This window comes from Vombatus ursinus, unplaced genomic scaffold, assembly GCF_900497805.2.
Source record: "Vombatus ursinus unplaced genomic scaffold, bare-nosed wombat genome assembly UNPS02014798.1, whole genome shotgun sequence".
In the NCBI taxonomy this organism is placed as follows: Eukaryota; Metazoa; Chordata; class Mammalia; order Diprotodontia; family Vombatidae; genus Vombatus; species Vombatus ursinus.
In genome coordinates, this window is record NW_020954576.1 from 52,985,791 (window position 1) to 53,057,879 (window position 72,089).

Sequence of the window (72,089 nt, forward strand, 5' to 3'; positions counted from 1 at the left end):
TTTTTCTAATGCTTCCAGAGATGATTCTCTTTGCTGCTATTTAACCTTCCACTATATTACTAGGACCTCTCTTTCTCTGGCTTCTAGGGTAATGGAAACCCGTAGATCCCCTTATTTATCTTCTCCTTTATTTCCTTGGTCTATGGGTTAGCACAAGTCCAAAAAGCCTTCTTGTTCTCTAATCTCCACCCTCTCCAAGCCAGCAGAGCCATGTGGCTCAGAGGAAGATGGAAGGTGATTCTGATCAGTTTCTAGGAAAGAAAGCTGTATCAAAAATGATTTCAATTTAGAAAGCTGAGAGCAGTTAGAAAGGGAAACTAACATAGGAGCAGAATGTGCTCTAGAGATGGGATACAAGCCCCTCTGGTTGTAGCATTTGCTCACAATCCAAATTTTCTCCCATCCAGGTTTCTCTCCAAGGCCGGGGGACTATGGCTATTCCAGGCAACACAAGGAAGGCTGAGGAAGTACCTGGGCTAGGGGGACCATCCCTTCAGGCTGAGACCAGGGCCTGGTTTCAGAAGACCCAGGCACCCTGGTTCTTGCATGATGGGGAAGCCCCAGTCTGGTTCCATGGCTTTATCACTAGACGGTGAGGAGGGTCAGAGGGATAAAACTCAGTCTAGATCTCAGTTTCCCCTTTCTCAGCCATCCCCTTGTCTTCAAAATTTCACACTGTGTAATAATTACTCTATCTCCTTTCTCTCTCCGTTGTACCTGTGTCTCCCCCTATCTCCATTTCTCTAATTTATTTCTGTATCTTTGGTTGTCTTTAATTCACTGTTATATCTTTGTCACTCTTTTTTATATCTGTATTTTCCTCTGTCTCTTTCTCTACTTTTTTCTCTCTGAGTGTGTATCCCTCCAATGTGACAGACCTAATTTGCTTTTTAGTCAAACCTCCCCCTAAAATGCCAGCCCTCAATCCTCTTGTCCATCTCTCTTAGCTGATGGGAGTCCAGACATGAGAGCTAAAAGTTGGAAGAGAGGACTGAGCTTTCCTTCCTAGTACGTCCTACTCCCCACCCACTAGCCCAAATAGCTACCCCTCTACATTGGGAAGGACTCATGAACCTGATCCCTCCAGGAACTTAGCAAGAGTCATTTATTCTTTTTTTCCACTCATTCAACTAACAGCCCTTTTCTCCCTGCCATTTCAGCATCTTGCTAGGGAAGGGACGTGCCTCCTACCTCCTGCGCCACCAATTGGTTAGGGAGAACCAGACCAGGGGGATGGTGTAGGGAGGAGGAGGAGGCTAGAAGTCTAGTGGGACTATGACTGGGGGGATCCAGGCACCATCCAGTAACCCGACCGTGTTCCCTTGCTTCAAACTTTCAGGGAGGCCGAGAGATTGCTGGAAAACAAACCCCCGGGCTGCTACTTGGTGCGGTTTAGCGAGAGCGCAGTGGCCTTTGTGCTGACTTACAGGTGAGGGCTAGGGCTTTTTTGCGGATGAGCAAAGAGGTAGGGGTTTTGTATTGATTGACAGATGGGTGGGTTCATGCAGATTGTCAGGTGAGGGTGGGGTTTCATGCTGATTGACAGATGAATGAGTTGCTGTTGGGAAGAGGGGAAAATAACATTTCCTTGAGGGAGTAAATCTGGGGAAAGGAGAAGTGATGAAGCAAGAAGGGGAAAGGAGAAGGAGAACGGAGAGAGGGTGAAGTGAAGAGGGAAGCCAGCAGGGAGCAGGGCAGGGCTGCGGGGCTGAAGCTGTGGGGTGGCGGGACCTGCCCCCTTGACTCTGCCCTGCTCTCTCCCGCAGGAGCCGCAGCTGCTACCGCCACTTCCTCCTGGCCCAGCTGGCGGATGGGCGCCACGTGGTGCTGGGCGAGGACAGTGCTCACGAGCGGCTCCCGGACCTGCTGCGGCACTACACCCTCTGCCCGCTCAGCCCCTACGGGGAGCACCTCACACAGCCTTGTGTCCGTCAGGTACCTTCCCAGCCCAGGCCAGACTGGGGACCTGGGACCCGGGACCTGGGTTTTCTTAAGCTGAAGGGCTCACCTCTGGAGTGCCTTCGCTAGATTTGTCGACCCAACACAGAGGTAGCAGGTGATACAGCAGATAGAAAACCGAGCCTGGAGTCAGGAAAACCCGAGTTCTAATGTAACCTCAGCACTTATTATCTGTGTGACCCTGGGCAAGTGACTTAAACTCAACTGTAAAATGGGAATACTAACAGGACCTATGGCTCAAGGGTGTTGTGAGGCTCAAAAAAGATAATACTTGTAAAAAGCATTTAGCCTAATTCCTGGCACATGGTAGGTGCTACATAAATACTTAGTTCTTCCTTCCGAATAAAAAGAGCCGGCATGTAGAGTTTTAAGTGCTTTTGCAAAGCACTTTATAAATATCATCTCGTTTTATCTTCATCACCAGCATCAATAGATGCTATTTTTATCTTCATTATGAGATGAGGAATCTGAGGAAGGTTAAGTAACATGCTCCATGTCCCCAGCTAGTGAGTGTCTGAGGCTGAATTTGAACTCAGGTCTTCCTAACTCTAAGTCGACCCTCTGCGCTGTTTTGTAGCTGTTTATAGAATGTTTGAGCCGGAAGGGACTTCAAGAACAGCTCAGGCTAGAGCTAGGCTAATCTCCTGCCCAGTAGCTGTATTGTCTGGGTTATTCAACTGGTATGGTGTGCTCACATTTCAGGAAAGCATATGACAAAGCCTCTCGATCTATGGGTGCGGACAAGATGGAGAGGCATGATCTCCATTGTAGCACAGTTAAGAGCATTTGGAGTTGGCTGGATGACCCAAAAGAAGGAGACATTAATGGGCTTACAAGAGGCAGTTTGATGGCACAGTGGGTAGTGCTGGCTTGGAGTCAAGAGATTTGGGCAGGGGAGCATGGGACAAGAAGACTGCAGTCTTTAAGTATCTCAAGTCTTAACAAAGAGTAGGGAGGCTTGCTGTGCTTGGCCTCAGAGGACAGAGTCTGGAATAATGGGTGGAAATTGCTGAGGCCGATTTAGATTTGATGCAGGGAAAAACTTCCTCACCATTAGAGCTGTTCAAAAATGGAATGGGCTGCCTTGGGGACATTGTCAATTTTCCATCATTGAAGATCTTAGTCTAGAGTCTGGATGATCACTTGCCGGAGAGGCTGTAGAGGAGACCTAGGTGGATCTCTGAAGTCCCTCCCTACCCTGAGAGATTCCGTGACTCTTTCATCCAGCCCCCTCATTCAAGAGACCAAGAAACAGAGGCCTGGAGAGAGATGATGGGATTCACTCAAGATCACATAACAAGTTAGGAGGCATAGCCAGGAATAGAGCGACAGTCTGAATCCAGTGCTGTCTTCACTGCATAGCCGTCTCTACTCTAGGAGCAAACTGTAATAATAATAATGAGTAATAATAATACCTAGCATTTATATAGCATTATAAGATTTGCAAAGCTCTTTATAAATATTATCTCATTTTTTATCCTCACAGCAACCCTGGGAGGTGCTATTATTATCTACATTTTTATAGATGAGGAAACTGAGGCAGAGAGAGGCAAAATGACTTGCCCAGGGTTATACAGCTAGATCACTGAATTTCACATAGTCTGAGGCAAAGACACTGGTGATCAGAGTTGAGGTCCTGGGGAAACAGAACTGCAGAGATTTCTTCTAGTCCTGGGCTCAGGGGTCTCTGGTACTTTCTGACCAAAAGTGAAGGTTAGAGAATCAAGATCATTCCTTTTGATAGTTCTCCCTGGTTACTGGGGCTGAGTCTCCTTGTTGGGATATCAAAAACACATACCAATAAAAATTTATTTTAAAAGAAAGAGAGAGACTGAAGAGAGAGAGGGAAGGATAAAAAGAGAAAGAGAGGTTGAGAAAGAGAGAGACAGAGAGATTGGGGAAATATTAAAGGAGAGAGACATTCAGAGAGACAGAGACTAGGGAGACAGAGAAAGAGGAGACTGGAGACAGAGGAGAGAGAGAGGAGAACAGGGAGAGGGAGAGAGACTGAGGAGAATGCTGAGAAGCAAGGAGCTGGGGTTGCTTGAGTCACTAAGAAGGAAGTTTGACAAGACTTGCTTATCATCCTCACAAACATGAAAAGATTTATGGAAGAGGGTTCTGGACAGGTCTTTGGCTCTTCAGAGGATAGAGCAATAGGAGTGAGCTGTTGTACACCGGGAAACTTCTTGCTGTCAGAGGCATTTAAAAAAAAAAAAAAAAACAGGACTGGATGGCCATGGGAAGATGTGGAGTGTCTATATCTGGAGAGCTTCCAAAGTAGAGTAAATATTCATCTGCTCTAGGTGATGGAGTCTGAGGCTGTGGAGGCTTTGTTCTAGTGAGGATCACCATTCGACTGGGGGAAAAAAATCAATCAAGTATGATACAAGTTAAAAGCATTTTGACTTAGGATGTTTTTTTAAGAGAAAAATAAGATGTTGCATTTGCCTCTCTTTTCAGCTAAGGACAAGGAACATAGAATTCTACTGTACAAATATGATAAATATTAAAGATATACCTTAGTTCTACAATGTGACCAGCTAAAGTAGAATGAAGGGGGGAAGGGGAAGAAAGGAGGAGCAAGGAGTAGGGTAGAGAGAGGTAGAGAGTAAGATACACCTAGAGTATGTGTGTATACATATACATATACATACATACATATACATATGCACATAAATGTGCCTTATACCCTTCCTGGTCCCCCTGAATTCTAGTGCCTTCCTTTTGAGATTATGTCCGGTTTATCCTGTGTATATTTTGTTTGTTTGCATATAGTTATTTGTATATTGTCTCCCCATTAGATTGTGAACTCCTTGAGGGCAGACACTATTTTTGCCTGGCATAGAGTAGGTACTTAATAAATGATTGTTGTCCTTACTTTCCTTGACAGACCCTAGAAAGATATAGGGACAAACACTGAAAATGAGACAGAAGGAAACAGAGAAACATCCACACACACACACATACTCTATTCTTCAGCTCTGGTATTCAGCCAAAGGCTTTCCCCAAAGACCGAAGAAGTCTGCTCTGATGAGTTATTGCCTTCCTCCTTCCTCCCCATCTATCCAACTGCCCCAGATTCTCCCTTCTCTTCTGATCTGCTTGATCCTGTGGGCAGCTGGTGTTTGGCTCCTTCTGTCACTGAGTTTTCTCTCCTTTTTCCACAGACCCCTGCTCCAGCTGGTATCTCCATGCAGATAGAACACTCAGAATCCAGGAGTGAGGGCAGAAATGGAGCTGCCCAGTACAGCCCAGTCCACAAACAGGAACAAACCATGGGTCCTGTGAACAAGGACAATCCTGGACCTAGGGAGCCAGAGGAGGTATTAGAAGTGGGTGCGGCCATCAGATGACTCTGTTCTCGCCTCCCCCTCCAACCCCTACCAACAACCCCAGGGAAAGGGAGGAGGTAACAGAGGCGGGAGGAGGGAGGAACACTCCAAAGAAGGCAGATTAGGATGAGGAGGATATGCTGAGATGGAGGTTAGGGAGGTAGATGTAGTAGAAAGTAAGAGGGACCAGAGCAAGGCGGAGCCAAGGAGAGGAGCTCAGAGGAAGAAGAGATCTGGAGTGGGGGTGGAACCTGGGAGAGGAATGAGCTTGGTGGGGAGGTCCCAGAAGGAAAGGGGCCCCGAAGAAGGAGAGACTCAGAGGAAAGAGGGAAGCTAGAGAGAAGGAGGATCTGAGTGTGTGGGAGCATTTGAGGGGAGGTAGTTCTTGGGTAAGAGGAGAGGTTCTGTCACCTCAGGTGGAGGGAGACAGACTAGAAGATGAACTTGAGCTCCAGGGTAGAGGTAAGAAGAAGTAACTCTGACTTTTGACTTATCTGCCTTGGTCTCCCCAGATCTCACTTTTAGCTCTATGTGTTGGGATGGGAAGCATTGGACTTACTGCCTCCTTTCCTTCCCCAGCTACCCAGGCCCAAGCCCCCAGTGCCAACCAAGCCCCAGAGACTCCCCGAGCTCTACTCCATTCCAGCCCCAAAGGCATCCCACCCTGGTCCACGCCCTGTGCCCCCTCATCCTATCTACCAAGAGCCAGAGGAGCCCATCGCCTTCTATGCCATGGGCAGAGGCAGTAAGAAGGATGGCCCTGCCAACGTCTATTCAGAAGTTGCTCCGTTACCCCTCGGGCACCACTTCCTCCGGAAGTGTCTGTCTCGGCCAGTCATGGTAACCCAGGTAAGTGGGGCAAAAGAGAAGTGAGCCAAAAAAAGATGGAGTCTGAGGACTGGAGAGAGAAGGAAAGGAGAGGGCAACCTGAGACAGAGGAGAAAGGAGGAGCTAGGCATCTAGGACCCAGGGAGTAACAGGATGGCACTTTAAGATTTACAAAATGCTTTTCTCATAGCAACCCTGTGAGCTAAGGAAGAAAAGCATTTCCTCTTATTTTGTAAATGAGGAAATTGAGTCTCATCAAGGTTAAATGACTTGCCCAAAGTCACAGCTCATGCAAGAGCCAGGACTCAAGTCCATGTCCAGTGGTTCCCAAGGCTACTATTTCCCACGGAAGGGCGAAGACCCTGGAAGTGTCTCTGAGACCCAGAGAAAGTTCAGGAAAGGAACCTCTGTTAACTCAGGCTAACGAGAGACAATAAAAGCAAGGGGAGATGGGTGACACAACCCTGATATTTTTATTTTTCTTCACAGACCCTAGATCAAAGCACTACCTCCTCCCCCCGACACCAACCTCCCCAGGGACATACTCTCCCACATAACTTTTCTCGACAGCTCCCCCAGGACCGGGGACAGGTGCAGCTCCTGGGATCCAATAAGCATTGACTGGTGAGCCCAAGTTTGAATGACTAGGTTAGGAGTGCACGCATTTGCCCGATTAGGTCAGTCCTCTCTCAGGATGACAGTTAAAAAATAAGTACTTGGCACATGTAGGTGGGTGCACAAAGAAATACATGTCTGCATATATATGTACACAATGGCATCTTTCTTCCAGAATGGGAATGGGATCCAAGTGGTGTAGAATCACAGAATTAAAGAATCAGTCAATAATCATGTATTAAATACTAGGGAGTATTATTTATTAAATTAACTTTATTTATTTATTAAATTAATAAATATGTGCTAGACTCTGGAGCTACAAGTACAAAAGTGAGAGAGTCCCTTCTCTTAAGGAGGTTTCATTCTATTACATTCTAGATACCTTTTCACAGATAAATCAATGTAGGATAAATACAAAACAAATGCTCAGTAGTTCTGGAGAGGAGGTGGGGCATGAAAAACTAAGCAATCAGGAAGGTTTCTTGAAGGAGGCAGCATTAGAGCTGAACCTTGAAGGGAACTAGGGGTCCTAAGAGGCAGAGGTGAAGAAGGAAAGTGTTCCAGGCCAGGGTGGGAGGAGTAGCTGGTGCAAAGGCACACAGAGAGGGTGGCAGATGCAAGCCTATTTGTGTAGAATGTGTAAGAGGGATCTATGTACAATCAACCTGGAAAGATAGGATGGTGCCAAATTGTGGAAGAATTTAAATGCCACGGAGGAGTGAGCATTTTATATGAAAGCAAAGGGGAATCACTAAGGCTTCCTGAGTGAGGGAGTAGCTTGGTCAGACCTAAGCTTGAGGAATATCAATTTAGCAGCTAGGTGGAGGACAGATTAGAGAGAGGAGAGACTGGATGCAGAAAAAGCAGTTGAGGCTATTATATTAGTATGGATGTGATGTGATGAGGGTTTGGATTAGAGGAGATAGGTCACAATCTCCTAGCTTCCGTTGAGGTTGGAAGCAGAGAGAAAGGAATGAATGTGAGAGATGGAATTGACAAGACTTAGCAGCTGATTTAAATATAGGAGGGTGAGTGAGAATAAAGGATAAAGAGTTAAAGATGAGTCCTGGGTTCTAAACCTGGTGACCAGAAAAATGGCGGTGCCCTCAACAGAAACAGAGAAGTTAAGAGGAGAGTGGGGTCAGGGGAGAAGATGAGTTCTGTTTTGGACATGTTGAGTAGGAAGTGCCTATAGGATATCCAGGTGGACCTGGGTTCAGCAGGCTGATGGAGATCCTCTGGTCTTCTGTCTGGGAGAAAGATATGGGTTGAGTATGTAGATTTAGGAGTCATCTGCATAAGGATGATAGTTGAATCACTGGGAGCTGATGAAATTACCAAGAGAAAATGTAGAGAAGAGAGGGCCTAGGACATTGTCTTTGGGACAGACCTCTGCAGAGGGGTAAGACCTGCAAAGGTCTTGGTTTGACAGGTTGGTAGAGAACCACGACAGAGCAATGTCAAGAAAACCCAGGGAGCATAGATTATCTAGAAAGAGTGGGTGGCCATAATGTCAAACACTGGTCTAGGAGGCTAAGGACTGAGAAAAGGTCATTGGATTTAGCAATAAAGAGATCATTATTGGTCTTTCAAGATGCAGTTTCTATTGAGTGGTGAGGACAGAAGTCAGATTGCAAGATGATGAGAAGGGAGTAGAAAGTAAGGAAGTGGAAGCAACTACTGTAGACAGCTTTTTTTAAGGAGTTGATCTGGGAAAGGGAGGAGAAATATTGGATGACAGCTTAATCGGAGGGTAGGGTCAAATGTATCAGAGGATGGGCCTGGGAGTCAGGAGACCTGACTGCTGCTACACTATACTTCACTGGCTTCTCTCCGTAGAATATGTCAAGCTTTTTGGATTGGAGACCCCATCTGAGTGCAGCCTCAATCCTCTGCTGTACCATGGGACCATAGCTACTCCTTCCACCATCTTCTCCACCCTGGATTCCAAGCTTCAACAACCAAATCCATATACAAAGCCTCTCCTCCCCCCACCCCTAAGAGGAGGGTCAGAGGGCTCAGAGGTCAGATACCTAGGTACCCTCTGCCCCCTGGGAGACTTTCACCAGCTCACTCAAGAGGACAAGGGCCAAAGCCATATGTACAAGTGCTTTGAAATCCTCTGAGGCATCTTGGTTTTTCTTCCTGAAGCCCAGCTTCCTTGGCCCCAAGGCCTTTGTGTCTGGGCCTCAGTCCAATGCTGCTGTTTTCCAAAGGACTGGTTTGATGGGAACAGATGCTGAGGTGTTGTTTGTTGGTTCTTGTCTGGCTAATAAATCATCACTGAACACTTCCCCTCCCAGAAATTCAAGTTCTCCAAGCCCCTCCCATGACGCGCACCCTCTCATGTGCACACGAATATATTGCCCAAAGCTCAATGTAAAAGCAAGCTTCTGTCCAGGCCTTAAGGACAGATGGAGATGGAAAATATGGAAAATAGTATAGTAGCATATGGGGAGAGATGCCAGAATCCCAGAGTTGGAAGGGACCTCAGGCAGCTGGGTGACAAAGTGGTTACAGCACTCGGTCTGGAGTTAGGGAAACCCAAGTTCAAATCAACTTCAATTAACTGTGTGACCCTGGATCAATCACTTAACCTCAGTTTCCTCAGTTTCTTAAAGTGAGAATCATAATAATAGCATCTACCTCAATAAACAGGGTTGTTGTGAGGATCAAACAAGATCATAAAGTGCTTAACTCAGTGCCTGGTATATAGTAGGTGCTTAATAAATGCTTGTTCCTTCCCCCTCTCAGGGTTCATGTAGTCCCCCCTATTTGTAGAGGGGATAGGTATCTCCCACTATAACATCCCTGACAAATTCTATACATGAAAAAAGACCTTTGGTGAAGAGAGGTAGTCCATTCCATAATTGGATAGTTCCTTTTTTAGAAAATTTTTTCTTGACATTCAGCCAAAATTTGATTCTGGTCAATCCCTGACCCCAATTCTGCTTCCTAGGGCCAAACAGGTCTAATTAAGTATAAGAAGAGAACTATTGCATTCCCTGTGAAGTCTTGTCTTCTCCAGGCTGAACACCCCCAGTTCCTCCCACAGATCCTTGTACATTATGGTCCCTCACTACCTGGTCACTCTCTTCTAAGCAATGTCTTTTCCATAACAGAATATCTAGCCCTGGACACAACGCTCCAGATGTAATCCGATCACAGAAAACTAAAGCAAGACTATCACCCTCTTGTTCCGTGTACGCTATGCTTCTATTAATTCAGCCTAAAATCAAATTAGATGGAGCAATATCATCTCCCTAGAGGGAGTAACCTTCTATCAGCCTGGATGGAGCGTCAGATTTGTGTCAGGGGAGCGGAGAGACATAGAAGTACTCACCCTTTGTCATAGGAACACTCTTGACCCGTGACTCCATTCTGATAACCATGTGCACTCTGAGCAAGTGAGAGCAGGAAGAATCTGGGAAGAAACCAGTGGAGAAACAGGGACAAGGAAGGTGCAAATGGATGGGAGTAGTTAGCACCTGGCCCGACTCCTTTTCTGCTTTGCCCTACCAACTCTTTAAATTTTCTCCAGCCAAAGAACAAAAAGGTCCCTACGGCTCTTCTGGTGAGGCAGCCAGTGAGAGAAATGGACTATTTGTGTCCCTAGTAGTTCACAGAAGTGAGTAAACCAAATGGTTCTGTGTGAGATTCCTTGCACCACGCCCCCCTTCCATTGCCTCAAAACCCAAAGTAACTCTAGGAACTTCTGCTACTCAATCCCAGTTCCCTATCCTAAAATCAATCTATTTCTTCCCTTACTTCAATTTCTCAGCCTTCCTGGATCAAATTTATGTTTTAATTAGGCAAGTTTTGCATACCTGCCACCCCTCCAAATTCCCTAATATTTCATGACCTCCTTTGAGCCTTTCCTTCTCTGCCTAACTTCATTCCTCCCTTTTCCAACCCTGTTCCACAGAGGGAGAGTCTGGCCTGGTTTTGAATTCTGTCACTTAATATGCATGCAATTTTGACCAAGTTACTTCCCTTTTCTGTTCCTCAATTTCCTCACCCTGTAACATGAAGGAATTTTATTAGATGACTTCTAATCTAGACCTTTTAGCTCTAACCTTTTGTGACCAGTGATGCTGTGAAGATAACTCTATTTTAATTTAACTTCTCTAGGAAGCCCTCCAATACTGTTATCATGATAATCCTGCCAGCTCCATTTCCCCCACCCAACACTAATGCCTAGAGCAGATACCTTTATAATTCTTGTGCTGATCTCTCTGTCTGGGTTCTATCTTCCCCACTGAAATAGGCGCTCACCCAGGACAGTGGCCATGTGCCCTCTTTCCTCTAGCTCTCCTTGAAGCACCTTGGACTCTGTACAAGGTACAAACTGTTACCACTGAGTGGGGTCTTTCCTCTCCTTGAAGTCTCCCAAAGGAAAACCAATTGTCTGGAGCCAGGGGTGGGAACCTATGGCCTCTAGGCCACATGTGCCCCTATAGGTCCTCAAGTGTGGCCCTTTGACTGAATCCAAACTTCACTGAACAAATCCTCCCAAAGGGCCACATGGGCCACAGGTTCCCCACCCCTGGTTCTGGATCCATTCCTACTAGTCCACAGTAGGAGCAGAAAGAGATACAAGATAGTGTAGCAGAAAGAGTACAGGATTTTGAGTCCAAAGACTTGGGTTAGAGTCCTAGCTCTATTGAGTAAGTCATTACCTCTATGGCAATCAGTTTCCTCAACTGTAAAATGGAGAGGTTGGACTAGATAATCTGAAAGGTCCCTTCTAGCTCTAACATTATATAACAGATGAGTCTAGCAGTCTATGAATCTGAATGCAGACTTCCCCCTCTCCCCATCACCCAGTGCTTTCCCTGTCACTTATTCTCTAGGGTTGGGTTTGGCCTGCCCTTTCCCTTCTAACAAGACTCTCAGCCACCAGGGACCTTTGACTTTTCCTTCCAGCTTAGAGGCAAGTATTTGCTGAACCAAGCTGGGATGCCACCAAGGTAGACCTACAATCCTCATATACCTCCCTTTTGACCAGCGTGAGGCTGAAAAGAAGAACTGAAAGAAAAGATGGGCTGGAGGTGAACAGTTATCACAGGAGGAAATGGGTTACTATAAAATGAGTCAATTCACTGAGATATAATTTAACAGATATATTAAGCACTGCTATATCACATGCAATGCACTAGTGTTTGGACCCCAGGAAGAGCAGAAGGGGCTTCTCAGCTCAGAGAGACAATGAAATAGGCTCAAACCATCCCAGTTTTCAGCTAGCAAGTCATGATGTGTAAAGGAGTAAAACCAGACTTAAAATGATCGTATTCCTCCCTGGATTAGCCTATATACACAGGTAGGGGAAAGAAGCAACAATAAATGGGGGGTGGGGGGAATGCAACATGAAAAGTGGGAGCACAAGTTATAAAAGTAAATGGACGAGAAGATGGAGTTTGGAGTTAGGAAATCTGAGTTCTAAGTTTGCCTCAGTTTGCCACTTAGCAGTGGTGTCACTTTGGGCTAGTCATCATCTTTTGGAGCCATTCTCTTGCTTTGACTATCTCATACCTCCTGGGCATTCAATTGTTACCTCTTTGCAGATGACTCCCAAATCCCTATGTCTAGCCCTAATCTCTACCCAGGCAGCTAAGTGGTATACTGGATAGAGCATTGAACTTGGAATTACCAAATTCAAATGTGGCCTCAGATATTTACTGGCTGTGAGACCTTAGGCAAGTCACCTAACTTTTGTCATCCTCAGTTTCCCCATTGGTAAAAAGGGGATATTAATAGCACCTACCTCATAGGGTTGTTGTATCATATGAGATGACATAGGTAAAGTGTATTAAAATTTTAAAGAGATATATGTTAACTATTTTATTATTGCTGAGCTCTAGTCCCACATTTTCAGATGTTAGGTTATCTCCACCTAGATGTGCTTCTACAATGAACAAGATTCCCCCACCCCCCCACCAAAAAAAACTTCCACCTTGTCCATCCCCCTAACCTCTTTTTTCTATTAATGATACCACCATCCTCCTAATTATTCAGAATCCCTGGATTAATCTCACTTTTTCCCTTCTTCATTCCCATCTAATCAATTACCAAGTCCTGCTGCTATATTTCCATGTCTCACCTCCATTTTTCCTCTTATTCAATCCTATTGCCTCCACCTTCATAACCTCTCACTTGGAATACTGTAATAGCTGCTTAAGTGGTCTGTTTCCAGACTCTGTTGAGTTCATCTTTCATGCAGCTTCCAAAATATCTTTCTAAAATGCATAGCTCTGACCATGTCAAGCCACTATGCAAAGTTTGTCAGTGCCTCCCTACTGCCTATAGGATAATAGACAAACTCCTTAACTTAACAAGATTCTCCATGATCTGGCTCCAATCTACCTTTCTACCCTTATTTCACTTTACTTGGCTTTACACACTCTCCATCCAAGCTCACCCAGACTATTGGTTATTTCCCAGTCTCATTCTGCTCTCTCGACTTTGTAAATTTCCTCATGTCTAGGAACCATGCCTTATCCTATTGATATCCTTCTTCTAAGTCTGAGGCAGCTAGGTAGTACAGTGGATAGCGTTGAACTTGGAGTCAGGAAAACTTGAGTTCAAATCCAACTTCGGACTAGCTTCATGACCCTGGGCCAGTCACGTAACTTCTCAGGCTATTTACTCATCTGTAAAATGAGGATAATTATAGCACCTACTTCCCAGGTGGGTGTAGGAAACAAATGAAATATTTGTAAAGCACAGTGACTGTCACAGTAGATGCTTAATAAAATTATTTCCTTCCTTTCATGAAATCTCCTGATTCCCCTCTGTCCACAGCTGGTTGACTTCTCCCTCATCAAACTTCTTACAGTACTTTGTCTCCATCTTTCCTTTGCCCCTAAAGGGGTGGGGCTGTACTTTTTTTTTTTTTTTTTAAAGAAGCAGTATAGTACAGTGCATTGAGCCTTGGGCTTGGAGAAAGAAAGACTCCGTGGTTCAAAATTAGGCTTTAAGCATTCTCACCAGTTATGTAACCCTGAGCAAGTCGTAATCTCTCATTCTGAGTTTTTTCATCTGAAAAATGAGGACAGTTATCTTCAGTATGCAAGACTGCTGAGAGGGTTAAACAAGGCTATTAAATGCTATATGCTAGGATTTTTCCTGCCCCTTCATGGTATCCTAAGTACCTAACATAACCTTGTACATTCAAGCGTTTAATAAGCTCTTATTGAATTTAATTGCCTCATTTATAAAAGATTACATGTGCCTTATTTACCTCACAAGGTTGTTGACTAAGTGATATAATGCACTTTAAGGAGAATATACATTTATATCTATTCTTCCAATACTTACGATAACTTTCTATAGTTCTGTATTCATCCAAGTAATGGTTGCACTCTCTGTGCTCCCTCCTCCTACTCCATTTTTTTTTAAATCTGAATTCACCTTACAACCAGCAATTATCTGTATGCTTCCTCTCCCCTTTCAGAGATCTTATCCAGGGGGTGCAGCCATATTTGCACCAACATGGGTGTAGTGATAAGGAAGCTGATGGTCAGGAAGATTAAGGGATTAGCTCAATATCATCCAGATACTAAATGGTAAGGCTGGAACCACAATCTAGGTCTCTTAATTTTGAATCCCAGGCTTTCCATCTTAATGCCTCCTCTTAAAAAGTGCTATATATGTAACAGATTACTCCATTTGGATTCAGTTGCAACACTGGCCTTGCAGACCTCCCCCCTCAACCAATTTCCACCCCAAGCAGGACTAGAATTCTTTACAGGGTTGTGGGACACCCCTGCAGGGATGTAATTGGGGTGGTGTACCGCCTAGTCCCTGGGAACTGCAGCTGTGCTAAGGAGTCCAGCTGTGGGACATAAAAAATGCTGAATAGCTTATAAAGAGGGCAGAGGTAAATCCGCTGAACTGGCATCTTCTCTGCTCAGCAAGGTTATTAGACAAATGGGAGCTATCTGACATATCACAGCTGATTCTCAGACTTTGCAAGGTGATCTTGTTAAACCTTAAAGTACTATAAAAATATAAGCTGAGTTGAATCCAATTCTATCCCTCTTTCTGCCCAGGTGAGCACCTCTCCTTGCTCAGCCCCTCAACCTCCAGGCCTATTTGCACGCTGCTGAGAACAGGGAAGGCCTTCCTCTAGTCTAATCTATCCCACCTACTTTGGGAACAAAGCCCCTCTTATTCTTACTACCCACCCCAGATGTTACCCCAATGACTCTATCTCCAACGTGCCCTCACCTCCAGCTCTCATTCTGCTCTTCCAAGATCCTAAATATACCCTTCCACAGGCTCATTCTTTCATACCACCAACTCCTTTAGCCAAACAAAGCAGAGGCATTTTAAAGATAGCTCTATCAAATCATCCTTAGGCAGACCTAAGGATTAGGGGAAACTTAACTCAAGCATACAGCTCTTAGCACAGTGCCTGGCACACAGTAGGCCCTTAATAAATGCTTATTGACTTGATCCCAGTTATCTTATATTCTCCCCAACCGTTACAAATAAACCCTTTCTCAACCATCTATCCCAAAATAAGGGCAAATCCAATCCTCATCTGTAAAATGGGATAGGTAGGGAGATATGTAAGAGAGTTAGACTACCTGATCTCTAAGATCCCATCCTGTCCTAACATTTTGTCTGAGAAACTTTCACAAAGTACATGGCACACTATGGCCCCTCTTCACTCCTGCAAACATGCCTCTCCATCAGCAGCTACTTCACGGAAACCTGAGCCAAGACAGGAGTTCAGAATGGTTTCAAGATAGTACATTTTAGTGCAGATGGGAAGGGCTAGGAATAGGGCAAAGAAATAAAAAGACAAAAAGGGAAATAGAGAAGTTTAAAAAAAAAAAAAGGAGCAGAGAGTCACAACAGGTGAAATTGACAAAGGTTATGTCATCACCATCATCACCACTGCCATCTCACACCCAGCCTTCAACTTTTAACCCCGACTAGGACTATAGCTAATAGGGCCCTTTCATTATTTCCTGGGGATGTTTTTTCTTCCTGAGGATTGTTTTTGCCAAATTTCCAATTATCCAGTTTGTCCAAAGTGGGGCCCCTCTCCCCAGGCAAAATGTCTTTGAATGGGAAAGTAAAAGATCTTTGCCATCTCTGCTTAGCTCCACCAAGGGACCATTTCCCAAGCGAGACTGCAATCTAAACCACTGGCTAGTCTTTACTCTGCCTTTTCTCTCACTTCTCCTTAGTCAGTATCTTCACTTGGGCTCTTGCAATTCTAAAATTCTCCCTATTTTTGGAACCAATTACAAACTTCTGACAGGGCTTCAAAGGCCTTCCACCAGTCCTTGCCATCAACTGCCCCAAGCTCTATCTTACCCAAGCTTTCCCCAAAATAACCCAATCTCCCTCCTCTATTATTCCTTCTCTATACCAGGTCCTATACTGAGAAAAAAAACCTCACCACTGCCACACAGCCTTTCTCCCCACATTTTCATCATAGTCTCAAGAAACCTTCCCAAAAAATTCTGCCCATTTTCAAGCCCAATTTGCCAGGATTAATGTTTCCACATTTCAACTCAATGTTCCCACATTTCAGCCAACAGGATGTTTTTTTCTTTTTTTAGGCAATTGGGGTTAAGTGACTTGCTCAGGGTCACATAGCTAGTAAGTGTCAAGTGTTTGTCTGAGGTCAGATTTGAACTCAGGTCCTCCTGACTTCAGGGCCGGTGCTCTATCCACTGCGGCATCTAGCTGCCCCACATGTTTTTTCTATTTCCCCTCATGTTTCCTGAAGTCTGAATTAATTTTATTCTGCATCCCAAACTGCTACCACAGCATCGTCTTTCATGAGACTCAAAGGCTTGACTATTAAGTATCAACACAAAAACTATTGTCAACATATTGGGAATTCAAGTAAAATGAAGAAAAGAATCAATTATTGTGATCTTAAATTTAGAGCTGGAAGGAATCTTGGAAGCCATTTAGTCTAACACACTTTCAAAGATGAAGAAACTGAGGCAGAGGTAAAGTGACCTGCCCAAGTCATCAATAGCCTTTACTTCTCAAGGCAAGCCTGTTCACCTTTCAATCTATTTGTTCATCTGTGAAATGTGAAACCATATGTAAAATGCTACAGAAATGTGAGATCATATTAAGTGACAGAGCCAGTACTTAAACTCAGGTCCTTGACTTCCTATACAGGGTTCCTTCCACTACTCCAAGCTGCTGCCCTGGAGTGGCAACTCAGGAATTGAGGACTCTATTTGGTTGGTTGAGTCTATAATGTACTAGGTACAAAAAAGAATTGGAGGTGGGCAGAACCATCTAACTTCAGAGGCTTCTATAGTTGAATTGGATCATTTTGTACTCTTTGGGTCTGTGAATCTGCTAGACATTCTACAGAGCGAGTGCTGCCTTCATGCATAGGGACTGTATACTCTACATTGCCAATGGATGGACTGACAGTCAGGTAGATAGAGCCTGAGTGCCCCTTGAAGACCACATGAACCTGTCTGGCTCCAACCTGAAGTGGGTCAGATTTCAGATAAGCCCATGGTTTTCCTGTAAATGATGAAACTCTCCTCTATACTTAATGACCAACAGACTCCTAACTCACCCAGGGACATAAAGCCAGGGATATCACAAAGCATTTGCCTGAGTCCTGACTTTTCCATTTTCACAGATTCCATTCTGGTCATCACACCTCTCTTAATCATTCTCTTGACCTCTCCCCAACTGTCTGAGGTTGACCCAAGAATCATTAGTCCTACCCCTGTCTGCTCAAGGAACAGTAACTCCTTATAATTCACTGGGAAAAATCCTGTCCTGTGCCTGACCCTTCCTCCACCCCTTCCTTCAAAATGGGATTCCAATTCCCTTCATACAGAACATCCTTCTGTACTTAGTCCACATTTCTGTAGACAAGTCCCCTCAAGTATTTAAGTATATATAGTTTGCACTTTATAGACTTGAATATTGTTCTATACTCCTAACTGAACTTTAAACACTTAAGGGTTGCACGATATCTATTTTCACAGTACCAAGGACAGAGCTTATAACACAGCAGGTACCTAAGGCACTGCTAATATTCCCACAATTTATTACTCTAGCAGGAAGCAAGCTGAAGTCCAGGGACCTGCTGTGTTCCTTTCAGGGTTGGGAAATCGTAAGTTACAAGTATGAAAGCACCTCCAAGGTCATTTGATCCAACCCCCTGCCTCCCAAGCAGTTTTTCAAATTTGCCCCAAACTAAAAACCATTGATGCTCATTTTAATCATCAGAGAGCCCAACATCTCACTTACTCCCAGGATTCGAACCCTTAAAGGTCAGGTCCTTAAACCTCACAGGTTGCAGGGTTTGGAATGGCAAGCAGGAAGCTATGCTCCATGACCCCTCCTTGAATCTTCTCTCAGCCACCAAAAATTCCCCTTAGGTGGCAGGGTCAAAAGAGAAGCAATAAGGAGGCAACCCAGGAAGTTATCACAGAGTACTTTACAAATTAGGGGCAAAGAACAACAAATAAAGAGGTGTGGTTCAGAGAAAGGAAACCACACCAGAAGAGGAAGGGTGCAGGGTAAGCAGATTCTGTCAGGATGGATGTTTTATTTCAACAGACATCTTTGTTTTTGTTTAAAAAACAAAAACAAAAACAAACAAACAAAAAAAAAAACCAAAATCCAGAATTCAACCAGTCATTTCACCCTGTTTGGGAGCCAAGTTCCCAACCTAGAATTCAACAGTTGTCTCTGGAAGGGTCACTCTGGAGTCTTTGTTGGCCCCAAGAGATATGGAAGCTGCATTTTCTAAGTTTTATTAAGAAAATGAAATCCAATGTGTTCCTTCTCAAGGAGGTGATGGCTGGGGCCCTAGGGAAAAAGGTCCTGGACTTGGAGCTGCTGGGGCTCCCAAAGGTGTTAGCTGGGAAGGGCAAGGCCAGGCCACCTGGTACTAGGTAAAAGGGAAGATGGGATCCTTGAGGAAGTCAGTTCCAGAGGCCTAGAATCCATATTTGGCTTGGGTCTGCCGACGGCTGAGCTTGTTCTCTGACCAGGTGTTCTTCAGCTCCAACTCTCGCTCCTTAGCCTAAAGAGTCAGGGAGAAAATTTTAGGAAAAGATTTAGTGTACTAAAAGTTTTTCCTATTGCCCCTGGGAGATACCTGATCCCAAAATTTCCCATTGTGATAACAATCCAAAGCCCAGATCTCTACATACCCAAGTAGATGGGAAAGTCATACCATGTTTTTGGGTGGGGGTGTTGAAATGATTTACTGGGGGGGGGGGGGGGTACGTAAACTTTAAAATGCTATCTAAATGTGAATTATGATTAATCATAACAACGTTGAGTAGCTATTTACTTTTCTCACTTGTCCCCTGGCTCAACTGCTCCCTGCTTCCTTCTAGAAAGGAATAGCATCACTACCCCATCTAAGAAGACCCTTCCCCCCCAGCCCCCCACCAAAAAAAAAAAAAGCCTCTTACTTTTCCTGGAAGCAAGTGACAGAATTTTGTTTTTGTTTTAAGAGATAGGATTCTCAGTCAGCCAAAAATTATGTGGTCACTGAAATTCTGTAATAGCTTATTTTACCTAATGGTTATAGTGATAAGACTAGAGACAAGGATTACACCAAAAGATCACTGAATTGGAGAAAGTGAAAATGCCACAAGAAAAATTAAAAATATTTGCTATGGATAATTTACTTGAGGAGATCATATCTAACATCTCTGCCTCCCCTACAGTGCCTAGCATAAAGCCTGATATGCTAATAAAGAGCCTAGTGTAATATTAATGACTGACGTTTACAAAATGCATTCAAGGTTTGCAAAGCACTTTATGTACATTTTACCTCATTTGTGATCTCAAGTTAAAAGAGAGTTGGAGGAGTTAGGAGCGTTCAAATCCAAAGTCTAACCGCATTCTGGACAAGTTATTTAGCCTTAATATGCCTCAATTTTTTTTTTTATAAAACTGAAAAATACTTATACTACCCTTTAAGGGATGTTTTCAGGAAAACTGATGTGTAAATGAGCTACTCTTAGGTATTCAAATGTTCAAGAGTTGCTATAAAGTCACATTCAAAACAAAAACAAAGACATCCCAAAACCATAGAGAAATTTAATGTTACTTGCTTTATCAGATTTATCTCTGCTGTTGCTTTACTCTCCTCCTGAGGTGACTAGAGTGTTAATCATATAAGCATAATTCATTTTTTATGCACTAGATACGCTTCTGAAAATTTGGATAGAAACTGAATTTTGGGAAATCAATTATGAGGAGGGGTCAATTAGTTTAAGAAATCCTATGAGGCAACCTTTTAGAAAATGGCTTACTTAAAATAAGGCACACACATATATAATATTTCTTCTGGAGGTTACAAATGGGGTGACAATCCCAAAGGAGACTATCGCCACCTAGTGGCACAGCTGGGAATTAGTCCAGTGAGTAAGGATGGCCACCTTTCAGGCAACTCCCCTCCTCAGAACTGGCTCTCAGGCTTCAAATAGTGCCCCAAGCTATAGTGAGTGGGGAGGCTGAAGTCCTTGCCCTGGCTCACCTGGTGAATCAAATATGTGATTTGGTGTTTTCGCCTCTGCTGGCCTGTTGGCTGCTCACCTTTCTTCTGTAAGGGAAAGAAAGAAATTGTTAGTCTGGAAAGGCAGACCTGTTCAAAAGTTCCCTGATATTCAGGGATGGTGGCAAGAACAAGAAAAAATTCAGAATAGACATTTGAGAAATTACTTGGTTGTAGCTCTTGGGAAGAAAATCAGCTGAAAACCCAGGCCTAAAGCTGTTTTATTTAAAAAAAAATAAGGAAATTAGACCACACGGCAGAAGGTTCAGGCTCACTAAGCACACTTGCTGGAGATGTCCAGATTTCTCGCAGACAGACAGTGGCCTCTTTAGTAGTGGGGGGGGGGAGTTCTTTCTGGTTACTAATGAAGCTTCATGTAACAATAACAAAATCAGATTTAGCAATAAATTCACTGAGGGCAGGAACTGCTGGCTATTTCTTTTGGATACTGTAAACAATAATGTCCTTTATATATATGAATGATGCTACTGACCTACCATCAGTGGATGTGCCTTTCTGTTTCATTTTCAGTAAATGATGGTGGATTTATACTGCTCTAACTACACCCTCTTGCTTAATATGACCTGGGGCATTCAGATGCAAAACAAATGGCTAAGGCTAAAGTGAACATCTGTGCCTTCCCTGTTATTTCCAGTTTATCCTGTGTACATAGCTTGCTTATCCATACTTGTTTGCATGTTGTCCCCTCCATTAGATTGTGAGATCCTTGAAAGCAGAGACGGTCTTCTGCCTTTCTTTGTAATCCTAGAACCTGGGACACAGTAGGTACTTAATAAATGTTTACTGAACAACTGTGCCCATGGAACAGAATCAACACAAACTAGAGGGAAACAACATTTTTATGGCCTTGATCTCATCACTGCTGGGCTAATGCAGGGCTTCCAATATTTTTCCCTTTCCATGTTAGATCATAAATGTCTAAATCTGATGCTGCATATTGTGGGGTACAGGAATCATTCCTACTCCCACTGATGAAAATTGGCACAGACATGGCTATGTTGATGGAAAGAAGGCAAGGACAACCCAAACCTTGCTCCAAAAATGGAGCAGAGAGGAAGAAAAGGACAGTAGAAAAGGCAAATGTATATAGAACTCAGCAACTTAACTACTGTGACCACATCTAAAGTGAGCTCTGCATTAGATTCTAACTCAACAGGGTAGAAAGAAGGATTTGAGTGTGGGCTGAGGGATATTTGGGGAGGAATGGAAACTCTATAACATCTTCCTACAGCCAGGACCTAGGTTGGGAAATACTGCTCTCCTATCAACAACAGATTGCATTTGAATATGAGTTCAAATATTTAATACGCACTATCATTATTATAGTTCTTTTCACAGTTCTTTCTATAGTACTAAAGGTAAATAGTTGCCTAATAAAAGTTCTGTGAAAACAACAAGGGAACACCTGGGAAAAGGAAACATTTCTGAAACGGTTTCCAACATGCCAAAGACATCAAAGAAAGAGGGAAACCATCCATACGCACCCATATGTACAAAAAAAAGTTCATTTTGTAGTAGCAAAGAATCAGAAACTATGGGAGTGTCCATAAATTGGGGAAGGGCTAAACAAATTGTGGTATATGAATGTAATGGAATAGTACTGTGCTATATGAAGTTATGAAAAGGATGATTTTGGAGAAACCTGGGACAATTTAAATAAACTGATGCATAGTGAAATAAGCAGAGTAAGAACAATTTATACAACAATATAAAGAAAAACAACTTTGAAGAACTTAAAAACTCTGATCAATGTGATTACCAGTTAAGATCTTTTCCTGAATACCCACCATGAAGCATGCTACCCACCTCTGACAGAAAGGTGATCAACTCAAACAAGATGTAGAATGAGACACATTTTTGGACTTGGCCAATGTACTCTAATTAACAATGCATACTTGTTACACATGGGTTTGCTTTTCCTTTTTTTTTTTCCCCATGGGAGTTAGAGGGAAGGAGAAGACTAGCTGTTTCCAACAGCTATTAAAGCTACCCACCAGCCCCTCTCATTCTACCTTGCTGAATGACTTCATGGTTTTTTCTTCTGTCAAGGACTTGGTCATCCACTGCTGGGCCCCACTAAGCTGGTCATCCCCTTTGATCTCCACAAAGTTAATCTCTTCCCTTCCTCGGTTCCTCTTGCCCTGAAGCCTCTTGAACTAGGAAAGAATATAAATCAGAAATGTCACAAGTAGTCTGTAAAGGAGAGCGAGACAAAGGGTGGGATGCAGGATAATTTGGACCACTTGGATTCTCAGTGAGTTTTACCCTAAATGGCACCTCCATATAATATCAATTTCATCTGAAGTGCTACCTACTTCAGGAAGTCCTCCTAGATCCAGTGCAAGGATAGCTGAGAGTTAGATGCAAATATGTGAAAGTCTGCACAGGGTTAATTACATCCAATTTATATTTAATCTAAACACACTTGACAGAACATTTTCAGGATTTCTCCAATGAAGATTGTTTCTCCACAATTTTGTCTAGTTTTTTTCTTACTCGCTTAGTCTTACTAAGCCAGGTTACCACACATAAAAAGTATACAGGAGAAAAAGAAGAGATACTGAAGTTGATTAAGGGTTATGAGAGAAGACCTTTGCAAAAGAGACTAGGCAACTAGCTGTGTGACCCTGGGCAAGTCACTTAACCTCAATTGCCTTTAAAAAAAAAAAAGAGAGAGAGAGACTAGGCAAAGGATCTCAGGAAACTTAACTATGGTTCTAATAACTGCTATTTGTTGCTGGAAAAATACTTGTTATATACATAAACACAAGTTACCCATTTGGGGCACGAAGGCAGACAAACAGCCTAAATTACCAAAAACCTCAGCTGGATCCAAATATAGTCTAATCACCAATGAGGCCACTAAGATAATCTCTGCCTGCTTTTGAGAAGGGAATTATTTGGATATAATCATAACCATAACAAATATAATCATGATGGTAACATTGGAAAGGGTGAGCACATAATTCAATGGAGTAAATAGAGGAACTTTAGATTTAAAAAGATAAAAGGGAGAGAAGAGAATTTTAAAAGAACTTCTACGCAAAGAAGCAACTTTAGTTTCCACAGTCCCAGAAATTTCACAACTATGCCCAGAGGGTCATAATTTCCTTGTTTGAGAAACCTTGTACTAAGCAGCACAGGATGGACTCTGTGCCTTAACCCAAGTAATAGTTTGGCAAAGTGCTTACCGATTCATGGTCGCTAATGGATATTTTTTTTTTTTTAGCTATAGTAGCTTGTGAATGTCCACTATAAAAGCATAGAGGGGCCTGTCATATGTATTAGTGGAGAGAGAATAAATATCAATAAATTGATGGGTCTTTTTAATGAAAGTATGAAATGGCAGGACTATGAAGGCCTCCATGCCAAATACCCCAGATATGGACTTGAAGACCACAAGGTATGGGTTCTTAGCTTCCTTCACATGAATTAAGGAAGGCTTCCTGAAGGGAGCAGCACTTCAAATGGCCTAAAAAACAGCTTGGGAGAAGATGCTTCGGTGAAACAAATTGGCTAAGAAACGCAAATCTTTCTTAGCATCTGTTTTCTGAGCCCAGGGATGAGTCCTTGAGTCAAAATTAATCAAAGTAGTAGGTTAACTTACCGCTTCATCATCAATGAAAGAGGCATCTGGGGTAATCTCCTGGGGGGGAGCTAAGGCTGGATCAGTCTCGGGGTAGTAGCCACTACTGTAATAATCCTAAAGCCAGAATAAATGCAATTTAATTCAAACATTTATTAAGCACATAATATGTGAAAGGCACTGTACCAAGCATTTGGATACAAAGATGAAATAAGATATCAACCTTTACCTTCACAAAGAGCTTACAATCTAATTGAGTGAGAGGGAGAGATAAAACATATACAAATAACTACAATGCAAGGCAGAAAGTGATACATGGGAAGGAGAGACTGCAACAAAGTACTATGGGAAAGTCAAAGACAGAAAAGGTGTGTACAAAGGGAGGGTGTACAAGGCTTTTCAAGGGGAAGAGAGAAAATATAAAGGCAGTAAATACCAACATCTTGCAAACAACTTGTTTTATAACAAATTCACTATATTCTTTTAGATCTCTATACAAAGGAACCAATAAATTTTAAGGATAGGGAATTAAAGACTAGATTATCTTGTTCTTAACCACATTTTCATAGGATGTCAAGCTGATAGGAACTCAAAGGTTATCCAGACCAGTGATGTCAAACTCAAATAGAAAAAGGGGGTGAGGAGGATGACTAAACTATATATAAGGATCCCTGCTGGCCACAAATTGATTCAGAAAACCACATATTAACATTATTTATGTTTTATTGCATTTTTGGCTTTACTCACTGTTGTAGGCTGTGTGTCTGACACCTGATACAGCCAACCTCATCATTTTACAAGTGAAGAAACAGAGTTATAGCATGGTCAAGTGTTTTATTCAATGTCACACAGATAGTAACAGAGCAAGGATTTGAAGAGAGGTCTTCTAAATCCAAATCCAGGGCTTTTCCCACTATACTATGCTCACATTCCTTTCAGAAGTACTCATTAACACTAAGCTCCTGAGAAATATACCTTTAGCAAAATGTTATCAGATAAATATCAAGGCTTTTTAGAACTGGAAGGGACTTTAGAGGCTATCTAGTTCAACCCATGCCCAGAAATTAATCCCTACTATGCAACACCTGACAAGTGATCACCTAGCCTCTACTGGAAGACATCCAAAAAGAACAGGGAACTCACTACCTCCTGAGGTAGCCCATTCTACTTACTGAAAGTTGTAAAGTTAACAAGTGTTTCTTTACATTAAACCTAAATCTGCCTCTTTATAACTTCCATCCATTGTTCTTAGTTCTGTCCTCTGAATCCAAACCAAAGCATTTTAATCCCTCTTCTACATGGCAGCCCTTCAAATACTTGAAAACAGCTATCATGTTCTCCCTGAGCCTTCTCTTCTTCAAACTTGTAAACAATGGTAGTTCCTTTAAGTGATTCTCACATGCAATGAACTCCATCTGTTGCCCTCCCTAAATATTTTCTGACTTTCAACATCCTTCTTAAATTGTAGCCCCTAGAAATGAACTATAGTTGTGGCCTGACCAGGTAGAGTACAGTGGGACTATATATCCCCTCCCTAGTCCTGGACGCTATGCCTTTACTAACATAACCCCAGATCACATCTGCTTTTCTGGTTGCCATAGCATGCTGTCCAACTCATATTGAGTCTGAAACTCATTAAAACCCCCAGATCTTTTTTCATGACAAACTGTTAACTATGTTTTTGATATCTAGTATTTATGAAGTTAATTCTTGAACTCAAATAGAAGACTTTACATTCATCCCTACTGAATGTCATCTTGTTTAATTCAGCCAAAATTTCTAGCTTATCTTTTCGGATCCTGTCATCCAGGGCATTACCTATACCAGTGCTGTGTCATCTGAAAATCTGGTAAGCATAACATCTCCCTTCTGTATTTGCATCCCTAGTACCTAGCACAGTGACCATGACATAGTAGATATTTACTACATGCTTACTGACTGATTAATCTATGCTTTTATGCAATTCTGACACAAATGTTAACAGCACAGGCCAAAGATCCCTAGGATCTTCCACTGGAGAAGACCATCTGCCAAGTTGACATGAAATCATTGAGGACTAGTCTTTTGAGTGTAGCCTTCAATAAATTCCATATCTACCGAATTATACTTTTATTTGGCTTCTACCTCTTCATCTTTTACATAAGAATAGCACAAGCTTTGTTAGAAATCTAAGTTACTCTACCTATAGCATTCTCCATTTAGTAACTGTCAAAAAAAAGAACTAAGGCTAGTCCAACATGACCTATCCTTGGTGAAGTCACAGTGGCTTTTGTAATTATTTCTTTTTCTAGATGTATTCTACACATATCTTTAATAATTCATTCCTGAATTTTACAAGGAACTGAAGTTAAGTTCACTGGCCCAGAATTAGCAGACTAAATCTTCCTTTTTCTTAAATTGGGACACTTGCCTTTCTCCAGACCTGCAGTAGCTTTCCTGTTCTCATTACCTTTCAAATATTACTGAGAGTAGTTCAACAGTCACAATAGGACTTAGGTCTTTCCTGGCCCTCTATATTACTGTTTCCTCAGTTCTGTTCCTTATGAGATGACTCACTAGACTGAAGAAGTCAAAGATCAAGAGTTGGAAAACATGCCCAGAGAACCTTTCACTCTAACAAGCACAGAGTAATCCAATACTCATCCTTTTTCTTCTCTCTGTGTTGTCTTGGGACAAGAGAATGATAGAAGAGGGTGCCTCAGACATAAAGCAAACCAATATTTACAAGACAAACCAATACTCCGGTTGTTCAGAATTGATAAGTCAAGAATCTATGACTTAGGCATGAAAATTCCTTCCACTACCACAAATCAAAACCAGTCTGTATTTTAGCAGATTAGTCTTGCAGTTGCCTGAGGTTTGGAGAGATTTAATGACTTGCCTATGACTAACCAGCTATTAACAGTTTTTGTTGTTCAGTCATTTCAGTCCTCTCCAACTCTTTAGGATTCCATTTGGGGTTTTCTTAGAGATACTGGAGTGGCTTGCCATTTCCTTCTCCAGCTTGTTTTACAGATAAAGAAACTGAGGCAAACAGGGTTAAGTGACTTGCCCAAAGTTGCGCAGTTAGTGTCTGAGGCTGGACTTAAGCTCAAGATGAATCCTCTTGACTCCAGGCCCTATACTCTATCCACTGTATCATATAGCTACCCTACTAAGCATTACAAATACAATTTGAATTCTGGCCCAGCCATATGGCCACTCTCACAAGTCAAAGAGTTGGGTAATTCAGTGGTTCCCCCTTCCACAAATGCATAACAGATTGGAGATATCCTACAAAAAAGAAAAGAGAAAGGAACTTTTCTGGCCTGGCCAAGCTGGACAGTCACGGTCCTCATAAGGGGCTCTCTCCTGCCCCTGAAGCTTCTTAACTCCTACTCCATTCCTCATCTATATGTTTCCTGGACAAATGGTCCATTTTAAACCAAGAGTTGAATAGAAAATGAGGCTCAGTAATGTAGAAATGCACATCATTATAAGCAAATTTTAAAAAGTGAAAATAAAGATATATACAAGAGACAAAATTGGTAGGTGATTCTTCACTTTACAAAAGCATCTACAATATAGTGACTTTTAATAGCAAGCTTCCCTAGTACATTTAAAAAAAAAAATCCATTAATGAAAGGCTGTTGGCATAATAAAGAGCCCACCTCTAAACCAAGGATATTTGGATTTAAGTCCCACCTCCAACACCTACTGGCAGCTCTCTATGGGAGTTTCCTCACTTGTAAGTCACCTATACCAATAAACCACATGCCTGGGTTCCTATCCCTATTCTAAAGACACATTTTGAATACAAAATTCTACTTCATGACAATTCCCCTATACATAGAGTCTCTTCCTATTAGTATGTAAGCTCCTTGAGGGCAGGGACTATCTTAACTTTTTTGGAATACCCAACCCTTTACACAGTTTGGCATAACCCTCTATTACTTTGGACTTAACTTTTTGCTAAAGAGATAAAAATATTTTCATACCTATAATCTCATTTTTCTTAACATTCTTGGAAAAAGAGTGAATGGTATGACTATTGTACTCATCACGTTATATGCTGCACCCAAGGTTTAAAAATTAAAAGTTTAACTGAAATGGAAATATCTTTTCAAAACTTTGGTATATCTTGAAAAATAATTCCTGATTTCCCCCAACAGAGCATTACTCTTCTCAGAAACCATCCAGAAACCAAGCACAATTAACATAGGCCATTCCTAAATCTCAGCATACCATGCTGCCTGCCTTCCTCTCCAACCTCACTTTTATGCACTAACTTCCCATTGTCCCCAGAAAGGCTGACTTCCACTCCTGTACGATGTCTGGAGTTCTGCCTATTTACCTTTATTTGTCCACATTTTAGAAGTGAATCTGTCTCCGTTACTTGTCTGGGAACTATAAAAAAGCAAGGAATCTATCTTTGTCTGGCTCTAGAGCTAACCCAAGGTGTTAGTATTGAGCTTTGCTTCTAAAGTACTGGAAATGCTCAATACATGATACTTACTACTTATGAGACTTTAAGACATGGAGCAAATTTTAGCCAATGTTACTCCAAATGTTTTTTGTTACACTTATTATGGTCTGATAAATACAGTAAAACATTTCAAAAAGGTTTAATTTAGCCAAAGTAACACAATACATCAAAGCAGGAACTTGAATACAGCCTCTTATCTCTAACATTCTACATAACTGTCTCAGGTGAATTCCTTTACACTTTTCACCTACCTGATAGTAAATGCCAGTGGCATTAGTGTCACCATATGTAGAGAACTGGTTGTAGGGCTGACTGCTGTAGTCCTCCCCAGGCTTAGGCACCCAGGGAGCCCCACTTGAGCCAGCCACCATCTTGAATTCAAGGGGAGCATTGGCTGCATCGTTCTGAAAGGTGGGATCTGGCTCTGTGCCTGGGGGTGGCTCGTCAGAAGCAGCAGCGACAGGGTAAGGGTATGGCTCAGCTCCAGGAGGCTCAGCCTTGTCCGGCAGGGAGAAGAAGTTCTCAGGGGCTACTTCCTCATCACTGTCATCTTCCTCTTGTGTGATCTGCTTCGTCACCTGTAGGGCAGCACTCTTGGCAGCTGCTTTGATGGCTGAGGGCGATGGGGTAGTAGTGGTGGCACCCACAACTGGGGAAGAGGAAGAAGTGGAAGCAGATTTGGTCTTGGAGGCTGGTTTGGAGAGCTTGGTGTCAGCAGAGCCATCAGTGGGTTTTCGGGAGAAAGCGTAGGGCAGGAGCAATCGGTTAGTCTCTTTTGTGGTCAGGTTTTTGGGTTGGGGAAGCAAAGCTGATAAACCTGTCCCTTCACCAGATCCCTAGCAAGCCAGGAGAGAAACAGGACAAGTGAGACTTTGTATTCTCAGTTCATAATTACTATTATCAACAATAAAAAGTCCAACGTTAAGCAACCTCATTTTTTGTTGTTCCAACAACAGTGTGTCCCAACCCTGCTTCTTCCAACTATCAAGTTTTTCTACGAGATTTTGGCACATTCTATAAACAGGGCTGATTTTCCCTCTTTACTCACCTCAACCATATCCCTGTTCCCTTTTTTTCTGATCCAGCTCCATACTCCCCTCCCAAAGAAGACTTTCTAGACTAATATTCCTGTGCCTGAATTACAAGCCCCTTAATCCCTCATCCAGCCAAGACTAGAAGAATGAAATGGTAGATGAGATGACAAGGGGTAATCAGCTTTCTTATATGTATACTAGGAATGCATTTCTTTTCTTTCCTTTCCATTAACTTGAGAACACCCTTTTTTTCCCTAAAGAAGTTTCCTTAAGTAAGGGGCTCAACGTAAGAGACGTTTAATACGTGTTGAAAGCAAAAATAATTTTTTTTCAAACTCAGCTGTGTGCTTAGAAGCTTATAAACAGCTTGGTTATATTAAGCAAGTAAGCAATTAACTTGTCAGTTTGCAACTACACCATTCCAGCCTGTCTTCCATTATCCATGGAAATCTCTTGTAATCTACTTCCTGAGTGTTCTGCCTGGCCCAAGACCTAAAGGTCCTGAGGTCAGAAAGGGAATTGGAAAATAAGGTCACTGACTTCTTCCCTCTCTTCCATCTCCTCATAGCTAAAAGAAATGCCCCACCAAGTGGTGATTAACCACTCCCACATCATCCATGAGTTCATTCTAGTACTACTCACAGAAATTCCTCCTCAAATGATGTTCAGATTAATTTCTTTTTTTTATTCATTTCTTTTGATTTATCAATAATCACTTCCACATGCATTTAAGTTTAAAATTTTTCTCCCCCTTCCTCCCTACCACCCTCCCCGAGATGGCACACAATCTGATATAGGCTATACATTTACATTCATATTAAACATATTTTCACACTAGTGATGTTGTAAGTAAAAATTAAAATGAATAGGAGGAACCATCAGAAAGAGGAAACAAAACCCAACAGAAGAGAAAAAAAATAGCAATTCAACTTCCATAGTTCTTTCTTTGGATGTGGATAGCATTTTCCATCATGAGGCCTCTGGAGATGTCTTAGATCCTTGTATTGCTGGGAAGGGTTAAGTTTATCAACATTAGCCATCACACAAAGTGGCTGTTATTGTGTACAATGTTCTCTTGGATTTGCTCACTTCATTCAGCATCAGACCACACAAGTCTTTCCAGGTTTTTCTGAAGTCATGCCTGTTCATCATTTCTTATAGCACAACAGTATTCCACCACATTCACATACCACAACTTATTCAGTCATTCCCCAATTGATGGGCATCCTCTCAATTTCCAATTCTTTGCCACAGATTAATTTATAAACCATGTTACTAAGAGTAATCTCTCCAGAAGCCCCAACTATTAGTATTCAACATAATCTGCCAAGCCATTTATTAAGCACCTATTATTTCAAGGTACTACGCTAAATGCTGGAAATAAGACAAAATAAAAAACAGTCCCTGACCCCACATAAATTATACTCTACTAGTAGAGGGATTTCACAATATTTATACAGCTAAATAAATATAAGATAATTTGAAAAGGGAAAGAACACTTCACCAAGGAGTTACCAACCCAAGTCGAACCTTAAAGGAAGGTAAGGATTGTAAAAGGTGGAGATGAGGAGGGAATACACTCCAGAAATGTGAGACAGCCCATGCAAAGGCACATAGGTGAGAACTGGAATGCAGACTTCAGGAAACTGCAAGTTATCTGGCTGAAACACAGAGTATAGGAAGGAGAAATATAAAGTAAGTTTGGAAAGATAGGCTGGAATTCTTTGTGGTAGCAAAAAAGTACCAATCAAGTGGGGTGCCCATATATTGGGAAATGCTGAAAAAATTGTAGTATATGATTATGGATGAAATATGAATAGTATATGAATGTGGTACCTGAGTAACACTGCACCATAAAAAAGTGATAGAAAATATGGCAAGTCTTTTATGAACTGATAGAAAGCAAAGTGAACCAAAAGAAAATTATGAATAATGACCACAATAACAAATGAAAGAGTAGACTAAAAGACAACAGAGTTGGATTAAATGCAACTCAGTCGAGAGGTTACTGCTGACTTCCTTACCCTGGACTAACGTCTGTTGAGACTTTGACAGCTTGACTGCCCAGTTTTCCTCAATTTGGAACAGAGGATTGAGGTTGGAAAGTGAGCCTACTGGTTCTCTAGACTTCAAGGATTTATTACTGAAGTCCATACTCATGACAGTTCTTTGGCCATTTTTATCAACAGTAGTTGTTATCATTAGAGGTCACTCCATCTTACACCAGGCAGCAGCCAGTGGCCCTCACCAGATCCTTCTATAAAATCTACCAGCTACCCAAAGGAACACTCTTGCAAGGAATTTCACTTCCTTATTTCTGAAGTTAATGTGCTGTGGCATGCCAAACTGTACTTGGGGTTTGGGAATTCTTGGGATCAGGTGTCACTACAGGCTGCAGTTCACATTTTCCCTGTCATTATTTGCCAATAAACATCCTAAATCAACCAATAAAATAAAATGTACAAAAGGCAGCTGATGATGTGGGACTAGAGCCCATGACAGATTCTGGAACTGGATATATAAAATGAGGAGGAGTCTATACAGAGATGATAATTTAACCCATGGGAGTTGATGAGGCCAACAAGTGAGAGAGTTAAAGAGAGAAAAGAAATTCGAGGACAGAGCCTCTAGATACACCCAAAACAGGGTTCAATATTATAAGTACTGCTCTATATTGATTATCCTCCACTTTAGCAAAGGAGAAAGATATATTCTCATCTCTTCTTTGAGGCTCATCAGCATTCAGTTCTGACTTTTGTGGTGGTGGTTCTTCCCATCTTCCACTGTTGTAGTATCTGTATATTGTTTACCTGATTCTGATTATCTCACTTTGTGTTAGTTCATCACTTCTATATTTCCTTCATATTCAATGTTTCTTATAATGTGGCATCTGTAATTGGATTAATCTAAGCCTGTTTATCACATGCACATACCAAAATTTGTTTAGCCATTCCCCCAGTGAATGGGCAACTATTTTGTTTCCAGTTCTTTGTTATTACAAAAAGTGCTATTATAAATATATTAGTTTGGGATCTTTCTATCTTTGATCTTGGTATATATAGCCACTTGAGTCACTTTCCTAGCATAATTACAACTTGTTTTCCAGAAAGGTTAGACCAATTTAGAGCTCTATCAACAGTGTATTTGTATGTCTGTCCTTCCACAGTCCTTTGAACATATTCCCACCTTTTTTTTTAACCTTTGCAAATTTGCTGGAGAAGAGTTGCCTTGATTTATATTTCTCTTATTTTTACTGATCTGAAACAAATTTTTCATATGGTTAAAAGTCTGAAATTATTTTCGTTTATATTCTTTAACCACCTATCCACTGGGGACCCACGTGTATACACACACACACACACACACACACACACACACACACACACACACACTTGTGTTAGATCCCTATACATTTCTTGAATATCAGACTTTTTTTTTCTTTTTTTGTGAGGCAATTGGGGTTAAGTGACTTGCCCAGGGTCACACAGCTAGTAAGTGTCAAGTGTTTGGTCTGAGGCCATAGTTGAACTCAGGTCCTCCTGACTCCAAGGCTGGAGCTCTATCCACTGCACCACCTAGCTGCCCCATATCAGACTTTTATTAGAGATATTTGATAGTGAAGGACTTTAAATGCCAAACTGAGGAATCTATATTTTATCTTTTTGTTTGTTTGTTTGTTTTTTTGGTGAGGCAATGGGGTGAAGTGATTTGCCCAGTGTCACACAGCTAGTAAGTGTCAAGCGTCTGAGGCCAGATTTGAACTCAGGTCCTCTCTAACCCAGGGCTGGTGCTCCATTCACTGCGCCATCTAGATGCCCCCTATAGTTTATCTTAAAGGCAATAAATAAGAAGCCAATGATGATTCTTGAGAAGAAGTATGACCTTTGCTAGAGAAATTTTTTTTTAAGCAAATATTTATGGAGCGTGAGTTTTCTTCCAAAGAAGAAAACGGCTTCGGTATACAAAAATATTTCTAGGGGCAGCTAGGTGGCACGGTGGATAGAGCTCTGGCCTTGGAGTCAGGAGGACCTGAGTTCAGACCTCAGACCAAACACTTGACACTTACTAGCTGTGGGACCCTGGGCAAGTCATTTAACCCCAATTGCCTTTAAAAATACATATATATATATTTCTAGCAGTTCTTTTTTGTGGTGGCAAGGAAATGGGAACTAAAGGGGTGACCATCAACTGAGGAACAGCCAAATAAACTGTGGTATGTGAATGTAATGGAATACTCTTGTGCCTTAAGAAATGACAAAAGATATACTTTCAGACAAATAGGGAGATCTGTAAAATCTGGACATCAGTTTATACAATAACCACATTGTAAAAAAAAAAACCAACAACAACAAGTATGAAAGACTTAAGAACTCTGAGTAATGGAACGACCAACCATGATTACAGTGGAATAGTGATAATGTATGCCATCTACCTTCTGAAAGTAAAGTGATGAATTCAAGATGGAGAATGAGACATATATTTTTGGACATTACCAGTATGAGGATATGTTTCAATTGACTATGAATGAATATATGCATATTTAATACAAAGGTTTTGTCTTTTTTTGCAAGGTAGAGGGAAGCATCCCTAGATACTGTGTTACCAACGTGAAAAAAAAGAATCATTAAAACATTTTTAAAATGCACAGAAGAGAACAGAAGGAAGGTCAGTAAAAAACACAGATAAGTAGAACAGCTCTAAAAATAACATGTTGTATATCTGGAGGAATAAGCAAGCTGTATGTAGTACATATTCACAGTTGCTTCTGCAATTCTATTTTTCTTTTGTATTTTGTACATAGAAATAATCATCTTATTTGACATTTGCTAAGTTCAGGATTTTAAAATTAAATTTAATTTATATTTTTTAAACTGGAATGAGCAATAAATTGTCCTTCCCCACCCTCAACTTCTCACCTTAAATCTAGGCTTCTCCTCCACAAAAATATGACTATTTCACATTTGACTTACTAAGAACTCCTCCTGCCTAGTTGTCTAAAAATCCAACAGTTCATACAAGGTTTAAGGTTTACAAAACACTTTTCTCATGACAACCCTCTAAAGCAGGCAGTGTTAAGGGATGACCCTGCTCTCCTTTTCGCACAGACAATTAATAAATAAGGTTCACTGAAATAAAGCGATTTGCCCATGGTCACACACATAGTACATTTCAGAGCTCTAATTTGAACCTAGGTCTGCTAGTTCTGAATCCACTGTTCTTTCCACTATGTCAAACTGCTTTTGATAGGAGAATAGATTCAATCTGAAATTTCCCGGAGAGCATCATACACAGAAAAGCACTTTAAGAAAATAAGAAAGATTTATGTATGATGATGGTGAGAGTTTCAGAGGAAATGAAGTAGTTTCAATACTACTGCCTAGATCATGAGTCCACACCTATTTTGGAGCACACTGCCAGGCACATAGCAAGGGTTTAATAAATGCTTACTGACTGATTGAACTAATTACTTTTATTTCCTCAAAATGTTATGATCAATAAGGGAGGGGTTAAGAATGCTCATTGCTAAGGGCAGGTAGGTGGCACAGTGGATAGAGCACCGGCCCTAGATTCAGGAGGACCCGAGTTCAAATCCGAGCTCAGACACATAACACTTACTAGCTATGTGACCCTAGGCAAGTCACTTAACCCTACTGCCTAACCAAAAACAAAACAGAACCAAAAAAAAAAAAAATGCTCATTGCTGGAGCTGCTAGGTGGTGCAGTGGATGGAGCACTGGCCCTGGAGTCAGGAGGACTCGAGTTCAAATATGGTCTCAGACACATAACACTCACTAGCTGTGTGACTCTGGGCAAGTCACTTAATCCCGATTGCCTCAGCAAAAAACAAAAACAAAAACTAACAGGCATGCTCACTGCTGACCACAGAGAAGAGAAAGAAAAATTCTTGGGCGTCAGGAGTGGGCCTTTCCACCTCATGGGTGAGAAACATGTCAAGAGATAGAGAACTTAGAAATCTGTCAGATGATGCTAAAACAGATCAGTAGATTGTGATTGGTTTGGGCTCCTTATGAAGGCTTCTTTCCTTGTTTACATTCTCCTCATAGTTATTTTCACCCCCTCAACAACTGCATTTGCTCACACAGGCTGGGTGGGCAAAAATTACAGTTTTGGATCCTATAAAAACTATTAATTCGTCTGGCAAAAGGATTCTTTTCACAGTAACCTGCCTCAGGGATCAGAGCTTCAGGATATAAAGCCTGGCAGGCTATAGACACCCCCATTTCCCTGTCCTGCACAGCTAAACATCAGAAATCTGAAAGAAATAGCAACCTTTAAAAGGGCACCCGAGGACTCTGAGACTACAAGCCCAAAGTTCTGTACCAGAACAACCAGAGGTGGGGGCGGGGGAGAGAAGATATTTTAAGCAAAGTACAATAGAAATGTATTATGATATGGATGTTATACACTTTATAGAGCTATGCCAACATTGCCCATGGAGCTCTGAAACCACTCCTAGTTCTGCTGAGGTCAGTTCAACACCCTAGGTCTCCCCTTCTTCAGTTTGAGATTCCTTATCTATGAGCAACAAATAGCACAAGCTGATTCCTACCTGTTTCCAAGAGCTCAATCCACCCTACATATAGAAAAATTCATTCTGCCAAAAGATGAAAACACTTAAACAGGATGAATATTTCCCCATCCTCCCTAAAGCCTTGAGATCAGGAATTCAATTAGTTGAGCAGAGCCCTTGCCATTTAGGAGTCTGTGGAACATCATCATAAAAAAAGCCATTATCGAAATATCTAATAATGCTAATCATCATACAAAGAGAACTACAGTCAACTCCTTATTATGCACACTCTGAAAGACAATAGTAGAATGACTAATCCAAAATTAATTTCTATTTGGTATGTTCTTATACTTACATTTGAATAATATCAGCAACTGAGATTCATGTAGTGTTTTATAGATAAAGTGCTTCACAGTTATTTTCACTTCATCTCTTTGGGGTAGGAGTAGAAATAGCATTATTTTCATTTCACATATGGAAACTGAGGCTGAGAAGTTAAGTGACTTGCCTACAGTATCACAGATAGTAAGCCACAGAACTAGAACCTGAGCCCAGATCTTCCAACTCCATTAAAAACACAGGTACATACCTCATGAGACAATACTTCATACCAAATAATGAAGTCCCATAATGAAGACTTAACTCCAGAAGAACTAAAAAGCTGTTCAACTTTCCAGTCCCCGAACACTTTTGGCTTAATTCCTTCCCACTCGACCACTCCATACTTGTTCTCAACAGCATCATCTCTCAGAAGCACACCAAACCTTCTGTAAACCAGTTGTCTGGCTCACACCTTCCTTTAATGGCATGTATGACTGAGCACATTTCGACTTAAAAGGTTTTTTACTAGGTAGTAAGAGACACACTGCTGGTATCAACAAATATTGAGCACAGTAGATGATTTAGATAAACATTTGCAACTAAAGTTTGGAGGATAGGAATCAAGAATCAATTGACAACAGACTTCCCAAGAAGACTATACAGAGTTTTCTGTTTCTCTTTTCCGCTTTCTTATCCCCCAGTCTCGGTTTTTATCTAGGCTAAATTATTATGTGACTTTAGCTGACCCACCTCTCCCAATAGGAACTAATTAATTTATTAAACAGAAAGGTTAGACTAAGTAAGTCCTTATTATAAGATCCTTTTCAATTCTAATACTCTTCTATGCCTCTAATTAGATTTTCTGTTCTATAGTAAGCTTATAGGGGAAAACAAATTCACTTTTTATCATTCTTCAACTTACTAATCTTCAAGAACACAAAGCAAATATGTTTATTTTATAGGGCAAAAGGACAGAGAAAGACTAGATAATTCAAAACCACTGACAATCACTTCTATCTCTTCTTTCCATAAAATCTTTGGACCTGAGCTAATAAAAGTACAAGAATAGATTTCTTTGAGTTTTTTCTCCTCACTCTACCTGCATTCATCCTTTGGCAGATGTGATAAGGAATTGGGAAAGTGCCAAATCCAAGGAATAATACAGAAGAGGAAGGGCAGTAGCAGGAGACCTAAATAATCCATACAAAATAATTAGCCCTGCCCCAAACTGAGAATTACCTGGAGCCTACTTTGGAAACTGCCAGAACATGTGAAATGTCTAGAATCTGGACTTACAAGATAGAACACAAAGTGAGGAAGAACACTAAAATAATTTCATATTGATCAATTACCTGAAGAACAGTTTTCTTCTTTGTAGGTTCATCTTCCTCTGAATCTGACTGAGGAAAAAGGAAACAGAATTAAGTTCCAGTTACTGGACCAACAGGGGAGATGCTTACATAAGGAAAAAAAAACACAACTCATAGAAGAGTCCTCCTCCCTGCCCTGCCCCACCCCCACCACAATCCCTTTGCCTGTGAACAAGAGACAGAAGGGCCTTCTTTCCTATGAAAGGAGTTAAAATTCAATTCAACAAACATTTACTAGGCACCTATTTCATATGGAAACTCTGTCAGGCACTGGGAATACAAAAATGAATCTTTTTCACTCAATCAGTTCAATTAATATTAATTAAGTACCTATATGGAAAGTGCTAGACACTACAGAGACAATGAAAAAAAGACAGTTCCTGACTTGAAGGAGCTTATATTCTACTTGGGGGAGTAATAAGTACACAAATAAGAAAAAATATAAGATAAAGTATGATAGGGAATAAGGAGAGATCCAAAGTTCTCTAGGAAAATCTGAAAGATAAGAATATTTGGGGGGGGGGGGAGAATCAGCAAAAACTTTGGAAAGAAATGGCATCTAACCTGAGCCTGGAAAGAGAAGAGTTTAACAGATAAACACAAGAAAAGAATGTATCCAGGGATTGGGGAGGTGGGGGGAACGAAAGCAGAAGGGATTTTAAGACTGGGAAGAAGCTAACAGCCCAACTGGGTTGGAACATAAAAGAGTTCACATAGGGGAATACTACGAAATAAGACTGGAAAAATAAACTGAAGAAAAATTAAAGCAGACCTTAAATGCCAAGCTAAGAAATACGTAATTTTATATTATCAGTACCAGGGAGACATTGAGTTTTTTGAGCAGAGAAATGATATAGTCATCTGTGCTTTAGGAAGATTTGGCAGGCAGTAAAGTCAGTTGGTCAATAACCATTTATTAAAAGCCTACTATGTGCTAAGCATTATGCTGAGAATACAAAGAACAGCAAAAGATACTCTGCTCTCAAAGAGCTTACAGTCTAGGGGGAAACAACATCCAAACATCTATGTACAAACAAGATATAGAAGACGAAAAGAGAGCTAATCAACATAGAGAAGACACTAGATAAAGGACTGATAAAGACTTCTTATAGAAGGTGGGTGGTTAGATGGGACTTGAAGGAGCCCAGAGAAATCAGTAGGCAGAGATGAGGAAGGAGAGAATTCTAGGCATAAGAGAAAGCCAGTGAAAATATTTGGAGTTGGGTGATAGAGGGTCTTGTGCAGGTAACAGCAAAGAAGTTGATGTTACTATATGGAAGAATACTAAGATGGGGTGGAAGACTGAAGAGGTACGAGGGTGCCAGGTTGTGAAGGGCTTTGAATGTCAGAGGATTTTATATCTCATCCTGGAGTAAGAGGGAGACACTGGAGTTTACCAAATTGAAGGGGAAGAAGGGATATATGAAGGTAATGTGGACAAACCTATGCTTTGGGAAGACAATTTAATAGCTATGGGGAGAACAGAGTGAGTGGGGAGGCAGGGAGACCAACCAGCAAGCTACTGCAATAGTCCAGGCAAGAAGTGATGAGGGCCCGCACCAAGGTGGTGGCTGCACCAGAGGACAAAAAGGGGTATATACTAGAGATGTTCCAAAGGTAAAATCAATAGGATCTGGCAACAGATTGGCTATGAGGGGTGAGAAAGAGTGAGGAGTCAAGGATGACATCTAGGTTGAGAGCCAGGCAACTGGAAGGCTGGTGGTCCCCTTGACAGTTAGAAAGAAAGGAGCGGGCGAGGGGGGGGGGTAGCAAGTGTAGTTTTGGACATGTGTTTAAGATGCCCAACAAGCAGTTGAAGATGTGATACTGAAGGATAGGAGAGAGGTTAGGGATGAATACGTGGATTAGAAAATCATCAGTGGGGAGATAATTGAATCTATGGGAGCTGATAACATCAAGTGGGAGTTGACCTTGATGAAGACCCACCAAAGGAGAACTGAAGAGCCTTCAGACAGGCAGGAGGAGAACCAAGATGGAGTAATGTCACAGAAACCTAGAGATAATAAGAGTACCAAGGAGAAGAATGTGGCTGACAGTGTCAAAGGGTACAGAGAGGCACAAGAAGGATGAGGATTGAGAAAAGTTCATTAGATTTAGTAACGAGAGATTACTGGCTACTTTGGAGAGAGCTAAGTAAAAGATGGATTAGAAAGAAGAGACCAGAGCAGGGGTTCTTTTTTTTGGGGGGGGGGCGGTTTGGGCAATGGGGGTTAACTGACTTGCCCAGGGTCATACAGTTAGTAAGTGTTATGTGTCTGATGGCAGATTTGAACTCAGGTCCTCCTGAATCCAGGGCCAGTGTTCTATCCACTGCGCCACCTAGCTGCCCCTAGAGCAGGGGTTCTTAAGAAACTTGGGGTTTGTGAACTTTTAAAATATTATAACCATATTTCAATATGATTGGTTTCTTTGTAATTCTATGTATTTTATTTTATATATTTAAAAACATTTTGAGAAGGGGTCCATAGACTCCACCAGACTGCCAAAAGGGTAAAATGACACAAAAGAGGTAAGAAAATCCCTGAACTTAAGGCTAGAACCAGGGAGATCTGTTATAAGGCTATTACATAGTAAAAGTAAGAAATGATGATGGTCTGAAATAGGGTGTTGGCAACATGAAGAGAGGAAATGTGATAGTAGAATCAAAAGGACTTTAATAACTAAATAGATGAAAGGAATACGAAAGAGAGAAGAGTCAGATACCTCATAGGTTTCTGAGTTTGAGTGACAGGGAAGATGATGATTATCACCAACAAACATAGTGAAGTTGGAGAGGTGATAGTAAGTTCAGTTCTCCCCTAGTAGGGGAATATCCAGATAGAGATATTTAGCAGACAGTTGGAGATAATGTATTGAAGCTCAGTGAAGAGACTAGGGATAGATATACCAACTTTGGAATAATCTGCACAGAAATAATGACTGAACCTATGGGAACAGATAAGCTCACCAAAAGAAATAGTAAAGTACAGAGGAAGAGAAAAGGGCCAAGAAGAACCTAGTCCACACCCACATTTAGGAGTGAGAGGCTGAGGAGTGGGCTAACAGGGAAGAAAATAAAATGGGAGAATAAAGTATCCAGGAAGCAATAGCCAATGGTGCCAAATGCACAACCTTTGTTGGGAACTTTATCCCAGTAACCTTTGTTGTTGTTCGTCCTTGGTTTCTGAAGAAGACCGATGACATCAGGAAGGTGATGTCTTGACTTGCAAGTGCATTGAATTTAAGTAAGGCAGAGCTATGCAGTCATCAGCCTCAATCCCTCCTCCAGATTCACTGGGGTCCAGTGGCAAGACATAAATCAAGACGAATGGAGATTTCCCACCCCTCCCACTAAACTTAATACTTGCTAGAAGTCTTCTTATTGTTTAACCACTATTCATTCTTCTACATCCTCTCATCTGGTCCCTGATAGAGATGAACAGCTAATCTCTAGCCTAGCTCCAATAAATCTGCCCCCCCAGAAAGATCAATGGGAACTGGCCCACAACCTCACAAGCAACTGAAACCACTTACAAAGAAAGAATATATACAACCACAAAGCAGGAGGAATCCATAGGGATAAGTGGTATGTTAACTACTTTCCTATAAGGTATTAAAGGTCAAAGTCATTGGAGAAATCTATTTCCCCTCCAGATTTGATCCATAGCCTCAGTAACAAAGAGATGTTAAAGATTCCCAGAGGGCCTAGAGAAAAGCAAGTTTAAAGATTTAGATAAGCCACAATCCCTCTGCCTAAAAAAGATGTGGCTCTACCACAATACAGAGATCTTTAGGAAAACTTCCTATTATTTATGCACATATGCATTCTTGGCCCCCACCCCTTTGCTTGGATGGCAGGGATTATGTCTCAGGTTAGTATTTCCTCACAACAGTAATCAGTACACAGTGGGTACTCAACAAATGCCAGCAACTGACTGTATAAAGTGACCAACAACTGAAATCTGCTTTGCTGAGCTAACCACATTCTCAACCAGTCCCAGCTCTTTAGTTAACAAACACCTTTTCATATTCTCAAGTTTTCCTTTTTACCAGACTAAGAGAAGCTACTTTCTTTTGGAATGCTTCATAGGCAAGAAATCAAACCTCAGATCCTCAATCTTTTTGTACGTTTTCTCTCTCTGACCCATTCTAACTGGTTTCTGGCTACCCTCATTGTTCTGTCATTCTGTTTAATTGTAGTCTTTCTTTTTTGTCGGGGGCGGGGAACAAAGTAAAAAGTGCACAGCAGAGAATAAAAGAAAACCAACAAGGAAGCAAAGAAAACCTGGGCAGCTCTGAAAAGAGTAGTATTTATTACATACGTTTTCTTGAAACAGAAATTTATTGTTTTATATTGAATCCTCTTGTGTTCTGCTGTGTACGTGGCAATTTTTTTTCTTCTCTCGTTTTGTATTTAAGTTTAAAATAAATTTTAAAATTTACCAAAAAAAAAACAAACCAAAAAAAAAAAACACAACAAAACACCATATCTGACAAGTGGTCATCCGGCCTGTTTTAAGACTTCTAGTGATGAATGACCTACTACCTCCCAGGTTGCCCATACATACTCACTTCTGAATAGCTTTAATTATTAGGAAGTTTTTCATCAGATCAAGATAAAATTTGTCTCTTCCAACTTTTATCCTTTGCTCCTAGTTCTGCCCCCCAGGACCAAGCAGAATACACCTAATTTAATCCTCCTTCTGTGACAACTCTTCAAAGTTTTTGAAGACTGCTATCCTACACCCTTAAGTCTTCTTTTCTCCAAGCTAAACAACCTCAGTACCTTCAAAGATTTTCATATGGGATAAACAAGAGATCTTCAGAATTCTGATGGCTCTGCTCAGGAAATTCTGCAGCTTATGGTTTAACCAACTGCTAGACACTAAACTCTCTTAATGCAGCTTACAACGGCATTGGCTTTCCTGGCCTCTATATCACAATGCTTCATAGGATTCTTGATGTCTACTAAAATTCCTAGATTATAAGATTATAGGTTGAAAGTTGGAAGGGACCTTAGACACTATCTAGAACAATTCCATCATTTTAAAGATGAGGAATCTGAGGCTCAGAAAGGCTGACTTGTCTAAGGGTACATAAATAGTTAAGTGCAAAATGCAGGAAGATGCAGGATTTGAACTCACATCTACAAATTCCAAAGCTATGGAGTGCTCCATAATGAACCATCTAGCCATGCCTACCTCATCTTGTACTTATGATGCTGATTTTTTGAACCCAAATGACTTTATCCTTATTAAATTCCATCTTATTAGATTCAGCCCAAGGGTCTAACCTATCAAGATCTTTGCTATCATCTAACCTTTGAGTTCTCTCTCCTGGCTTTATAACATCTTCAAATTTGATAGGCATGCCAATAATTCTTTTATAAAAAGGACTTTATAAAAATCTATTGTATTTTGTATTTAGGAGGAACACTCCTAGAGTCCTTCATAATAGCAAACCTTCTCTGAATGTCTTATTCTAATCTACTAAATTCCATTATTAGAAATATAGTGGAGGTCAACTGTTTCCTAAAACATAATACCACATAATAAAATCATAGCTCCTAAAGTATGTATTTGCCTTTCACTCAGCACCAGTTAAAAGGTCACAAGCAAATCTGAGAAAAATCTGAGGATCTATTTAACTCAATTTACATACAGCTTTAAGGCTTACAAAGTACTTTCCTCACAACCATTCTATGCAGTAGGCCATGCAAGTATTGTTATTTTTATTTACAGATGAGGAAACTGAGGATCAAAAAGGTTAAGTCCAGGGTCACAAGGCTTAATTAAGTGGTCAAGGTTAGATTTTGAATCAGTCTTCCTTATCTCTTACAGAAAACAAAGCAATGACTGACAATGGGAAGGGACCATGTGCAAGGCTAGGTACGGCAGACAGGGCACCAACCTGGAGTCTGGAAGACCAGAATTCAAATTTGACCTCAAGATACTTCTAAGCTGGGCAAGTCACTTAATCCTATTTGTCTTAGTTTCCTCATCTGTAAAATGAGCTGGAGAAGGAAATAAAACCCCAAAATGGGGTCATGAAGAGTCACACTGTCTGAAATTACTAAACAACAATGGGATACCTCAGAGGTAAAGAAAAATCTAGTACCTCTGTCACTGTTATTGGCAACAGTTGCTTCTCTTCCTGTCCCTCCACCTTCCCCCAAGATCAACTGCCCTTTAAAAAAAAAAAAGAAGAAATGAAATGCTCTCTGAGCATTTCTGGTCATGTGGAGGCATGACTTAAAACTAATAGGAAGCAGAGGTAAAGCTTAGCAACTACTCAGTTATTTCAGTAAAATACTGAAGACTAAATAACAAGATTTGGGATACAAGAGAAAAGGCAGAGGTATGACAGTACGTAAGTGTTCATTCTACACCCACTAAGAATAGGCCTAAAAGGAATGTCCTGAAGCTGATCAGATGTAATTTAAAAGCCAATGACCTCATAACAGTCCTGAGGTGCTGAAACCTATTTAATGGGAAGTTGCAGAAAAGAAATTTTTAAAACTGCTGCCAGTAACGTGTATGACAGCAATCCGTGTAAGTCAGAACCAGAGAGGTGGAAGATACAGGGAACAAAGGCCATAGAGACCAGGAGAAAGTTCCAGGTCCTCAAGGACAGCCTTCCTAGTCAACCTCAATCCTAACTTCAGATCCAGCTGCCAAGAATGACAAGAGACACACAGCCCAGATTGCAAAGCAGGAGCGGAAACAGACATTTTCCATTAAGCTGGGTCCAGTGGGATAAATAGATCTATCAGAGCCTCATTCCCCATGACCAGCCTCTCTTATCTTTCCAGGTCTGGCTCTTTCAGCCATCCTTTCCAAAAAGCAATCAGCATCACCACTGACAAGACCAAGAGCCAAAGTGGAAATAAGGGCCCAAGAACAGACCCTGAGGGCTCCCAACTATAATCCTTTCAGTTGTTATCTCAATTAAAGGATTCACCATATATTTTATTTTATTTTTTTGCCATTTGGTTTCAGGCATCTCCTGAATCTGTTCCCCAGTCTTCTTACCTCAATTTAGGATTTCTTTTCTATCTCTCTAGAACTCATCTTTTATTCTTTTCCATCTGTGGTCTAGCCCTTTCCCTTTCTAATCTTCCCAACTGCCTGTCATTCCACTTTCTGGTACCGAGTAACCTTACAGAATCCCAAACTACAGATAAATTTTAATTATTTCAGTTCATTAAAGACTTGACCTAGATAACTGAAACCTACAAATAAACCCAAACCCTCATTCAAATCATTATAGTTTGGTTATTTGCTCTAATGAAGAAGCACAGGATCTAAATCCAGATAATCCCAAAACTCTTATTTGCCTTCAGAATCAGTATGTATGACAAATATAAAGAGATCTATGCATATACACATAGAGCACTAGATAGACAAAATATATGCAGGAGCATACATTATAAATTATATATTAAATAAATACACAAAAATAATTTTAATGCTAATATCAAAATAAATTTGCATTCTCTAAGCAGCCCAAAATCAAGGTCAAAGGGAATTAGGTGAAAGGCAGCACTATGAGGTAGAGAAAATGAAGCCATGGCAGATCCACACATGGATAATAACATATTATTACAGGAACTGCACATGTTTAACCTGGAGAGAAGACAACTAGAAGATGGCATGATACCTAAGTATCCGAAGGGTTAGCATATGGAGGAGTGATTAAATTTGTCCTGTTTGACTTTAGAGTGCAGAACCGGGAGTAAGGGATAAAAGTACCAAAAAGGAAAATTTAGGCTTGATAACTCAAAAAACTTCCTAACAATTTTGTTGTTCAGTCATATCCAACTCTTCATGACCCCATTTGGGGGTTTTCTTGGCAAAGATACTGGAGTGGTTCCCTTCCATTTCCTTCTCCAGCTCATTTTGCAGATGAGGAACTAAAGCAAACAGGTTTAAGTGACTTGCCCAGGGTCACTCAGCTAGGAAGCATCTGAGACTGGATGTGAACTCAGAAAGATGAGCATTCCTGATTTCAAGCCCAGTGCTTTATCCACTAGCTGCCTTTCCTAACAATTGGAGTTGTCCAAAAGTGGAAAGGGCTGGCTTAAGAGAGGGTGGGTTCCCCCACCTTTGTATAACCCTCCCTCACTTAAATCCAATTCACTTCCATGTCATGACCCTCTTTTCGAATGAAGGACAAACAACTGCCCTGAGTAGTAGGAGCTGCCCTACTGGACACCCAACTGCAAAAGGCCAGTTGAGCAACACAGCCCTCCTTCTCCCTCCCTTCCTCTCCTGGGGATGCTCTGCCCAAAGAAATGTAAATTTTGATCCCTAAAACTTCACAAGATATCTTGGAGTTTACCAGCTAGACTTCTTAAGGACCACGCCTTAAACCCAAATCACTCAGGCTCTCATTGACTGGCCAACAATAGGTCTCAGGCCAAGCACCACTTAATCACTGTTTGGGTCCTGATTGGTTCTAAGTGAATGTAAATAGCAATTGTTTCTGTTTTGGCCCCTCCCAGATTGAGTTTTTTTTCTTTTTGATTAGGTAAAAGAGGCCATTCTCTGCCTCATTTCTAAACCAGCCTTAATCACTGAAAGGATGTTGCCTCAATTCCATTAAAGAGAGACCTGTCAAAGACCTTAGCTTAAAAAGGCCCAGGTCTCCCATGGCATCCAGGGCCATCTCCAATCATCCTGATCTATATCTTGCCAGATATAGATTGACCCAGATGACTCGGGAGGAGAAAGTAAGGCTGGTGATTTTGCATAGCCTTTCCTCACTTAAATTCAATTCACTCGCATGTCACAGCATTACCTCCCTGATGTCAAGGCCCTCTTTGAGAACTAAGGATAAACAACAACAATCCAAAAGCAGAAAGGGCTGCCTTGAGAGAGAGGGGGTTCCCCCACCTTGGAGGCCTTCAAATAGAGGCTTCATAACTGTTTATCAGGTACATTACAGTAAAAATTTCTTTGTTTAGGTGAACTATTTGAAAGACCACTGAGGTCCCAGGCACTGGAAGTATTTGGTTTTACAATTAAGTTGGAGAGAAACTCAAAACATCCTCTACCTGGATCTTGCTTCCTCCCATCTACAACCTTCGACTTGAGACCTGGCTATGTAGTGGGGACAAAGGAGAGTCTCATAAAACTTGCAAAGTAAACAGCTAAGATTTTACTATAGTAAAAACAACTCACCTTAATATAGCTTAAAACACTTTCCTCACCATACCCCTAGGAAGCTGGTACTGTAATTATTACCCCCATGACCACATAGCTTGACAGTAGAGGCTGTTTCACGCCTGTCCTGGTATCCTCTGTGCCTAACACATAGTAGGCCCTTCATAAATACTTGCTAATTAGTTGGCAGGAGATTTGAGCCAGTCTCCCTACTCTGCGTAGGGTGCTATCCATTACATATTCCACTAACTAGTTAAGTCCCCCTAAAGAATTAGAGTGAATGGTGTGAGCTTTCCTTCCTATGTCCTGCCCCACTGAACACCCTCCGGTGGAGCTTCAAACAGGCAGTGCATGCTACTGGAATAAAGGCACAGCAAGAAAGGAGCTCATCAGCCTCTTTTTAATTGGCTCCTGAACAGAAGAAGCTTCTATGCCTAAGCCAGAAAAGCCTCAAAAGGGGAAATGTTTAAGGAGATATATATTCCAGTGTCAGAACTCTTACCTTTAAAATGAAGGTGAAAGATCCACTATATGGTATGAATTACCATCAATATGTATTCAGGGAGCAATTACTATTGGGAAACCGAATAAATGAAAAATAAGAAGCTCAGCTCCTATTCAGAGGATAAGTGGAAGATTCAAAGCAAAACATACTCTCTTGATTATTCCTGGGTGGTCTTTATTACTATTACCATTACCCATAAAATTGTCCCAACTCAAAAGCTAATGGCCCAAGGCATACACGTTCGAGCCACACTGGTCTCTTTTCTAGATTCTAGGGACCTCACTGGCTATGCAGTAACTAACTTGTACCAGCTTCTGCTTAAAGAGCTCCAAGGGGAGAAATTCCCTTCCCCAAGTGGGAAAAATCACTTCTCAAGGTCACTGATCCCACTTTTGGACAACTCCAATCATTGGGAAGTTTTCCCAATCGTCAAGCCTAATTTGGCCTCTTTGTAAATTTTACCCATTCACTTCTCTAGCTTCTGCCCTCTGAAGCCAAAGAGTACAAGTCCAGTGCCTCCTCACACACTATCCTTTCAAATGCTTTAAAAGCTCTCACATCTTCTCCCAGAGTAGTCTCTTTTCTAAGCTAAATATCCCCGAGTTCCTTCATCCAATTTTCATATGACATGAACTCAAAAGTCCTTCACCACCCTGAATCCCCTCCTCTGGATGCTCTCCAACTTATTAGTGTCCTTACTATGTGATGACCAGAACTAAACAAAATCACACAGAAGTGGTTCGACTAGAACATAGTCCAGCAGGGTTAGCAGCTCAAGCAAATTATATTTTTTTGCTGCCAAATAACTGACTCAAAGACTTGACAGTCCACTAAAACCCTCTGATCTTTTCCAGACAAACTGCTAACTAAACAGGCCTCCCCTATGTTGTATTTGTGAATTTTTTTTGTAAGTCAGATATAACATTTTACACTTATCTGTATTTAATTTCATTTTATTAAAATCAGCCAAATGTTCTAGTCTATCAAGTTAATTGTGAATCCTGACTCTATCATGCAGCATGTTAGCTTTGTGTCATCTGCAAATATGGATGAGCAGGCTATCTATGCCATTCCCTAAGTTCTGTTAAACAGAACAAAGCACAGATCCCTGGGACACTCCATTGGAGAACTCCTGACAAGCTGACAAGGAACCATTACTGACAGAGTCCAGTCATTCAGAGTTCCAAATCCATCTAATTATACTATCATCTAGTCCACATTTCTCCATCTTTTCCACAAGAATAGTATAATTTGCTAAAAACTTAAATACCACTGCCTTCCTGAAGCTTGCCCATATTCCTTCTCATCAACAAAGACAAATGCCTTTGTTTTACACCCCTCTAAAGCATTTATTCCATAGTACAATTATCTGTGTATCTTGTGCCCTGTAAGAATGTAAACTACACAATAGGACCATACAGTAATTGAATTTGTGTACCTTCCCTAGTTCCTCGAACAGTCCTCAACACAGTAAATGCTTAGGAAATATCTGTTAAATTGAATTAAAAACATGGTATGTGAATGTAATGTATACTACTGTACTGTAAGAAATGACAAATGAGAAAAGGTTCCAGGTTCAGAGAAACCTGGAAAGACTTACATAGACTGATGCAGAGTGAAATGAGCAGAACTAGAACAACTTATATAATAACACTCACAGGGCAAAGAGAAGCAGGTTTGAAAGACTTAAGAATTATGATCAATGCAATGACCAACCATGATTCCAGAGATCTATCTTACAGATAGATTCAAGATTCAGAATGAGACATATTTTTGGACATAAATAAAATAGGAATTGGTTTTACCTGATGATGCAAACTTGTTATGTATTTGTTTTAAGGGTTTTGGTTTTCGTTTTTTTCTTTTAAATGGGAGAGGTGAATGAGAAGGAAAATAAATGCTTGTTACATGGAAAATTAAATGGGAAAAAAAAAAGATTACTGAACTGAAAGTCCGCAAAGAGAAGTTGTTCTATCTCACACCCATCAGGATTAGTAAAGTTAACATGGGAAATAACAAATCCTGGAGGGGCTGTAAGGAAAAAGGTACATTAATGCACTGTTGGTGGAGCTATGAATTGGTCCAGTCATTCTGGAAAACAATTTGGAATTATGCCTCCCAAATGTTAAAACTGTGTAAACCCTTTGACCTGATAATACAACTACTAGGTCTATATCTCAGAGGTCAAAGAAAAAAGAAAAGGACCCATGAGTACAAAAATATTTATAGCAATTTGGAATTGTGTGCCCAAAAGTCACTAAATTGTGCATGATTTTTGACTCAGCAATACCACTGGGCCCATGCCCCAAAGAGATCAAAGAAAGCGGGAAAGATCCTGTATGTATATATTTATAGCAGCTCTTTTTGTAATGGCAAAGAACTGGAAAGTGAAGGTATGTCGATTAATTTTGGAGAATGGGTGAACAAGTTATGGTTTACGACGATAAGGGAATAATTGTGCAGTAAGAAATGATGAAGGATATGGTTCCAGGAAATCTGGAAAGACTTGTCTGAACTGAGGCAGAGGGAAGTGATCAGAACCAGGAGAAGAATTTATACAAAAACAACAATACTATAAAGATAATCCGTTTTGGGATTCTGATCAACAAATTCCAGAGAACTCATGATGGAACATGCTACCCACCTCCTGTCACACATTCAGAGTGCAAACTGAGAACATGCTTTTGGAGAAGGCCAACAGTGGAGTTTTCCTTGACTACGCATATTTGTAAGAGGGATTTTGTTTTTCTTTCTTTCTCAGTAGAGAAGGGGAGAAGAGGATGGATGGGAGAGAAAAAGATTATTTGTTAATTAGAAATATAATTTAATTTAAAAAGCTTTTAAAGATAGAAAGAAAAACTATTCAATATAGCAACCCACCACGATTCCAGAGGTCTCATGATGAAACATGCTACCCTTCTGACACAGAGTTGATGGACTTGAGTATAGATTGAGGCATTTTTTTTTCATGGACATGGACAATGTGGGAATTTGTTTTGCTTAGCTATATTTGCTTTGTGCAAGGCCTTTGGTTTTTTTTTTCCTTTCTTTTTCAAGGGGTGAGTGTGGGAAGGAGAGGAGGGCTTTGGTTAAATGGAAGAAAAAAAAAAAAAGAATCCAGAGGCTCTATCTCTTCATCTGGCTCATCATTCCTACCTAGAATTACAAATTTTTTTCTAGTTATCACTATAGAAGTCTAACTGCTCCAAATTGACTTCTTCTCCATTCATCACCCACATGTCCCTTAATTTAGTCTGATACTGAAGACTATAATAATAGTAGACAATGAGCAAAAAAATGGAGAACCTATTTTTTTCTGCCTCATACACGTCCCTCCCCTTTGTAGGATGGGGCAAGGTCCTTAAGACGTTTCACAGGTAAAGTAAATCAATCATTTCTTCTAGTTTTCAATTCAAAATACCAAACCCAATGAAGGATTTATCAGTTAGGGTCTATAGTACTGTCAATCTCCTTCCCGAAGAACACCCGGGAATAGGAAGGACACCTGGGTTGTGTTAGTGATTTGTAGTAAGATAGAGGAAATGATGAAAATCTTTGGGGAAAAGAATTAGGAACCGTGAGAATCATTATGATAGGGGGACCAGCCAACAACTCAGAACAGGCAGCGATCAGTACTATTTAGAGAAAGGTGAAATCACGTGAGATGGTTAGAGAAAGAGCTTCTGGGGGCACCTCTGAACTCCCCTCTAAAGCCTTTAACCTGGAAAGAGCAGATAACTCCACCTCTGTATTAGTGTTAAGCTGTTTCAATAGAAAAGAAACCACTGAGACTAAGAGATATAGCACCCAAGACCCTCCAATGACAGACAGCCTCAATGTCCCTGCCTCCCCTAGGTATAAATGGAAGAAGAGTGAGGGGGAAGGCAGTCCTGGTTCACAAGTGTTCATGAAGCACACCTTTTCCCCAGACACTCCTGATTTTTAGTTGACACAGCTTTCTGTAAGAAGAGGAGAGTAAGAGGGAGGGAAAATGGACAGAAGCACTCATAACTGAAGCTCACAGAGTCTGGAAAAGAAAGGTTAAACTTATAATGCCATGACCCTCATCTAGGAACAGAACTCGAGGGTCTGCTATCTACCTCAGCCTCAAGTTCTGTCTGTTACAAGAATCCTGCAGAGGCCCATGGGTGAGTGGGTGAGGGAAAGAAGAGCCACAGACAGCAGCCGAGAGGTGTCCGGGCTGCGGGGTCCCGATGTCCGTTGTGGGACCCGGATCCGCAGGACCCTTAGACGAGCCACCCAATTTGAGAAAAAGTGCAACGTGCAGGTCACCCTAACTTTCCCAACCCTGGAGCACGACCAAGCGACCTCGGGCTCGAGTGACTGCAGGGGGCTCCGGCGGCGGAGGCAGAGGCGGCCCTCACTTACAGCCTGGAGCCCAGCGGCGGAGCTCGGCGGGGTGGGCAGCTCCGAGAGCGGAGCGGGAACGCTCCTCGCATCTACTCACATCTCCCTGGTGCAGCTCGGGGGCCGCGATCCGCACTGGCTCCGTAGTCCTCTTCTTTGGCTTGGGGAGCCCCAGAGGGGGCCCGGCACCGCCGATCGGAGGGGGCAGGTTGAGCCCTGGAGCCCGCGGCAGGGGCAGCCCCAGCCCCAGCCCCTCGCCCACCCCCGCGGCCTCGGCCAGACTCAGGCCCGGGGGCGGGGGGGAAGCCACCCAGGCCGAAGGGCAGTGGGGGCGGGGGCTGCAGCCGGGGGTCTCCGGCCGGCGGCGGGGGCAGCAGCAGCGGCGGGGGGAAGGCCGGGGGCAGCAGCTGGTGGGGTGGGGGCAGCAGGGCAGGACCCTTGGGCGGGGGGAGGGAGGCGAAGAGGCCCCCCAGGTTGGGTCCGGCGGCCCGGACCGAGGCAGCCGCCTCCTCCTCGGGCTCCGCCTCGTCCGGTTCGCTCTCTTCGCTGCTAGCGTAGGCGACTAGAGACATGGCGCTGCCCGCCCGCCTTCGGGGCGCCCTTGCCGGAAGGAGCGGCCTAATCGAGGCCGGGGACGCAGAGAGGCCTAGCGGGCCCCACCGCGAGGCGGGGCGGGACAGGAGGCGGGAGGACCCGCCTGCTCCGCTCTCCGAGGCCTAGCCTCGGCGGGAGCCCATGACCGCGGTTGCGTCCCCACCTGACTAAGGCCTCCCTTTTGGCTTGGGCTCCCGGTCCCAGGCAGCTCCACACAGGTAATGGCCGCCGAATCACTCCGCCTCCTCCTCGCCTCACCGCTGTAGTACTACAGCTCCCAGCGACCACCTTGGCGAAAGTCTTCTTCGTCGCCTCCTGTGATTTGGCGCGGGGCACGGCGGGAGGTGGAGTCTGGGGGGTGAGCTCCGGCGGAAAGCAGAACCCGCCTCCGGCGCGGGGGAAGCTGGGAGGAGTAGTTTCCTGTGCCTTGGCGCCTCCGACAGGACTACAATTCCCAAAGAACATCGCAGTGATCGCTTGTTGTGTATGGAAGCATCTCGGGTCCTGTAGTACCCAGTTTGGGGAAATTGCGGACTCTGCAGCTTAGACTTGTGGGAAATTTGGTTAACTCTGGGTAATTGTGCAGTGGTGCTAGGAAGGGGAAGGGTACTTGGGAAATTGGAGGACTCAGCAAGGTTATTTACAGGGACAGTGACCAGGCTTAATTAAATGGTAGAGCTTTCCATCTACTCTTGGCTGGTACCCCATGGGGCTGTTAAGAGTCCCCCAAAGATACCAAGATTGGGTGCTGTCTTGGAGACTTGAATGAAATCCCACGGTTAGCCCGAAAGAAGTCAGACAGTGGTTCAAAAAGGAGGCATGCTACAAACTATTTCTTTATAAATCTGAAATAAGATGGAAAACGTGGTATCTGCACCAGTGTCTGGTTTTGCCCTTCCTTGCTCATCCGTCCACCCCATTCCCCAACCCGTTCTTCAACCACCCCAGTCCGACCTTAAACCATGACTCTGGCTCCCCATGCCGGGCCTTGGGGAAGTTTCCAGGGGTTCCTTGCAAAGGGGCCAGAAATTCAAGTTTGCCTGCAAACACTTCTTCTCTCTCCCCGTCTCTACTACTGTGCCAGGGAACTCTCTTATTCTCCAGCTTGATCTCAATTCGATGGCTTCCCAGAGCAATGCTGCCTTCAAATAGGAGAACATAGTCTGATGATGGAAGCCATGGTTAGAAAAGGTAATTTAATTCAACTAATTCCTGAGCAAGAGTCTCCTGTATAATATCTCTGACAATGCTTAACCAGGTTCTGCTTGAAGACATCTAATAAAACAACTTTGGGGTAGGTCCAAATAGCTAAGAAGTTTCTCCTCTGAAAATACACATTTCTTGGAAAGGAACTCCATATATAATAAGAAATACTGGGAAAACTGGAAAGCAATCTGACAGAAACTGAGCTTGGACCAACATGTTACACTGTATTCCAAAATAAATTCAAAATGAGTACAAGACCTAATCATACAATAAAAGAATTTGAAGAGAAGTTGATCATACACTTTTCACAAGTAGGAAGGAAATGAATCCTTAATCTAATAATGGGGACAGGTAATTGCAAAAGAATTGCAAATTTTACAAAGAGATCATTTTGATTATATAAAACTGGAAAACCTTTGCAAATAATAACTAGCATTTGTTGTTGTTGTTCAGTCTTGTCTGACTCTTCCTGACCTCATTTGGGCTTTTCTCAGCAAGACACTGACCAGGCTAGTGAATTGCAGAGGTCACATTTGAACTCAAAAAGATGAGCCTTACTGACTCCAGGCTCAGTTCTCTATCCACTGCACCACCTAGCTGCTATAACTAGTATTTTTATAGCACTTAAAATATATCATATGATTCTCACAACAAATCTGTAAGTTAGGTGCTATTATTATCCTCATTTTACAGATGAGAAAACAGAGACAGAGGTTAAGTGACTTGCCCATAGTCATATGGCTAGTAGGTGTCAGAGGCGTGATTCAGATTTATCCCTTGAACCTAAGCCATCTAGCTACCAGGCGGCCCCCACTTACCAACAAGACAAAATTAATGCATCTTGGATAGGGAAAGCCAGTGACTAGGGTAAAAAATTTTATCCAATTTCTTAGATAATGTTTTGGCGTCAAGATATACACTATACACAACTAACAAAAGCCATTTTCCAATAGATAAGTGATCAAATGATATAAACAGTTCTCAGAAGAGTTGTAAACTATTAACAGTCATCTAAAGGAATGATCCAAATGATTAATAAAAGAAATATAAAAGCAATACTGAGGTTCACTTCACACCTAGAAAATTGGCAAAGCTAACAAAAAACTGGAATAGTTCAAGAGGGATTGTGGAAAGAGAGGCATACTAATGCATTGTTGGTGGAGCTACAAATTAGTACAGCCATTCTGAAAAAGCAATTCAGAATTAAAATGGCTAACTGTTCATAATCGCTGATCCAGAGATTCTGCTGCTAGGTATATTCCTTGGGGAAGTCATCGCTGAAAAGAAAGGCCTTATAAACACCAAAATATTTTTTCAATAATTTATTTATTTATTTTTAGTTTTCAACATTCACTTCCATAAGATTTTGAGTTTTAAATTTTCTCTCCTCTCTCCTCCCCCCTCCCCAAAATGGTGTGCAATCTGATATAGGCTCTACTTATACATTCATATTAAGCATATTTTTACATTAGTCATGATGTATAGAAGAATTAGAACTAATGGGAGGAACCATAAGAAAGAAGAAATAAAACAACAAAAGAAAAGGAGAACAAATAGTATGCTTCTATCTGCATTCAGACTCCATAGTTCTTTTTATGGATGTGGATAGCATTTTCCATTGTGAGACTTTTGGAGTTGTCTTAGATCCTTGCATTGCTGAGAAGAGCTAAGATTATCAAAGTTAGCCATCGAACAATGTTGCTGTTACCATGTACAATGTTCTCCTGGTTCTGCTCATTTCACTCAGCATCAGTTCATATTTACAGGTTTTCCTGAAGTCTGCCTGCTCATCATTTCTTACAGCACAATAGTATTCCATTACATTCATGTACCGCAACTTGTCCAACCACTCCCCAATTGATGGGCATCCCCTCAATTTCCAATTCTTTGCCAAACACCAAAATATTTATGGTAGTACTTCTTTTGGTAGCAAAGAACTGAAATCAAAGTAGATGCCCATTGACTGGGGAATGGCTAAACAAATTGTGGTACATAAATGTGATGGAATATTACTGTGGCAAATGTGATGAATACAGAGAACTACAAAAAGACACATGAAATGATGTAAAGTGAAGCAGAGTCCGGAAAATAATATACCCAATAACTACAACAATGCAAATGAAAAGAACATTAAAACAATCAAAACTGCAGTGAAATTATAATAACATCTAACATTTGTATAGCTACCCTGCAAAGTACTTTACAAATATTATCTCATTTTATTCTCATAACAACCCTGAGAAGGTAGATATTGTTATTACTCCCATTTTATGGAAACAGAAACTGAGACTGATGGAAGTTAAGTGATATGTCCAGGGTCATTCAGCTAGTGAGTATCTTATTCAGATTTAAATTCAGGTCTTCCTGACTCTAGGTCTCATGCTCTATCCACTACAGTTACTTCCTAGCTATTAAATTTAATGATCCAAGTTTGGCCTCAAAGAAGAGATAGGAGAAGTCACTTCCATGAGCTCCTTGGTAGACATAGGGGAACCACAGGTATGGAACATTGAAGTCAATAAACATTTATTAAGTATTTGCTCATGTATCAGGTTCTGAGTTAAGTGCTGGGGGTACAAAGAAAGGCAAAACACAGTTGCTATTCTGAACGAGCTCATACCCCAACATGCAAACTACATACAAACAAGATATATCTAAGATAAAATGGAGAAAATTGACAGAGGGAAGGCCTTAGCATTAAGGGGCATTATTAAAGGCTTCTTCTGGGACTTGAAGGAGGCCAGGGAAGCCAGGAAGTGGAAATGACGAGAGAGAATATCAGGAATAGAGGGTAGCCAGTAAAAATGCCTGGAGTAAGGAGATTATCTTGTGCAAGGAATAGCAAGGTGGCCTGTGTCACTCACTAGAGCACTAGGTGGAGCAGGAAGTAAGGTATAAGAAGACTGGGAAGGGGGTTGTGAAGGGCTTTGGATGCCAAATGGAAGATTTTATATTTGATCCTGGAGGTGACAGGGAGCCACTAGAGTTTATTGAATGGAGTTGGGTTGAGGGTGACATGATCAGATCTACACTTTAGGAAGATCACTTTGCTGAGTGGGGGATGGACTGGAGTTTAGGGAGAAACTTGTGTTGGGGATACCCACCAGCAGGCTATTGCCATAGTCTAAGCCTGAGGTGATGAAAGCCTGTACCACAGTGGGGACTGTCACAGGAAAGAAGGGAGTATATTCAAGAGATATTATTAAGGTAAAATCAACAGGCCTTGTCAATAGATTAGAGATGGGGATGGGGGTGGGGAGAGTTAATAATTGAGGGTGACACCTAGGTTTCAAGCCTGAGTAGGAGGAAGATAGTGGTACCCACAAATGTCAGATAACATATTGATCAGCTTTGCTGAATTTTTTTCTTTTCCTTTTTTTTTTTTCAAAAAAATTATTTGTTATGAAGGTTGACATTGGGAAGGGAAAGGGAAAGGAAATAGGAGAATCTAAGTGATATTAAAAGAAAAGATATCAAATAATTTAATTTAAAGTTATTCAAAAATCATTTTAAATGTATCTTATTTTTAGTTTATGGAATAAAACAAGCATTTCCATAACACAGTACAATAAAAAGATGATTGTGTGTGAAACTGCAAATGTACTATGCACAACTTGCTATTCCTTTCAAATATTCAACAAAATTATCATGTAAATTTCTTTTTCCCCCCTTTTTTTTTCCACACTCCCTTCTCCCCATCCCACACCCCCGGATGGTTACCATTAGACACAAATAGGCAAAATTATTCTATACATACTTCTATTTCTCTTTCGCTGGATGCAGATAGCATCCTTCTTCACGTGTCCTTTGTCATTTATTGGGGTCTTTATGATAATCAAAATGACTTAGTCATTCAAAGTTGTCCTTAAAACAGTATTTCTGTCACTGTATACAATGTTTTCCCTTGGTTCTATTCATTTTGCTCTTCTTACAGGACAGTGGTATTCCATCATGATCATATACAACAACTTGTTCAGCCATTCCCCATTTGACAGACATCCCACAAATTTCCAGTTCTTTGCCACCACAAAGAGAGCTGCTATAAATATTTTAGAACATATAGGTTCTTTTCCTTTTTCCCTAGTCGTCCTTGGAAGTAGACCTAGTAGTGGTATTACTGGGTCAAAAGGTGTGGGCAATCTAATAACTCTTTGGGCATAATTCCAGATTGCTTTCCAGAATAGTTTGATCAGTTCACAATTCCACCAACAAAGAATTAGTGTCCCAGTTTTTCCACATCCTCCCCAACATTTGTTGATTTTCCCCTCAATAATTTTAGCCAGTCAGGTAGGTATATTTATATTTATTTTTTTTAATAGTTTTTTTTTTTTGCATGGAACCTGAATCCACCTCTCTGAAACTTCTACCCATTGCTTACACCTCTATGTAAAGGTCTCAAGGTTCTCTCCAAGGGAGGTTCTAGCCAGTGCTTATTAGACACCTAAATGGCTCTGGCATTTACTTATTCTGTGACCTCAGGCAAATCAGCTAATCTCTCTGAGCTTTCCTTTTCTTAATCTTTAAAATAGGCACTTTCTTCCTTCTGAGAAATTTGAAAATCATAAAAACCATAGAAAGGCATTGTGACCAGTGGAAAAAAACAACAAATCGAGTAAAAGCAGTGATTTGCTTGAGCTCTCCCCCAAAGCCCTCCAAACACCTGTAAAAAATAACTCTAAACAAATTCTAAAGCAAAAAAACAACAAATTTAAGGTTAGAATTTGAAGAGTTCAAATCTGGCATCTACCATGTATCACTGTGGACAAATCATTTAACCTCTCAAGGCCTCTGTTTCCTCATCTGTAAAATGGAGCTAATAATACCAGAAATGACTATGTCACAGGGTTTTTTCTAGGAAAATATTTTGTAAATCTTAAAGTGTTACTAAAATGTGAGCTACTATTAGAGAAATACAAGAGAAGGTTAGTCGGGTTTTCCACCCAATTATTATTAGTGGTGTTCTATAACATCTGTGTTCTGTATGTCTTTGTTTGAGGCTAGGGCCCAGAAGGCAAGGATAATGTCTATATAATCCACTGTATACATATACTCCTTAGCCTAGGGAGGGATGTTTAGTAAGGTTTTGTGCCAGCAAAGAAGCAGGATATTGTGGTGAGAAGAGTACTAGATTTGAGTCAGAAGACTTGGGTTCTAGGCCTGCCTCTGTCCCAGTGATCTTGGGTAAGTCAACTCTCTGACCCTGCACTGTCCTCTGTAAAACAGGGTTACTAAGATTCCCACCACCTACTTCATAGCATTGTGGGTTGTTTTTTCTTACATGACTTGTGATGCTATCAGTTAGGAGCTCTTAGTAACTTCCTCTACTAATGGTGATCCATAGGTACCTTCTCTACCAAATATGGTGTTAGAGAGTTGCCTGAAGCGCAGGAGGGGTTAAGAGGTTTGCCCAGAATCACAAAGCCTGTATGTATCAGTGGAAGCACTTGAATCCGGATCTTCCTAATTACTAACTCTCTAATACACTAACAGGACAGTTAGGTGGAGAAGTGAACAGAGTACCAGGCCTCAAATCAGGAAGACTCATCTTCCTGAGTTCAAATCTGGCCTCAGATGCTTACCAGCTATGTGACCCTAGGCAAGTCACTAAAACCCTGTTTGCCTCAATTTCCTCATCTGTAAAATGAGCTAGAGAAGGAAATGGCAAACCACTCCAGTGTCTTTGCCAAGAAAACCCCAAATGAGGTCATGAAGAGTCAGACACAACTGAACAACAATAACAATTTAATACCCTATTTTCTATACCAGGATCCCTCTCATAACCATGAAGAACTTTATAGGTATGACCAGGCTCTTAATAAATGTGTGTTGGCCTTGGTGGCTGGGTGTAGTGGTATAGGCTCATAATCCCTGCAGCTGGGGAAGCTGAGTGTGGTGGATTGTTTGAGTTAGGGAGCTCTGAGCTGCAACGTGGTGAAAGCCCTTGGTGGGAGGGGGTTGGGGGTTGGGGTGTCTGCACTAAGTCCAGCACCAGCATGGTGAGCTCTGGGGACTGGGAGGCTACCAGGCTGCTAATCAACTTCTTTCAACATATTTTGACTTGCCTGTCTTCCTAACCAGCAGGTACTTATCTCACTAACCAGCTCTGTGGATAATCTCATCAGGCCAGAAATACATTACTCCTCTCCACCAGAACTCTTCCAATTTTTCTCATCCCTAAGATGGGCAAACCAGCCCAGGTCAGAAATAGAGCAGGTTAAAGGTCCTCTGGGATCAGGTACGTGAGTGGCCATTGTGGTTAGAGCCTAGGCCAGCTAGGGAGACACAGGCTCAGTAGTAGTAGTAGCAGCAGCAGCAGCAGTAGTATGTTTATTGCTGTGGTGATGATGGTAGAAATGATGCCTCCAGGCATTGGTGGTATATTGGAAAGAAGGCTCCATTCCCAGTCAGAATACCTAAATTTGACAACTTATAGACTGCGTTATGTTGGGAAAGTCATTTAACCCCTCTGGGCATCACAAAGGTATTTTGGGGAAAGCTCTGTGTAAACCGTGTAGAGAAGGCAAGGCAACAATGCTAATGTGCCAGATACTGGGCTTAGCAGTGGAAATACAAAAACAAGTAAAGAAGGAAGACAGTCCCTGCCATTAAGGAACTAGATTTTAATTGAGGAAGATGCCATGGCCCCATCACCTAAACTGAGGCCCCCCTAGAGAAACTCAACTTGTGGGAGATATGAACCAAAGTGGTAAAGGGATGTTTCAGAAAGCAGTTCTAAGCTGAAAAGGCAGCTGAGACTTGGTGGCAAAGTCCTGAACATCAAAAGGAGAGCCAGGAGGGGAATGAAACATGGACTGCTTGGCCCATCCCCAAAACTGAGACTCCTGGAGGAAATATTCAGTTCCACAGATAATTCAGCAGACATTTATTAAATGCATACTATGTTTCTGGCACCAAAATGGTGATGGTGTAGGGCTAGATAAGCCCCAAGTCTAAATCATCAAGGACTTGGATTAAGACAAGAGCCTCTTGACTCACACCTCCAACCTGCCCCCCCCTCCCAATCTCCCTGCTAACAGAATCAACTTCTTCCAACATTTTTTGACTTGCCTGTCTTCCTAACCTTCAGGTGCTTATCTCACTAACCAGCTCTATGGACAATCTTATCAGACCAGAAACACGTTGCCCCTGTCCAACAGAACCCTCCCAGTTTTTCTCTATGCTTCCTCCCAGGTGTTTGAGAGATAATGCAAATAAGTATTCCTCTAGGGTTTTAAGGTTTACAAAGAGTCTGTGAGTGAGGTAGTGTCTTATTATCCTCATTTCACAGATGAGGGAACTGAGGCACAGAGTCACACAGCTATTGAGTTTCTCAAGCAAGATTCAAGCCCTAGTCACCTGACACCAAATCCAGTCCTCTTTCAACTACTGCACCCTGCCTATAATGGGAGGGACCTGAAAAGTCTCAGAACAGAGACAACAGCAAGGCTCGAAAAGGGGCAGGTAGAGTGTTGCATTTCCCCTTGTCCAGAACTTCATTCCTTCCATCTGGGATCAACATTTATTTTAAGGTCCCAGAGCCTGGACTAGGGGTGAGGGGATTGGAAGGCTGCTGGTCCACAGGTTCCTTATCAAGTATTCATAGATTTTACTATCTTCCTTCAGATTTGTACTCGGAGGTCCCCATTTACTTTTTACTTCTCTTTTCTGAGCTGAGGCTTCTCTGGAAGCCAATTAGAGCCTCAGGAATGGGAAAGCCTAGTATCACCTGGGCAGAACTGAAAAGGGAATCCAGGTGACTGGTATTGGAAAGAACAATGAATTCAATGAAGTCACATGAACTGAATTTGAATCCTAGCTTTGCCACTTACTACCTATGAGATCTCAGACCTGACCCTTAACCTCTCTGAGCCTTAGTCTTATCTGTAAAAGAAGATAGTAGATGAAGGGCTCTTAACATTTTCTTTTATGTCATGGAGTCCTTTGGCAGTCTGGTGAAGCCATGGACCCCTCCTCAGAATGTTTTTAAATATGTAAAATAAAATACACAAGATAACAAAGGAAACAAATTTTACTGAAATATAGTTATCAAAGTATTTTTTAAAAACAAGTTCATAGACCCCAGGTTTAGAATTCCTCGACTAGATGATGTCCAAGGTCTTTCCCAGATCTACTTCTATGGTCCTGTGATCCTGGAATCTTGCTCCCCTGGAGCCTTAAATAATCACCTAATTTAATTTTTTTTTCAATTAACAAAAACCTACTCTCCTTCACACCTCTACCTCCCCCCACCATTGAAAAATAAAACTGTAACAAATATATATAGTCAAGCAAAACAAATTCCCTTATATATACGCCTGAATCTGTAGCCCAAGTCTATCACCTCTCTCTGTCAGGAGGTGGGTAACATGTTTCATCATGACTCCTCTGGAATTATGGTTGGTTCCTAAGTCTTTCAAAGTTGTTTGTCTTATAGTATTGTTATTATAGAAATTGTTCTCCTGGTTCCACTCACTTTATCATTTCATACAAGCCTTCTCAGGTTTCTCTGAAACTGTCCCCTCCCCTTTATCATTTCTCACAGGATGTTAGTATTCCTTTATATTCCTAGGCCATGATGTGTTCAGCCAGTCCCCAACTGATGGGTGTCCTACTTGTTTCCATTTCTTTGACAACACTGGAACTGCTGCTATAATTTTTTTTATGTATGGGTCCATTTTTTTTCTTTTTTTGATTTTGTGTGTGTGTGTGTGTGTGTGTGTGTGTGATATAGACGTAGTAGCACACATATACTTTCAGCATAAATATGATGGTCATTGTCCTGCAAGAGAAAGAGCTATTAAAAAAAAAAAGATTTCAATGTTCCTAGCTCAAATGTTCATATGCAGGTTATTAGGTTTATATTTTTGTTATCTTTTCAGTAACTTTCCAGTTGGCCTCCCTGCCTCTAGTCTCTCCTCCATTTAATCTATATTGCACACCATAACAGAATGGCTTTCATCAAGTCAAACATCTCCTCTCTCCCCATCAAAAATCATCAGTTATACTCCATTGCCTACCACATAAAACCCAGACTTTTAAAACATTTCTCCATAATCACCACCCATACTCTATGCCTCTTTTTAAAAATTCCTCTTCGTAGAATGTCGTACTTCCTTCTCCTCCTATCCCATGCCTGGAACCTGTCTCTCCTCATCTCTACTGCCTAGCTTCCCTAACTTCCTTCAAATCTCAGTTAAAATTCCACCTTCTGCAAGAAGCCTTTCTTAATCCCCCTTAATGCTAGTGCCTTCCCTCTATTGATTATACATAATTTATCCTTTATCTATGTTGTTTACACATAGTTGTTTACGTGTTGTCTCCCCCATCAGACTGTAACCTCCTTGGTAGTAGAAACTGTCTTTTGTTTTTCTTTGTGTCCCAATACTTAGCACATTGGCTAGCATATAGTAGATACTTAATAAATACTTGTTGACTGACTGACCAATCACTACTACATCTCTGTAAAAAAAAATTCTGCCTATCTCTATATTTCCAGGTCTAGCTCAGATTTTACTTCCTTTATGAAGCCTTCTCTGATGATCATGGATAAAAGATCTCTCTCTTTCCTCTTAATTCTTAGTGTATTTTGTGCTGCTCACATAGTTCTAATGTGTGTTGTAATGATCTGTATACATGTTTCATCTCTCATGCTTGATTGTAAGTTCCTCAAGGGGATGGGACTGTTTTATCCATTTTTGTATTCCCCATAGTACCATGCACATAAGTTTCAATAAATATTTGTTGAGTGAATGAACGTAGCTATTCTGATTATAACATCTTATGCAATACTCCTCCTACCCCAAGGACTTACCCAATGTCATAGAATTTTATTTCCTCTTCTGTTAATCTGGGCAATTTATATTTTTGTAAATATTCATCCATTTAACTTAGATTGCCAGATTTATTGGCATACAGTTGGGCAAAAAAAGCTCCTAATTATTGCTTTAATTTCCTCTTCATTGCTGGTGAATTCACCCTTTTCATTTTTGATGCTGGTAATTTGGTTTTCTTCTTTCTTTTTTTAAATTAAATTAACCAAAGGTTTATCTTTTTTTTCTTCATAAAACCAGCTCTGAGTTTTATTAGTTCAATAGTTTTCTTACTTTCAATTTTATTAATCTCTCCTTTCATGACTTGAAAAGTAATTTAGAGATAATTTAAACCAACCCTCTTCCTCCCTACTACCCTCCCACCCCCAGATCACCATTAGGAAACAATGGTCCAGAGAGCAGCGTGATAACTAGCTAATTTTGTGTCTGTAACAAGAATGTAAAACTGTACCCCTATCCTAATGGCGTGATGTGTATGAGATTGGAAATGCCTATTTTATATAATGTTCTGTGCCTCTTCGGCTTTCATGCCTGAGACAGGCATCCCATTTACCTTGGTCTCCTTATAGCCCTGCCAAAGAAGGAAAATGTCTTGTTTAAGTTCACACATTGGCTAAAGCCAAGACAAGAACCAGGCCTCCTAACTTTTCATCCAGTATCTTTTCTACCACATCATACCTTCTACTCTTGGCTGTCCAAAAGTCCCTTGTGCATATTAGCCACCATCATCCATCTGCCACTGACATTTTCTCCTTCATTTCTCTCCTCTGAAAGGAACCTAGTGGAATATTTTCATATACCTTACAATAGGGCATCTGTCTGTCTACATTGCTTTCTCACCTATGATTTTGTTCTTATTTCCCCAAACTTCCTCTTTTCTAGATTCCCAGACCCTTGGCCCTTTCATTCTCAGCACCTAAACAGTAGTTTTAGGGACAGAATGAATTGAGTCATTTCTTTGCGATATATGGTTCCAAGATAGTGATCCAGGGGTAGGGAACTTGTGGCCTTGAGGCCACATGTGCTCCTTAAGGTCCCCAAGTGCAGCCCTTTGACTGAATCCAAATGTCACAGAACAAATCCCCTTAATAAGAAGGATTTGTTCTGTAAAACTTGGACTCAGTCAAAAGGTGGCACCCAAGGACCTAGAAGGCCTTGAGGCTGCAGGTTTTCCACTCCTGGCTGAGCCCTGTGAGCCCATTATCCATCTGTCTTAACTGAGAGTCCCCAGGAAGCAGGGATCTACTTAGTGTGACTACAACTGGGCCCGTACATATTCAGTTCAGTTATTAGTAAGAGCAGCTATGCCATGATAATGCTTTTGTAATAAGAACTCCCATCTTATATTGCGCAACTAAGGTCAGAAAGATTATTGCAACAAGAAGCATAACGTTTTATCTCAATGAGAATCCTTGCTATTGTTTTACAGCTACTCTTTAAGAATCAAGTAGGAGAAAAGGGAGAAGCTTGTTGCCACCAGCCCCGTGTTGTGTCGCAACAAAGGTCAGGAAAGGATTGCAATAGTAATGGGGACACCTTGTTGCAACCAAGTCCCGAGTAGTCTACTGAGACAAAGATTAACAAAACTGGTTGTGACGAGATTGTGTATGTTTTACTGCAGTGGGATCCTGGCCACTTTGAAGCAAAGCTTGCACATGGTGTGTTGCAGCAAAGACTGTAATGCAAACCTGGATCCCTTATTGCTCCAACTGAAACAAAACCTAAGAGCTAGGTGACCAGAATGCCTCATTCCTACCAAATTTTGGGCTTTTTTCCCCCTGTAAATTGTATTTCATTTTTTCTAATTACATGTAAAGATAGTTTTCAACATTCATTTTTATAATATGAGTTCCAAATTTTTTCCCTCCTCCCTCCCCAAGACAGCAAGCAATCTGATATAGGTTATACATGTGTAATCATGGAAATACATTTCCACGTTAGTCATGTTGTGAAAGAAGAAACAAAACAAAAGGGAAAAGCCACACACAAAAAAGTGAAAATAATATGCTTCAATGTGCATTCAGATTCCATGGTTCCATCTCTGAATGTGGATAGTATTTTCCTTTTTTTTTTTTTTCTTTTCAGGCAGTTGGGGTTAAGTGACTTGCCCAGGGTCACACAGCTAATAAGTGTCAAGTGTTTGGTCTAAGGCCAGATTTGAACTCAAGTCCTCCTGACTCCAGAGCCAGTGCTGTATCCACTGTGCCATCTAGCTGCCCCTCGATAGTATTTTCCATCATGAATCTTTTGGAATTGTCTTAGATCAGACCTACACAACTTGGCATTATGTAGGGAGCAAAATTAAAGTAGGCTAAACTTCTCCTAATCTTCTCCTAAACTTCTCCTAAATCAATCATAGTTGATACTGTTACTGCGTACAATGTTCTCCTGCTTCTGCCCTCTTCACTCAGCATTAATCCATGTAAGTCTTTCCAGATTTTTCTGAAATCTACCTGCTCATCATTTCTTATAGCACAATAGTATTTCATTAGATTCATATACCACAGCTTGTTCAGCCATTCCCCAATTGATGGGCATTCCCTCAATCTCCAATTCTTTGCCACCATGGAAAGAGCTGCTATAAATATTTTTGTACATGTAGGCCCTTTCCCCTTTTTTTATGATCTCTTTGGGATACAGACCAAGTAGTGGTATTGCTGGATCAAAGAGTACACACACTTTTATGGCCCTTTGGGCTTAGTTCCAAATTGCTTTCCAGAATGGTTGGGTCAGTTCACAACTCCACCAATAATGCGTTAGTGTTCCAATTTTCCCACATCTTCTCCAACATTTATTATTTTCCTGTTTTGTCATATTAACCAATCTAATAGGTATGAGGTGGTACCTCACAGTTGTTTTAATTTGCATTTCTCTGATCAATAGTGGTTTAGAGCATTTGTTCATATGACTAGAGATAGCTTTAATTTCTTCATCTGAAAACTGCATGTTCATATATTTTGACCATATATCAATTGGGGAATGACTCGTATTCTTATAAATTTGACTGAGTCCTCTGTATATTTGAGAAATGAGGCCTTTATCAGAAACACTTGCTGTTAAAATTGTTCCCCATCTTTCTGCTTTCTTTCTAATCTTGGTTGCATTAGTTGTTGTTTTTTGTGCAAAAACTTTTAATTTAATGTAACCAAAATCATCCATTTTGCATTTCACAATGTTCTCTGTCTCTTGTTTAGTCATAAATTCTTCCCCTCTCCATAGATCTGACAGGTAAACTATTCCTTGCTCTCTTAATTTGCTTATGGTATCACCCTTTATATCTAAATTGTGTACCCATTTTGACCTTATTTTGGCATACGGTGTGAGATGCTGATTTTTGCCTAATTTCTGCCATATTAATTTTTTTAGTTCTTCTAGCAGTTTTTGTCAAATAATGAGTTTTTGTTCCAGAAACTGGAGTATTTGGGTTTACCAAATAGCAGAGTACCATAGTCATTGACTACTGTGTCTTGTGTACTAACCTATTCCACTGATCCATCACTCTATTTTGTTAGCCAGTACCAAATAGTTTGTTTTATTTTATTTTATTTTATTTTATTATTTAGGCAATTGGGGTTAAGTGACTTGCCCAGGTCACACAGCTAGTAAGTGTCAAGTGTCTGAGGCCAGATTTGAACTCAGGTCCTCCTGACTCCAGGGCCGGTGCTCTATCCACTGCATCACCTAGCTGCCTCTAGTTGATTCTCTAGGTATACTATCATATCATCTGTAAAGAGTGGTAGTTTTGTCTCCTCATTGCCCATTCTAATTCCATCAATTTCTTTTTCTTATTGCTGAAGCTAACATTTTTAGTACAATATTGAATAATAGTGGTGACAATGGTCATTCTTGTTTCACTGCTGATCTTATTGAGAAGGTTTCTAGCTTATCCCCACTACAGATAAGGTTTGCTGATAGTTTTAGATAGATACAACTTATCATCTTAAGGAAAGCTCCATTTATTCCTATGCTCTCTAATGTTTTTAATAGGAATGGGTGCTGTATTTTGTCAAAAAGCTTTTTCTGCATCTATTGAGATAATCATATGATTTCTGTTGGTTTTGTTATTGATATGGTCAATTATGCTAATAGTTTTCCTAATATTGAACTAGCCATGCATTCCTGGTATAAATCCCACCTGTTCATAGTGTATTATCCTAGTGATAAATTGCTATAATCTCTTTGCTAGTATTTTATTTAAATTTTTTACATCAATATTCATTAGGGAAATTGGTCTATAATTTTCTTTCTCTGTTTTGGCTCTTCCTTGTTTAGGTATCAGCACCATATCTGTGTCATAAAAGGAATTTGGTAGGGCTCCTTCTTTGACTATTTTTTGAAATAGTTTATATATTAGTGAATTAATTGTTCCTTAAATGTTTCTCAGAATTCACTTATAAAGCTATCTGGCACTGGAGGTTTTTTCCTTAGGGAGTTTATTGATGGCTTGTTCAATTTCTTTTACTAAAATGGGGTTATTTAAGTATTTTATTTCTTCTTCTGTTAACCTGGGCAATTTATATTTTTGCAAGTATTCATCCATTTCACTTAGATTGTCAGATTTTTTGGCATCCAGTTGGGCAAAAAAAGCTCCTAATTATTGCTTTAATTTCCTCTTCATTGCTGGTGAATTCACCCTTTTCATTTTTGATACTGGTAATTTGGTTTTCTTTTTTTTTTTAATCAAATTAAAGGTTTATCTATTTTATTTTTTTTCATAAAACCAGCTCTTAGTTTTATTTATTAATTCAATAGTTTTCTTACTTTCAATGTTATTAATCTCTCCGTTGAGTTTCAGATGTCTAATTTGGTGTATAGCTGGGGATTTTTAATTTGTTCTTTTTCTAGCTTTTTTAATTGCATGCCCAATTTATTGATATGCTCTTTCTCTATTTTATTCATGTAAGCATTTAGAGATATAAAATTTCCCCTAAGTACTGCTTTGGCTGCATCCTATAAATTTTGGTGTGTTGTCTCATTATTATCATTCTTTTTGATGAAATTATTAATTGTCTTTATGTTTGTTGTTTGACTGACTCATTCTTTAGGATTAGATTATTTAGTTTCCAATTAATTTTTAGTCTATCTTTCCACAGCCTTTTATTACACATAATCTTTATTGCATCATGATCTGAAAATGATGCATTTAATATTTTTGCATTTAACTGTGAGGTTTTTATGCCCTAACACATGGTCAATTTTTGTGTAGGTACCATATACTGCTGAGAAAAAGGTATATTCTTTTCTATCCCCATTCAATTTTCTCCAGAGGTCTATCATATCTAACTTTTCTAAAATTCTATTCACATCCTTAATGTCTTTCTTGTTTAGTTTGTGGTTAGATTTATCTAGTTCTGAGAGGCAGAGGTTGAGGTCCCCGACTAGTATAATTTGCTATCTATTTCCTCCTATAACTCACTTAACTTCTCTTGAAAATATGGATGCTATATCACTTGATGCATATATGTTTAATATTGCTATTACTTCATTGTGGTACCTTTTAGCAAGATGTAGTTTCCTTCCTCGTCTATTTTAATTGGATATATTTTTGCTTTTTCTTTGTCTGAGATCAGGATTGCTCCCCCATTTTTTTTTTTACTTTAGCTGAAGCATAATATGTTCTATTCCAACCTTTTACCTTTACTCTGAGTGTGTCTTTCTGCTTCAGATATGGTTCTTGTAAACAACATATTGTTGGATTCTGGTTTTTAATCCATTCTACTATCCACTTCTGTTTTATGGGAGAGTTCATTCCATCCACCTTCACAGTTATGATTACTAACTGTGTATTTCCCTACATCCTATTTCCCCCCGTTTATATTTTTTTCTCTCTTCTTTCACCTTGTTCCTTCTCACCAGTGTTCTGCTTTTGACTGCTGCCTCCCTCAATCTGCCCTCCCTTCTATCAGCACCCCTCTTTTCCTTTTCCCCTTCCCCTTCCACTTCATATAGAGTAAGAAAGATTTTTTTACCCAACTGAGTGTGTATGTCATTCCCTCTTTGAGCCAAATGCAATGAGAGTAAGGCTCAAACAATGCTCATCCACTCCCTTCTTTCCCTGTACTATAATAGGTCTTTCATGCCTCTTCATGTGATATAATTTATCCCATTCTGCCTCCCCCTTTCGTCTTCTCTCAGTACAATCCTTTTTTTCATCCCTTAATTTTTTGGATCATCACATCAAAGTCAACTTTTACCTACACCCTCTGTCTAAGTATATAACTGTCCTAATAGAGATACAGTTCTTAAAGTTACAAGTATCATTTTCCCATGCAGGGGTGTAAAAAGTTTAACCTTATTGAATACTATGTGTGTGTTTTTCTTTCCTGTTTACCTTTTTATTCTTCTCTTGAGTCTTGTATTTGAAGACTGAATTATCTGTACAGCTCTGGTCTTTTAATTAGAAAATTTTGAAAGTCCCCTATTTCATTGAATATCCATCTTTTCCCCTGAAAGATTATGCCCAGTTTTGTTGGTAGTTGATTCTTGGTTGTAATCCAAGCTCATTTGCCTTCCAAAATATCACATTCCAAGCCCTCCAATTCTTTAATGTAGAAGCTGTTAAATCCTACGTAATCCTAACTGTGGCTCCTTGATATTTGAATTGTTTCTTTCTGGCTACTTGCAGTATTTTCTCCTTGACATGATAGTTCTGGAATTTGGCTACAGTATTCCTTGGAGTTTTCATTTTGGGATCTCTTTCAAGAGGTGACCAGTGGATTCTTTCAATGATTATTTTACCCTCTGGTTCTAATATATCAGGGCAGTTTTCCTTGATAATTTCTTGCAAGATGCTGTCCAGGCTCTTCCAGGTTTTTTTTTTTTTTATTAATTTATTTTAATTTATTAACAATCACTTCCATAAGCTTTTGAGTTTTAAATTTTTCTCCCCTTCCCTCCCCACTGCCTTCCCCAAGATGGCACACAATCTGATATAGGCTATACATATACATTCATATTAAACATATTTTCGCATTAGTGATGTTGTAAGGAAGAATTAGAACCAATAGGAAGAACCAGAAGAAAGAGAAAACAAAACAAAACAGAAGAAAAAAATAGCAAATAGTATGCTTTGATCTGCATTCAAACTCCATAGTTCTTTCTTTGGATGTGGATAGCATTTTCCATCATGAGACCTTTGGAGATATCTTAGATCCTTGCATTGCTGAGAAGGGCTAAATCTATCAAAGTTAGTCATCGCACAATGTGGCTGTTACTGTGTACAACATTCTCCTGGTTCTGCTTACTTCACTTAACATCAGTCCATACAAGTCTTTCCAGGTTTTTCTGAAGTCTGCCTGCTCATCATTTCCTTTTTTTAAATTAATTTATTTTGATTTATCAACAATCACTTCCATATGCTTTTGAGTTTAAAATTTTTTCTCCCCCTCTCTTCCCCCCACCCTCCCTAAAACAGCGCACAATCTGATATAGGCTGTACATATACATTCCTATTAAACATATTTTCACATTAGTGATATTGTAAGTAAGAATTAGAACCAGTAGGAGGAACCAACAGAAAGAGGAAACAAAATTCAACAGAAGAAAAAAAATAGCAAATAGTATGCCTGGATCTGCATTCAAACTCCATAATTCTTTCTTCTTTATGGATAGCATTTGCCATCATGAGGCCTTTGGAGATGTCTTAGATCCTTGTATTGCTGGGAAGGGTTAAGTTTATCAATATTAGTCATCGCACAATGTGGCTGTTACTGTGTACAATGTTCTCTTGGATTTGCTCACTTCACTCAGCATCAGACCACACAAGTCTTTCCAGGTTTTTCTGAAGTCAGCCTGTTCATCATTTCTTATAGCACAATAGTATTCCAGGCTCTTTTTCTGATCATGGCTTTTAGGTAGTCAAATAATTCTTAAATTATCTCCTCTCAACCTGTTTTCTTGGTCAGTTGTTTTCCCAATGAGATATTTTACATTTTCTTCTATTTTTTTCATCCTTTTGATTTTGTTCGACTGATTCTTGATGTCTCATAGAGTCATTAGCTTCCACTTGCCCAATCTTAATTTTTAAGGAATTATTTTCTTCATTCAGTTAGCTTTTGTACCTCCTTTTCCATTTGGCCAATTCTGTTTTTTAAGGAGTTGTTTTCTCCAGTCAAATTTTGTGTTCCTTTTCCAAGCTGTTGACTCTTTTTGTAATTCTCCTGCATAACTTTCATTTCTTTTCCCAATTTTTCTTCTTGCTTCTCAAAATCTTTTTTGAGGTCCTCCAATAGGATTTTTTTAGGCTTGAGACCAAGTTATATTCCCTTTTGAGGCTTCAAATGTAGGCATTTTGACATTGTTGTCTTCTTCTGAGTTTGTGCTTTGATCTTCCCTGTTGCCATAGCAGCTTTCAATGGTCAGGGCTCTTTTTTGTTTTTTGCTCATTTTTAAAAGTTGAGCTCAGTTCCTGGGTTAGTGGGGCCACTGTCCCAAGCTTCTTGCACTAGGGGCCAGTGGTCTGGTCTGTGCCAGGGCCTCTGGGGATGGTGGCTTGCCCACTGTGCTAAGGTGGCCTGGCCTAGTCCCACCTGTTGTCCCTTGGGTTTCAGGGCTGGCAGTTTGCCTGCTGCACTGGGGCTGGAGGCCTCACAGGTGGCCTGCTGAGCCTGGACCGTGGAGCCGTGGTTGCTGCTCTGTGCTGTGACTAAGAGCCTCCCAATGGCTTGCCTGGACACTGCCTATGCTGGGCTGGGCTGCCCTTTTACCCGAGTGAGACAGATCTTTGCTGAAGTCCTTCTAAGTTATCTTGGGCTGGAAAATTGTTTCACTCCCTCTTTCTGTGGATTCTGTCACTCCAAAATTCTTTTAGAGGCTTGATTTAACATTGTTTC

At 40.9% G+C, this 72,089-nt stretch overlaps 2 protein-coding genes across 2 annotated transcripts in view; one reads left to right on the forward strand and one right to left on the reverse strand.

Moving 5' to 3' along the window:
* Positions 1 to 9,037, forward strand: part of SH2D2A (SH2 domain containing 2A) — an 11,146-nt gene extending 2,109 nt beyond the window's left edge. Inside the window, exons 3-9 of the mRNA XM_027871864.1 lie at positions 408 to 592; positions 1,340 to 1,429; positions 1,767 to 1,935; positions 5,130 to 5,285; positions 5,874 to 6,143; positions 6,612 to 6,746; positions 8,577 to 9,037. Coding sequence (XP_027727665.1) covers positions 408 to 592; positions 1,340 to 1,429; positions 1,767 to 1,935; positions 5,130 to 5,285; positions 5,874 to 6,143; positions 6,612 to 6,743 — 1,002 coding nt within the window. The 3' untranslated portion in view covers positions 6,744 to 6,746; positions 8,577 to 9,037. The remainder of the gene's footprint in view (positions 1 to 407; positions 593 to 1,339; positions 1,430 to 1,766; positions 1,936 to 5,129; positions 5,286 to 5,873; positions 6,144 to 6,611; positions 6,747 to 8,576) is intronic.
* A 9,240-nt stretch (positions 9,038 to 18,277) lies between these two features.
* PRCC (proline rich mitotic checkpoint control factor) lies at positions 18,278 to 52,258 on the reverse strand. Its single transcript, XM_027870883.1, is given in 8 exon segments — positions 18,278 to 18,774; positions 20,245 to 20,310; positions 22,296 to 22,439; positions 23,891 to 23,986; positions 28,586 to 29,170; positions 37,574 to 37,621; positions 51,729 to 51,929; positions 51,931 to 52,258. Coding segments are annotated over 8 exon segments (1,497 nt in total). The 5' UTR covers positions 52,201 to 52,258; the 3' UTR covers positions 18,278 to 18,687.
* Positions 52,259 to 72,089: the final 19,831 nt, after the last annotated feature.